This window comes from Arachis hypogaea, chromosome 10 (assembly GCF_003086295.3).
Source record: "Arachis hypogaea cultivar Tifrunner chromosome 10, arahy.Tifrunner.gnm2.J5K5, whole genome shotgun sequence".
NCBI classification, from domain to species: domain Eukaryota; kingdom Viridiplantae; phylum Streptophyta; class Magnoliopsida; order Fabales; family Fabaceae; genus Arachis; species Arachis hypogaea.
Window position 1 is genome coordinate 99,726,101 of NC_092045.1, and position 72,089 is coordinate 99,798,189.

The window sequence follows — 72,089 nt, forward strand, 5'->3', positions numbered from 1 at the left end:
CAAGGTTTTGGGGTGCATTTCAGAAAGCTTTTGGAACCCGATTAAGCTTGAGCATGGCTTACCATCCTCAAACAGATGGTCAATCTGAAAGGACGATCCAAACACTAGAGGATATGTTGAGAGCTTGTGTTTTGGACCAACCGGCGAGTTGGGATCGGTATATGCCATTAGTGGAGTTTGCATACAATAATAGTTATCATGCGAGCATCAGAATGGCTCCGTATGAGGCCTTGTATGTGAGGAAATGTCAATCTCCGCTATGTTGGTATGAAGCTGGAGAGAAAATCGTGTTAGGGCCGGAAATGATAGCTGAGACTACTGAACAAGTCAAGAAAATCCGTGATAGGATGCTTACGACACAGAGTCGTCAAAAGAGTTACGCCGATCAGAGGCGAAAGCCCTTAGAATTTGAGGAAGGAGATCATGTTTTCCTTAAGGTTGCTCCGACTACAGGAGTAGGTAGGGCGATTAAGGCAAAGAAGTTGAATCCTCGATACATTGGTCCATTTCAGATCCTGGAGAGGATTGGACCGGTGGCGTATCGAATGGCTCTACCACCTTATCTTTCGAACCTGCACGACGTGTTTCACGTGTCGCAGCTTCGGAAGTACACTCCTGATGCTAGACATGTGTTAGAACCTGAGTCGGTCTAGTTAAGGGAAGATTTGACGCTTCCAGTGGCTCCAGTCAAAATTGATGACACTAGTGTCAAACGGTTGCGTGGAAAAGAGGTTTCATTAGTCAAAGTGGCATGGAGTCGAGGCGGTGTTGAGGAACACACTTGGGAACTCGAGTCGGAAATGCGAACGGATTATCCGCATTTATTCTCAGGTATTTGCATTTGAATTTTGTGGGCAAAATTCCCAATTAGGTGGGTAGAATGTAAAACCCGCTTAATTACACTAATTAACCCAAAAATGAGAATTTATTCTAGAAAGCCTAAAATGTGATTTTTATGGCTAAATGTGATAGAGGAGATTGAGACGAGAATTTCGGTACCAATTTTATAGAAATCGGACCAAGATTGGACCGAACGGGCCAAACCGGGCCAACCGGACCCAAACTGCGCCCTTGGCCCAATATAACTAAACCAAAACCCTAGTTTTCAGCATTCTCTCTCCTCACTAAACACACTCACATGCTGAAAATGGAGGCCATGGAGGGAAGAACACTCTCTCAAGTTCTTTCTCTCACTTGATCTTCAAACCACCATAACTTTTGATCTAAAGCTCCGATTGCCGCTCCGTTTGCGGCCACACGTTCACCGCGAAGAGCTCTACAAAAACCTTTACTATTAATCTTGAGGTAAGCCACGTTTTTCTCTTCGAAATTCCAGCCTTGTTTTCGAGTTTTATGAGCAAAAATATTGAGATTTTGGGCTCTTTGATGTTATAGGACCCAACTCTCTTGAAGGAGAAGGTTAATCTTGTCTCCTTGGACCTTGGGTGTGGTAATATTCTCAACCCTAGTGTAATTTTGTTGTTCTATGATGTTTGGGTATTGAGATGTTGTGTATGGGTATGATGATTGTGGCTTAGGTTGTGTATATGTGAATATTGGAGCTTGAGTGGTGATTTTGAAAAGCTTAAAAAAGGGATTTGGTGGTGAAAAATCTGTTCCTGGAGGTATTCAGGCCTTGAGAGCTTGTGGATAAGTGGTTTGGAAGTGCTCTGGTTGAGCTTGGGAAATCGGCTAAGGTATGGTTTCAGTTTTCCGTATCTAATATGTAATGTGGTAGGAAATACTTAGGCTAGAGGCCCTAAGATAGGCATTGAATTGTTGATGTTGTTGAATTGTTGATATATATGATGTGGTCATATATGTGATGATGATTAATGATGCCTTGATGGTATGATGTATGAGAAATATGCATGTTGTGATATATGCTTGATGATTGGTTATGGTTGAATTGTGGGTTGGACCATGTTAATGGTGAGTATGATATTGATTGTGTACAATGATGATTTAGTGGAATTGATGTTGTTGAGAATTGGCATGAGGAAGAGTATATGATATGTCAATATGTTTGGGTATTGAGATGTTGTGTATGGGTATGATGATTGTGGCTTAGGTTGTGTATATGTGAATATTGGAGCTTGAGTGGTGATTTTGAAAAGCTTGAAAAAGGGATTTGGTGGTGAAAAATCTGTTCTTGGAGGTATTGAGGCCTTGAGAGCTTGTGGATAAGTGGTTTGGAAGTGCTCCGGTTGAGCTTGGGAAATCGGCTAAGGTATGGTTTCGGTTTCCCGTATCTAATATGTAATGTGGTAGGAAATACTTAGGCTAGAGGCCCTAAGATAGGCATTGAATTGTTGATGTTGTTGAATTGTTGATATATATGATGTGGTCATATATGTGATGATGATTAATGATGCCTTGATGGTATGATGTATGAGAAATATGCATGTTGTGATATATGCTTGATGATTGGTTATGGTTGAATTGTGGGTTGAACCATGTTGATGGTGAGTATGATATTGATTGTGTACAATGATGATTTAGTGGAATTGATGTTGTTGAGAATTGGCATGAGGAAGAGTATGTGATATGTCAATATATTTGAGTTTGAGCCACTTGGGTAAAGTGGGTTAAAATGATGAGATAGTGATTTTGATAAATTGTGGTAAAGTGTCAATGTGTGAGTTGAGGAGGCTTGATGTTGAAATTGATATATTTTGATTGATTTCAAAGAAAAGGGATGAAAATGGCATGTTTTGATTGATTTTGAAAAGAGTTGAATATGGCTTGTTTTGAAAATGGCATGTTGTGGTTTTGTATGAAAAATATGGTTTTTGGGCATACTTTGACGGGAAATAACTTGGAGTACGGATCTCCGTTTTGTACCAAATCTGTTTAGAAATGAAATTGGATTCGGGATGTCCATGCCGTTCGAAGAACGAGTGAAAAATGATTTAAAATGAGGAAGTTATGTCCGTCGGAAGATTGGGGTTTAAATCTGGGAATTCTGCAGCTTTTAAGTTAGAAAATTTTTAGCAGAATGACCCCTTGCGCGTGGGCGCACCTGGCGCGTACGCGCCGTTCTTCCAGAAAATGCCATCCACGCGTGCGCGTAATGTGCGCGGGCGCGCCGATTGTGCTGCACCCAATGCCCAACCATTTTCCAGAGAGTTGTGCGAAAACTGTGCCAGCTTTGTGCCTGGGGCACGAGAGAACCCACGCGTACGCGTGCGCGTTGATTTGCTAGTTTTCAATCCACGCGTTGGCGTGCATGATGCTTACGCGTCGATGAGTTTTTGAGGCCATCCACGCGTGCGCGTGGAGTGCGCGTACGCGTGGCCCTGTTTTCATCCCAAAGTTGATTTTTGAGTTTTAAAAGCCAAATTTCATACTTCTAAGCCTCCGATCTCACCACTTATATCTTAAATCTTTATGATATGTCTAGCTATGAGAATAAAGGCTAGAGAAGGTGGTAACTTGCGAGTGAAGCAAGGGAAAAATGAATGATCAATGAGGATCAAAGATGATTATGTGAGATGCGAAGGATGGTGGTGGAGGTGCTTGTTATGCCATGGGCCGAAAGGCTGTAATTGTTAATGAAGCGGCTGGTTATGGATTTAACCGTGAGCCAGGTGGCTGGTTATGGATTTAGCCGTGAGCCGGAATGGCTGTGTATGATATGAATATTGGCTGGTTCTGGACTGAACCGTGAGCCGGATGGTTGATATGGATGTTGATCCATGGATGAGAATTCATGCATGTTTATGCTGAATTATTGATAATTGTGATTTGCACTTCCACTATCTGAGATACGAGTTTCCCTGGGCAGTAGCAGTGGCTAGCCACTACGTGCTCCAGGTTGAGACTTGATACTCTGTTGACCCTATGTCGTAAGTGTGGCCGGGCACTGTGAAAGACCCGGATGAGCTCGCCCCCGTAAATATTCACCAGTGAGGGTGATGGATATAGATCATGATTATGATCAAGTTTATAACGAGTATAACTCGAGTTGGGGATGCGTGACAGAGGGACAGTCCAATGGTTAGCGACCAGGACTTGTCGGGTTGGCTCTATAACCGACAAGATGATATCATCAGCCACTAGGGACAGGCATTCATCATATGCATACTATGTGAATTGTTTGAGATTGCCTACTTGACTGCATACTATTTGCTAATTGTCTAACTGCCTTAATTGTCCCTATTTGTATATTTCTTGTCTGATATAACTGTGTTTGCTACATTATACTCCTGCTGATGGTTGGGAGGTTTGAAGGAATTGGAAAGGGAAGTATTAGTTAGACTGAAGTATCTTTAGTCAGATGCCCTTTATGGTTTAGCCTGTTTATAAGCTTTGATATTATCTGGAGGAAGTTCTAGGATTGCCTTTGGCTTTCCTCCATTATTATGTATTATATATGTGGAAGCTGTTATCATGCTGGGGACATCTGGTTCTCACCCATGCGGATTTTGTGGTTTTCAGATGCAGGACGTGAGGTTTCCCGCTGAGGCATGCTGGAGACTTCTAGATTTGCGAAGATCCTTTGTTCTCGGGGCTATGTTTTAGTTTATATGTTTTGCTTAGATACTTTTATCTCCATTAAATAATACAAACTGTGATGACTCCTCTTATGGGAGATCTTTGAGAATAGGTTTTATGTATTTGTGTCCCTTTGGGTTTCCTTTGGGGTTTTCCTTATTTTTATCATATGTATATATAGTTATGCTCGAACCGGTTATCTTCGCGGCCGGATTTTGAGTCTTGATATTCCTGTTTTTGACACTCCTTTGTATATATATAATCACGCGTTGGTTATCCTTGTTCGTTACGTTATCGATCGGAGTGTTTCGCTTTTGAGTTGCGATTTTTGTTTACCCCTTTTTCTACAAAGGCTCCTAGTTATAATCAATCATTCATACTACTATACGTACTAAATTTTTATTTTAGAGGTCATAATACCTTGCCATCTTTGAATTATGACTTAAGCATAAGACTCTATATGGTAGGGTGTTACATTATGGTATCAGAGCAGTTCGTTCCTGTAGAGCCTGAGGGATAGACTGACTATGCTTATGTGCATTCTCTGTGTGTGTGTTATGTGCTATTAGTATATCTGCTTGATATAATTGGCATAAACGTTCATGAGCATGCATTTGGGACTTTGAAGTACTAGACTTCCGATATTGAGGCTGATCAACTTAATATCGATTGTTTGGTATGTATAGGAACCCGATGGCTCCTCGTGGACGCGGTAGAGGTAGTGCGAGAGGTTGTACGAATGCTCGTGCACCGGAGGATAACCCTAATGACCCGGTGAACTTTATGACTGCGTTGGAGAACATGGCTGCTGCTATGCAAGTCACTGCTGAGGCTCTTGGTCAACAGATGAACAACCATGGTAATGACGGAGGTGGAGTGATGAGCGGATAATTTGTACGCTTTTTGGCATTGTTTTTAGTATGTTTTTAGTATGATCTAGTTAGTTTTTAGTATATTTTTATTAGTTTTTAGTTAAAATTCACTTTTCTGGACTTTACTATGAGTTTGTGTGTTTTTCTGTGATTTCAGGTATTTTCTGGCTGAAATTGAGGGACCTGAGCAAAAATCTGATTCAGAGACCAAAAAGGACTGCAGATGCTGTTGGATTCTGACCTCCCTGCACTCGAAGTAGATTTTCTGGAGCTACAGAAACCCAATTGGCGCGCTCTCAACGGCGTTGGAAAGTAGACATCCTGGGCTTTCCAGCAATATATGATAGTCCATAATTTGCCCAAGATTTGATGGCCCAAACCGGCGTTCAAAGTCACCCTTAGGAATTCCAGCGTTAAACGCCGGAACTGGCACCAAAATGGGAGTTAAACGCCCAAACTGGCATAAAAGCTGGCGTTTAACTCCAAGAGGAGTCTCTACACGAAAATGCTTCATTGCTCAGCCCAAGCACACACCAAGTGGGCCCGGAAGTGGATTTTTATGTCATTTACTCATCTCTGTAAACCCTAGGCTACTAGTTTTCTATAAGTAGGACCTTTTACTATTGTATTTTCATCTTTGGATCTTTGGATCTTTTGATCATGTCTTTATGATTGAACCCACTTTGGGAGGCTGGCCATTCGGCCATGCCTAGATCTTGTTCTTATGTATCTTCAACGGTGGAGTTTCTACACACCATAGATTAAGGTGTGGAGCTCTGCTGTACCTCGAGTATTAATGCAATTACTATTGTTCTTCTATTCAATTCCACTTGTTCTTGTTCTAAGATATCACTTGTTCTTCAACTTGATGAATGTGATGATCCGTGACACTCATCATCATTCTCACCTATGAACGTGTGACTGACAACCACCTCCGTTCTACCTTCGATTGGGTGAATATCTCTTGGATTCCTGATACACGATGCATGGTTGATCGCCTGACAACCGAGTGCTCGCCTGACAAACGAGCCAGCCATTCCGTGAGATCAGAGTCTTCGTGGTATAGGCTAGAACTGATGGCGGCATTCAAGAGAATCTGGAAGGTCTAACCTTGTCTGTGGTATTCTGAGTAGGATTCAATGATTGAATGACTGTGACGTGCTTCAAACTCCTGAGGGCGGGGCGTTAGTGACAGACGCAAAAGAATCACTGGATTCTATTCCGGCCTGATTGAGAACCGACAGATGGATAGCCGTGCCGTGACAGGGTGCGTTGAACATTTCCACTGAGAGGATGGGAGGTAGCAACTGACAACGGTGAAACCCTTGCTTAAGCTTGCCATGGAAAGGAGTAAGAAGGATTGGATGAAGACAGTAGGAAAGCAGAGAGACGGAAGGGAAGGCATCTTCATACGCTTATCTGAAGTTCCTACCAATGAATTACATAAGTATCTCTATCTTTATCTTTATGTTTTATGCGTTTATCACCATACCCATTTGAGTCTGCCTGACTAAGATTTACAAGGTGACCATAGCTTGCTTCATACCAACAATCTCTGTGGGATCGACCCTTACTCGCGTAAGGTTTATTACTTGGACGACCCAGTACACTTGCTGGTTAGTTGTGCGAAGTTGTAGTGATCACAACTTCGTGCACCAAGTTTTTGGCGCCGTTGCCGGGGATTGTTGAGTTTGGACAACTGACGGTTCATCTTGTTGCTTAGATTAGGTATTTTTTTTTCGAAATTCTTGAAGATGAATTCTAGAGTTCATGATGATTTGTTGAAGTCTGGCTGGTTGTGAAGCCATGTCTAATTTCATTGGACCGAGGTTTCAACTTATCATCACAAGAGCTTGTTGATTTTTATCAATCTTGCTTTTGGAGCAGTGATCTGCTAAGGCTTGGCTGGCCATTGGCCATGTCTAGTGTTTTGGACCGAAGCTTTCTTTGAAAGCTTGGCTGGCTGTGAAGCCATTTCTAATTCTTGAACCGGAGTCTTAGACTAAACATTGCATGATTCCTGGAATTCTCATTAAGAATTTTGATACCTTTTTCCACTTTATTTTCGAAAAAAAGCACAAAAAAATTTACAAAATCATAAAATCCAAAAATATTTTTTAGTCTAGTGTTTCATTTTAAGTTTGGTGTCAATTGCATGCATTCATTCATGTATCTTAAGGATCTTCAAGATGTTATTGATGATTTCTTACTCTAATCTTTGAATTCTCTTGACTTGAGTGTTTATGTGTCTCATATGTGTCTCATTAGTGTCAGCAGTATACAAACTGCTAAGTTTGGTGTCTTGCATGCATTGTTATTTGATTTTAGTTGTATTTTGATTTTTCCTCATTATTAAAAATCCAAAAATCTTTTTAATTTGTGTCTTCTCAAGTCAATAATACAGAGAATTGAAGATTCAGAACATACAGCAGAGGAATTGCACAGAAAAAGCTGGGCGTTCAAAACGCCCAGTGAAGAAGGACAGACTGGCGTTTAAACACCAGCCAGGATACCTGGTTGGGTGTTTAACGCCCAAAAAGGTAGTATTTTGGGCGTTAAACGCCAGAATGTGTACCATTCTGGGCGTTTAACGCCAGGATGGCACAAGAGGGAAGATTCTGTTTTCAATGCAAATTTTTTTTCAAGTTTTCAAAGTTTTTCAAAATCAAATCTTTTTCAAATCATATCTTTTCAATCATATGTTTTCAAAATTGATTTCTTTCTATTTTCAAAGATACTTGCTATCAATTAATGATTTGATTCAACATTTCAAATATGTTGCCTTTTCTGTTGAGAAAGGTTTAATGTTTGAATCATATCTTTTCTTGTTAGCCAAGTTTTTAATTTTCAAAATCAAATCTTTTTAAAAAAATGTTTTTCAAATCATATCTTCTCAATTACATCTTTTTTAAAACTAATCATATCTTCTTAACCACATCTTTTTCAAAAATGTTTTCAAACTCTTTTACTTAATTTTCGAAAATTACTTCCCTTCTTCTCACATCCTTCTATTTATGGACTAACACTATCCCTTAATGCAAAATTCGAACTCCATCTTCTTTGATAAGTTTGAATTTTCTATTTCTGTCTTCTACTTTTCTTCTCCTCTGACACCTAAAGGAATCTCTATACTGTGACATAGAGGATTCCACATTGTCTTGTTCCCTTCTCCTTCTTATGAGCAGGAGCAAGGACAAAAGCATTCTTGTTGAGGCTGATCCTGAACCTGAAAGGACCTTGAAGAGAAAGCTAAGAGAAGCCAAAGCACAACTGTCTGTAGAGGACCTAACAGAAATCTTCAAAGAAGAAGAACCTATGGCAGCCGGAAACAACAACAATGCCAACAATACAAGGAAGGTGCTGGGTGACTTTACTGCACCTACTCCCGACTTTTATGGGAGAAGCATCTCTATCCCTGCCATTGGAGCAAACAACTTTGAGCTTAAGCCTTAATTAGTTTCTCTAATGCAACAGAATTGCAAGTTCCATGGACTTCCATTGGAAGATCCTCATCAGTTTTTAGCTGAATTCTTGCAAATCTGTGACACTGTCAAGACTAATGGGGTTGACCCTGAGGTCTACAGACTTATACTATTCCCTTTTGCTGTAAGAGACAGAGCTAGGACATGGTTGGACTCACAACCTAAAGAAAGCCTGGACTCTTGGGAAAAGCTAGTCAATGCCTTCTTGGCAAAGTTCTTTCCACCTCAAAAATTGAGTAAGCTTAGAGTGGAAGTCCAAACCTTCAGACAGAAGGAAGGAGAATCCCTCTATGAAGCTTGGGAAAGATACAAACAATTAATCAGAAAGTGTCCTTCTGATATGCTTTCTGAATGGAGCATCATAGGTATTTTCTATGATGGTCTCTCTGAACTGTCCAAGATGTCTTTGGATAGCTCTGCTGGAGGATCTCTTCATCTGAAGAAGACGCCTACAGAAGCTCAAGAGCTAATTGAAATGGTTGCAAATAACCAATTCATGTACACTTCTGAAAGAAATCCTGTGAACAATGGGATTAGTCAGAAGAAAGGAGTTCTTGAGATTGACACTCTGAATGCCATATTGGCTCAGAACAAAATATTGACTCAACAAGTCAATATGATTTCTCAAAGTCTGTCTGGAATGCAAAATGCACCAAGCAGTACTAAGGAGGCTTCATTTGAGGAAGAAGCTTATGATCCTGAGAACCCTTCAATGGAAGAGGTGAATTACATGGGAGAATCCTATGGAAACACCTATAATCCTTCATGGAGAAATCATCCAAATTTCTCATGGAAGGATCAACAAAGACCTCAACAAGGTTTCAACAATAATAATGGTGGAAGAAACAGGTTTAGCAATAGTAAGCCTTTTCCATCATCTTCTCAGCAACAGACAGAGAGTTCTAAGCAGAATACCTCTGACTTAGCAACCATGGTCTCTGATCTAATCAAAACCACTCAAAGTTTCATGACTGAAACAAGGTCCTCCATTAGAAATTTGGAGGGACAAGTGGGTCAACTGAGCAAGAAAATTACTGAACTCCCTCCTAGTACTCTTCCAAGCAATACAGAAGAAAATCCAAAAGGAGAGTGCAAGGCCATCAACATGGCCGAATTTTGGGAGGAAGGAGAGGCGGTGAATGCCACTGAGGAAGACCTCAATGGACGTCCACTGGCCTCCAATGAGTTCCCCCAAGAGGAACCATGGGAATCTGAGGCTCAAAATGAGACCATAGAGATTCCATTGGACTTACTTCTGCCATTCATGAGCTCTGATGAGTATTCTTCCTCTGAAGAGGATGAGTATGTCACTGAAGAGCAAGTTGCTAAATACCTTGAAGCAATCATGAAGCTAAATGACAAGTTATTTGGAAATGAGACTTGGGAGGATGAACCCCCTTTGCTCACCAAAGACCTGGATGACTTGTCTAGGCAGAAACTGCCTCAAAAGAGACAGGATCCTAGGAAGTTTTCAATACCTTGTACTATAGGCACCATGACCTTCAAGAAGGCCTTGTGTGACTTAGGGTCAAGTGTAAACCTCATGCCCCTCTCTGTAATGGAGAAGTTAGGGATCTTTGAGGTGTAGGCTGCAAAAATCTCACTAGAGATGGCAGACAATTCAAGAAAACAAGCCTATGGACTTGTAGAGGATGTTCTGGTTAAAGTTGAAGACCATTACATCCCTACTGATTTCATAGTCCTAGAGACTGGGAAGTGCATGGATGAATCCATCATCCTTGGCAGACCCTTCCTAGCCACAGCAAGGGCTGTGATTGATGTTGATAGAGGAGAGTTGATCATTCAAGTGAATGAAGAATCCTTGGTGTTTAAGGCTCAAGGATATCCCTCTGTCACCATGGAGAGGAAGCATGAAGAGCTTCTCTCAAAACAGAGCCCCCACAGTCAAACTCTAAGTTTGGTGTTGGGAGGCCACAACCAAACTCTAAGTTTGGTGTTGAACCCCCACATTCAAACTCTAAGTTTGGTGTCGGGAGGTTCCAACATGGCTCTGAGCATTTCTGAGGCTCCATGAGAGCCCACTGTCAAGCTACTGACATTAAAGAAGCGCTTGTTGGGAGGCAACCCAATATTATATTTTGACTATTTTCCTTTGTTATTTTATGTCTTTTGTAGGTTGATGATCATGAGAAGTCACAAAATCAATGAAAAAAGCAAAAACAGAATGAAAAACAGAAAGAAAAATAGCACACCCTGGAGGAAGAACCCACTGGCGTTTAAACGCCAGTGAGGCTAGCTGTTGGGCGTTTAACGCCCAGTCTGGCACCATTCTGGGCGTTTAACGCCAGAAAGGGGCACCAGACTGGCGTTAAACGCCAGAAAAGGGCAAGAAGCTGGTGTTAAACGCCAGAAATGGGCACCAGCCCGGCATTTAACGCCAGAAATGGCTAAAAACGCAATTTTGCTTGCCATTTGGTGCAGGGATAACTTTTCCTTGACACCTCAGGATCTGTGGACCCCACAGGATCCCCACCTACCCCACCACCCTCTCTCTTCTTCACCAATCACCTCAAACACCTCTTCCCCAAAAACCCTTCACCTATCAAATCCCATCCTTCTCTTCACCACTCACATCCATCCTTCATAAAACCCCACCTACCTCACCATTCAAATTCAAACCACTTCCCCACCCAAACCCACCCATACATGACCGCACATTACCCTTCCCCCTCTCCTATATAAACCCTCATTCACTCCTTCATTTTCACACAACCTAAACACCACTTCTTCCCCTTCTTGGCCGAAAACAAACGCCATTCCCATCTCCTTCATTTCTTCTTCTTCTACTCTCTTCTTTCTTAATTTGCTCGAGGACGAGCAAACCTTTTAAGTTTGGTGTGGTAAAAGCATTGCTTTTTGTTTTTCCATAACCATTTATGGCATCCAAGGCCGGAGAAACCTCTAGAAAGAGGAAAGGGAAGGCAAAAGCTTCCACCTCCGAGTCATGGGAGATGGAAAGATTCATCTCAAGGGTGCATCAAGACCACTTCTATGAAGTTGTGGCCTTGAAGAAGGTGATCCCCGAGGTCCCTTTTTCACTCAAAAAGAGTGAATATCCAGAGATCCGACATGAGATCCGAAGAAGAGGTTGGGAAGTTCTTACCAACCCCATTCAACAAGTCGGAATCTTAATGGTTCAAGAGTTCTATGCCAATGCATGGATCACCAAGAACCATGATCAAAGTGTGAACCCGGATCCAAAGAATTATCTTACTATGGTTCTGGGGGAATACTTGGATTTTAGTCCGGAAAGTGTAAGGTTGGCATTCAATTTGCCCATGATGCAAGGAGATGAACACCCTTACACTAGAAGGGTCAACTTTGATCAAAGGTTGGACCAAGTCCTCACAGTCATATGTGAAGAGGGCGCCCAATGGAAGAGAGATTCAAGAGGGAAGCCGGTTCAATTGAGAAGGTATGACCTCAAACCCGTGGCTAGAGGATGGTTGGAGTTTATCCAACGCTCCATCATCCCCACTAGCAACCGGTCCAAAGTTACCATAGACCGGGCTATCATGATTCATAGCATCATGATTGGAGAAGGAATAGAAGTTCATGAGGTTATAGCTCAAGAGCTTTATAAGGTGGCGGACAAGCCCTCTACCTTGGCAAGGTTATCCTTCCCTCATCTCATTTGTCACCTCTGTTATTCAGTTGGAGTTGACATAGAGGGAGACACCCCTATTGATGAGGACAAGCCCATCACTAAGAAGAGGATGGAGCACACAAGAGACCCCACTCATCATGAGATCCCTGAGATACCTCAAGGGATGCACTTTCCTCCACAAAACTATTGGGAGCAACTAAACACCTCCCTAGGAGAATTGAGTTCCAACATGGGACAACTAAGGGTGGAGCATCAAGAACACTCCATCATCCTCCATGAAATTAGAGAAGATCAAAGGATCATGAGAGAGGAGCAACAAAGACAAGGAAGAGACATTGAGGAGCTCAAACACTCCATAGGATCTTCAAGAGGAAGAAAGAGCCGCCATCACTAAGGTGGACCCGTTCCTTAATTTCCTTGTTCTTTATTTTCCTGTTTTTCGAATTGTAGTGCTTATGTTTATCTATGTTTGTGTCTTGTGATCATTAGTGTCTTAGTGTCTATGCCTAAAAGATATGAATGTCCTATGAATCCATCACCTTTCTTGAATAAAAAAACGTGCTTAATTGAAAAAGATAAGAATTGCATGAATTTTGAATTTTATAACAGTTTAATTATTTTGATGTGGTGGCAATATTTTTGTTCTCTGAATGTATGCTTAAACAGTGCATATGTCTTTTGAATTTGTGGTTCATGAATGTTGGCTCTTGAAAGAATGATGAAAAAGGAGACATGTTACTGAGGATCTGAAAAATCATAAAAATGATTCTTGAAGCAAGAAAAAGCAGTGAATACAAAAAAAATTTCGAAAAAAAAAGAGAAAAAGAAAAAGAAAAAGAGAAGAAAAGGAAAGAAATAAAGTTGTGATCCAAGGCAAAAAGAGTGTGCTTAAGAACCCTGGACACCTCTAATTGGGGACTCTAGCAAAGCTGAGTCACAATCTGAAAAGGTTCACCCAATTATGTGTCTGTGGCATGTATGTATCCGGTGGTAATACTGGAAGACAGAGTGCTTTGGACCACGGCCAAGACTCAATAAGTAGCTATATTCAAGAATCATCATACTCAACTAGGAGAATCAATAACACTATCTGGATTCTGAGTTCCTAAAGAAGCCAATCATTCTGAATTTCAAAGGATAGAGTGAGATGCCAAAACTATTCAGAGGCAAAAAGCTAAAAGCCCCGCTCATCTAATTAATACTGATCTTCATAGATGTTTTTGAAATTCATTGCATATTCTCTTCTTTTTATCTTATTTGATTTTCAGTTGCTTGAGGACAAGCAACAATTTAAGTTTGGTGTTGTGATGAGCGGATAATTTGTACGCTTTTTGGCATTGTTTTTAGTATGTTTTTAGTATGATCTAGTTAGTTTTTAGTATATTTTTATTAGTTTTTAGTTAAAATTCACTTTTTTGGACTTTACTATGAGTTTGTGTGTTTTTCTGTGATTTCAGGTATTTTCTGGCTGAAATTGAGGGACCTGAGCAAAAATCTGATTCAGAGACCAAAAAGGACTGCAGATGCTGTTGGATTCTGACCTCCCTGCACTCGAAGTGGATTTTCTAGAGCTACAGAAGTCCAATTGGCGCGCTCTCAATGGCGTTGGAAAGTAGACATCCTGGGCTTTCCAGCAATATATGATAGTCCATACTTTGCCCAAGATTTGATGGCCCAAACCGGCGTTCAAAGTCACCCTCAGGAATTCCAGCGTTAAACGCCGGAACTGGCACCAAAATGGGAGTTAAACGCCCAAACTGGCATAAAAGCTGGCGTTTAACTCCAAGAGGAGTCTCTACACGAAAATGCTTCATTGCTCAGCCCAAGCACACACCAAGTGGGCCCGAAAGTGGATTTTTATGTCATTTACTCATCTCTGTAAACCCTAGGCTACTAGTTTTCTATAAGTAGGACCTTTTACTATTGTATTTTCATCTTTGGATCTTTGGATCTTTTGATCATGTCTTTATGATTGAACCCACTTTGGGAGGCTGGCCATTTGGCCATGCATAGACCTTGTTCTTATGTATCTTCAACGGTGGAGTTTCTACACACCATAGATTAAGGTGTGGAGCTCTGCTGTACCTCGAGTATTAATGCAATTACTATTGTTCTTCTATTCAATTCCGCTTGTTCTTGTTCTAAGATATCACTTGTTCTTCAACTTGATGAATGTGATGATCCGTGACACTCATCATCATTCTCACCTATGAACGTGTGACTGACAACCACCTCCGTTCTACCTTCGATTGGGTGAATATCTCTTGGATTCCTGATACACGATGCATGGTTGATCGCCTGACAACCGAGTGCTCGCCTGACAAACGAGCCAGCCATTCCGTGAGATCAGAGTCTTCGTGGTATAGGCTAGAACTTATGGCGGCATTCAAGAGAATCCGAAAGGTCTAACCTTGTCTGTGGTATTCTGAGTAGGATTCAATGATTGAATGACTGTGACGTGCTTCAAACTCCTGAGGGCGGGGCGTTAGTGACAGACGCAAAAGAATCACTGGATTCTATTCCGGCCTGATTGAGAACCGACAGATGGATAGCCGTGCTGTGACAAGGTGCGTTGAACATTTCCACTGAGAGGATGGGAGGTAGCCACTGACAACGGTGAAACCCTTACTTAAGCTTGCCATGGAAAGGAGTAAGAAGGATTGGATGAAGACAGTAGGAAAGCAGAGAGACGGAAGGGAAGGCATCTTCATACGCTTATCTGAAGTTCCTACCAATGAATTACATAAGTATCTCTATCTTTATCTTTATGTTTTATGCGTTTATCACCATACCCATTTGAGTCTGCCTGACTAAGATTTACAAGGTGACCATAGCTTGCTTCATACCAACAATCTCTGTGGGATCGACCCTTACTCGCGTAAGGTTTATTACTTGGACGACCCAGTACACTTGCTGGTTAGTTGTGCGAAGTTGTAGTGATCACAACTTCGTGCACCATGGAGTTCAGGGCCCGATGACACTGGCAAACTTTTTGAAGGTTAATCCACCTAAGTTCAAGGGAACTACTAGTCCGACTGAGGCTGATACATGGTTTCAGGCTATAGAGCGAGCACTGCAAGCACAAGTGGTACCTGAAGGGCAGCGTGTCAAGTTTGCTACCTATATGCTCACAGGTGAAGCGTCGCATTGGTGGCAAGGTATCCGACATCTTCTGCAGCAGGGTGATGACTATATCACCTGGAATGTTTTCCAAGAAGAGTTCTATAAGAAGTACTTTCCGACTTCTGCTAGGACGGCTAAGGAACTTGAATTATTACAGCTGAAGCAGGGTACTATGTCCATATCAGAGTATACTGACAAGTTTGAGGAACTGTTCAGGTTCTCTCGTATGTGCCAAGGGACTCCGGTGGAATATGAGGAATGGAAGTGTGTTAAATATGAAGGAGGACTCCGGAGCGATATTTTTAGTTCAGTGGGACCAATGGAGATTAGGACTTTCTCCGAGTTGGTAAACAAGTGTAGGGTTACTGAAGAGTGTGTGAAGAGGGCAACCGCTGAGAAAGGGAGTCACAAAGGATCATTCTCACAGAATCGAGGGAAGAACTTTGCACCTAGAGGTCCGTCTTTCAAGAGGGGAAGCTCTTTTAGGAGGCCCAACAACAACAACAACTCCCAAGGGAAGAAGTTTGGGAAGCAGCCTCAGAATGATCAAGCTTGTACTAGATGTGGGAGTCACCGTCCGGGAGCACCATGCAAGGCCGGACGGGATTTGTGCTACACTTGTGGAAAGGCGGGGCATAAAGCCGCAAATTGTCCGGAGAAGCAGAAACAAGGTGCTGGAAAGGCACAACAGACTGGTCGGGTATTCACCACCTCAGCTATAGGTGCCGAGGGATCCGAGACACTTATTCGAGGTAACTGTGAAATGGCGGGTCAAACTTTAAATGCTTTATTTGATTCGGGAGCATCACATTCATTCATTGCATTTGAGAAAGCCCATGAGTTAGGATTGAAGATTGTAACTTTAGGTTATGACCTAAAGTGTATAATGCTACCCATGAAGCCATGGTAACTAGGCTAAGATGCCCGGAAGTTTCCTTTAGGTTCAAGCAGCGTGATTTTATTCATAATTTAGTCTGCTTGCCGATGATCGGTCTTGATCTTATCTTGGGATTGGACTAATTATCTAAGAACCATGTTCTGCTAGATTGTTCTACAAAGTCGGTGTACTTTATGCCGGAAGATACTGAAGGGCCGGTCGTGGTGAATAATTATTACTTGAATTCGATGATGGTGAACTGTTCCGGAATCGAATGTCAGGGTATCCTGTTGTTAACCGCGGGCGTTTCGGGTGATGATCAAATGTTGGAACAGATTTCGGTTGTGTGTGAGTTTCCGGAAGTGTTTCCCAATGATATTGATGAGTTTTCACCTAACCGAGAGGTTGAGTTTGCTATTGAATTGGTGCCCGGGGCGGGACCAATCTCAAGTGCTCCTTATAGGATGTCACCGTTAGAGATGAACGAGCTAAAGTCTCAGTTAGAGGATTTGTTGGGAAAGAATTTTATACAACCAAGTGTCTCTCCGTGGGGTGCTCTAGTGTTACTGGTAAAGAAGAAGGATGGGAGTATGCGGCTCTGTGTGGATTACAGGCAGCTGAACAAGGCTACAATAAAGAATAAGTACCCATTGCCGAGAATTGATGATCTCATGGATCAGTTACAAGGAGCTGGAGTTTTCTCCAAGATCGATTTGCGATCCGGTTATCACCAGATAAGGGTGAGGGTGAGGATATCCCTAAGACCGCTTTCAGGACTCGTTATGGTCATTACGAGTACACTGTAATATCTTTTGGGTTGACGAACGCTCCTGCGGTATTCATGGATTACATGAATAGAGTTTTCCGTCCGTTTCTGGATAAATTCGTTGTTGTCTTCATTGATGACATACTGATTTATTCCAAGACTGAAGAAGAGCATGCGGAACACTTGAGGACCGTGTTGCAGATTCTAAAGGAGAAGAAACTCTATGCAAAACTGTCTAAGTGTGAGTTTTGGAAGAGTGAGGTGAAGTTTTTGGGTCATGTGGTGAGTAAGAAGGGAATAGCCGTAGATCCAACTAAGGTGGAGGCTGTGATGGATTGGAAGCAACCAACCACCGTGACGGAGATAAGGAGTTTTTTGGGTTTAGCTGGCTATTACCGAAGGTTTATCAAGGGATTTTCACAGATATCTTTGCCAATGACAAAGTTAACCCGCAAAGACACTCCGTTTGTTTGGACTCCTGAGTGCGAGGAGAGCTTTCAGACATTGAAGAAAAAGTTGACCACTGCACATGTGTTAGTGTTACCTGAGCCGAACGAGCCATTTGAGGTGTATTGTGATGCCTCATTGAAGGGTCTAGGGTGCGTGCTGATGCAGCATCATAATGTGGTGGCGTATGCCTCATGACAGTTGAGACTGCAAGTGAATTACCCTACGCACGATTTGGAACTCGCTGCGATTGTGTTTGCCTTGAAGGTGTGGAGGCATTACCTCTATGGGGTTAAGTTCCAAGTTTTCTCTGATCATAAGAGCTTGAAGTACCTCTTTGATCAGAAAGAGCTTAATATGAGGCAGAGAAGGTGGATGGAATTGTTGAAGGACTACGACTTTGAGTTGCATTACCATCCGGGAAAGGCGAACGTAGTAGCGGATGCGTTAAGTCAGAAGTCGTTATATGCGGCTTGGATGATGCTTCAAGAGGAGAAGTTGTTCAAGGGATTCGAGAGTCTAAAAATTGGTGCTCAAGAAGTATCCGAAACTTTGTGTTTGAGCCGATTAAAAATCTCAAGTGACTTTAAGTCCGAACTCCTAAAGGCTCATCAGAATGATGAAGCTTTATGGAAGGTGTTACCGGCCATTGAGCAAGGAAAACAGTGGAAAGTGTCGGAAGAAAAAGATGGGTTATGGAGATTCAAGGGTAGGATCATTGTGCCGGATGTTGGCACTTTGAGGCAAGATATTTTAAAGGAGGCGCACAAAAGCGGATTCTCCATTCACCCGGGAAGTACTAAGATGTACCATGATTTAAAGGCGATGTTTTGGTGGCCGGGTATGAAGAATGATGTGACGGAATATGTATCAAAATGCTTAACTTGTCAAAAGGTAAAGATTGAACATCAAAGACATTCTGGGATGTTGCAACCTTTAGAGATTCCACAATGGAAGTGGGAAAGTATTGCAATGGACTTTGTGTCGGGATTGCCAAGGACTAGGGCTGGTTTTGATGCTATTTGGGTGATTGTGGACCGACTGACGAAGTCAGCTCACTTTTTGCCCATTCGGATGACTTACACCCTTGAGGAGCTAGCACGGTTATACATAAAGGAGATTGTGAGACTTCATGGTGTACCTGCTACTATAATCTCTGATAGAGATCCTCGTTGCACTTCAAGGTTTTGGGGTGCATTTCAGAAAGCTTTTGGAACCCGATTAAGCTTGAGCATGGCTTACCATCCTCAAACAGATGGTCAATCTGAAAGGACGATCCAAACACTAGAGGATATGTTGAGAGCTTGTGTTTTGGACCAACCGGCGAGTTGGGATCGGTATATGCCATTAGTGGAGTTTGCATACAATAATAGTTATCATGCGAGCATCAGAATGGCTCCGTATGAGGCCTTGTATGTGAGGAAATGTCAATCTCCGCTATGTTGGTATGAAGCTGGAGAGAAAATCTTGTTAGGGCCGGAAATGATAGCTGAGACTACTGAACAAGTCAAGAAAATCCGTGATAGGATGCTTACGACACAGAGTCGTCAAAAGAGTTACGCCGATCAGAGGCAAAAGCCCTTAGAATTTGAGGAAGGAGATCATATTTTCCTTAAGGTTGCTCCGACTACAGGAGTAGGTAGGGCGATTAAGGCAAAGAAGTTGAATCCTCGATACATTGGTCCATTTCAGATCCTGGAGAGGATTGGACCGGTGGCGTATCGAATGGCTCTACCACCTCATCTTTTGAACCTGCACGACGTGTTTCACGTGTCGCAGCTTCGGAAGTACACTCCTGATGCTAGACATGTGTTAGAACCTGAGTCGGTCTAGTTAAGGGAAGATTTGACGCTTCCAGTGGCTCCAGTCAAAATTGATGACACTAGTGTCAAACGGTTGCGTGGAAAAGAGGTTTCATTAGTCAAAGTGGCATGGAGTCGAGGCGGTGTTGAGGAACACACTTGGGAACTCGAGTCAGAAATGCGAACGGATTATCCGCATTTATTCTCAGGTATTTGCATTTGAATTTTGTGGGCAAAATTCCCAATTAGGTGGGTAGAATGTAAAACCCGCTTAATTACACTAATTAACCCAAAAATGAGAATTTATTCTAGAAAGCCTAAAATGTGATTTTTATGGCTAAATGTGATAGATGAGATTGAGACGAGAATTTCGGTACCAATTTTATAGAAATCGGACCAAGATTGGACCGAACGGGCCAAACCGGACCAACCGGACCCAAACTGGGCCCTTGGCCCAATATAACTAAACCAAAACCCTAGTTTTCAGCATTCTCTCTCCTCACTAAACACACTCACATGCTGAAAATGGAGGCCATGGAGGGAAGAACACTCTCTCAAGTTCTTTCTCTCACTTGATCTTCAAACCACCATAACTTTTGATCTAAAGCTCCGATTGCCGCTCCGTTTGCGGCCACACGTTCACCGCGAAGAGCTCTACAAAACCCATACAATTAATCTTGAGGTAAGCCACGTTTTTCTCTTCGAAATTCCAGCCTTGTTTTCGAGTTTTATGAGCAAAAATGTTGAGATTTTGGGCTCTTTGATGTTATAGGACCCAACTCTCTTGAAGGAGAAGGTTAATCTTGTCTCCTTGGACCTTGGGTGTGGTAATATTCTCAACCCTAGTGTAATTTTGTTGTTCTATGATGTTTGGGTATTGAGATGGTGTGTATGGGTATGATGATTGTGGCTTAGGTTGTGTATATGTGAATATTGGAGCTTGAGTGGTGATTTTGAAAAGCTTGAAAAAGGGATTTGGTGGTGAAAAATCTGTTTCTGGAGGTATTCAGGCCTTGAGAGCTTGTGGATAAGTGGTTTGGAAGTGCTCCGGTTGAGCTTGGGAAATCGGCTAAGGTATGGTTTCAGTTTTCCGTATCTAATATGTAATGTGGTAGGAAATACTTAGGCTAGAGGCCCTAAGATAGGCATTGAATTGTTGATGTTGTTGAATTGTTGATATATATATGATGTGGTCATATATGTGATGATGATTAATGATGCCTTGATGGTATGATGTATGAGAAATATGCATGTTGTGATATATGCTTGATGATTGGTTATGGTTGAATTGTGGGTTGAACCATGTTAATGGTGAGTATGATATTGATTGTGTACAATGATGATTTAGTGGAATTGATGTTGTTGAGAATTGGCATGAGGAAGAGTATATGATATGTCAATATGTTTGGGTATTGAGATGTTGTGTATGGGTATGATGATTGTGGCTTAGGTTGTGTATATGTGAATATTGGAGCTTGAGTGGTGATTTTGAAAAGCTTGAAAAAGGGATTTGGTGGTGAAAAATCTGTTCTTGGAGGTATTGAGGCCTTGAGAGCTTGTGGATAAGTGGTTTGGAAGTGCTCCGGTTGAGCTTGGGAAATCGGCTAAGGTATGGTTTCGGTTTTCCGTATCTAATATGTAATGTGGTAGGAAATACTTAGGCTAGAGGCCCTAAGATAGGCATTGAATTGTTGATGTTGTTGAATTGTTGATATATATGATGTGGTCATATATGTGATGATGATTAATGATGCCTTAATGGTATGATGTATGAGAAATATGCATGTTGTGATATATGCTTGATGATTGGTTATGGTTGAATTGTGGGTTGAACCATGTTGATGGTGAGTATGATATTGATTGTGTACAATGATGATTTAGTGGAATTGATGTTGTTGAGAATTGGCATGAGGAAGAGTATGTGATATGTCAATATATTTGAGTTTGAGCCACTTGGGTAAAGTGGGTTAAAATGATGAGATAGTGATTTTGATAAATTGTGGTAAAGTGTCAATGTGTGAGTTGAGGAAGCTTGATGTTGAAATTGATATATTTTGATTGATTTCAAAGAAAAGGGATGAAAATGGCATGTTTTGATTGATTTTGAAAAGAGTTGAATATGGCTTGTTTTGAAAATGGCATGTTGTGGTTTTGTATGAAAAACATGGTTTTTGGGCATACTTTGACGGGACATAACTTGGACTACGGATCTCTGTTTTGTACCAAATCTGTTTAGAAATGAAATTGGATCCAGGATGTCCCTGCCGTTCGAAGAACGGGTGAAAAATGATTTAAAATGAGGAAGTTATGTCCGTCGGAAGATTGGGGGTTGAAACTGTGAATTCTGCAGCTTTTAACTTAGGAAAATTTTTTAGCAGAATGACCCCCCGCACGTAGGCGCACTTGGCGCATACGCGCCGTTTTTCTCAAAAGCGCCATCCACGCGTGCACGTGATGTGCACGGGCGCGCCGATGTGCTGCACCCAATGCCCAGCCATTTTCCCGAGAGTTATGCCAGAACTGTGCCAGTTTTGTGCCTGGGGCACAAGAGTACCCACGCGTACGCGTGGTTGACGCGTGCGCGTCGTTTGACTAGTTTTCAATCCACGCGTTAGCGTGCATGACGCTTACGCGTCGATGAGTTTTCGAGGCCATCCACGCGTGCGCGTGGAGTGCGCGTACGCGTGGACCTGTTTTCATCCCAAAGTTGATTTTTGAGTTTCAAAAGCCAAATTTCATACTTCTAAGCCTCCGATCTCACCACTTATGTCTTAAATCATTATGATATGTCTAGCTATGAGAAGAAGGGCTAGTGAATGTGGCAACTTGCGAGTGAAGCAAGGGAAAGATGGATAATCAACGAGGATCAAGCATGAATATGTGAGATGCAGAGGATGGTGGTGGAAGTGCTTGTTATGCCATGGGCCGAAAGGCTGTAATTGTTAATGAAACGGCTGGTTATGGATTTAACCGTGAGCCGGATGGCTGGATTATTGCCGTGTTACGGCGGAGCCATGATTATGGCTATGTATAAATGCATATATATGCTGTTGAATGAATTGTGAATGTTGCACTTCCATTATCGTAGATGAGAGTTTCCCTGGGAGAAAGCAGTGGCTAGCCACCATGTGCTCTAGGTCGAGACTTGAAGCTCTTTTGACCCTATGTCGTCAGGGTGGCCGGGCACTGTGAAATTCCCGGACCAGCTCACCCCCAAAAATATTCACCAGTGATGGTGATGGATAAATATTCACCAGTGAGGGTGATGGATATGGATCATGATTACGATCAAATTATAATGAGCATGACTCAAGTTGGGGAGACACGACAGAGGGACAGTCCAATGGTTTACTGCCAGGACTTGTCGGGTTGGCTCTATAACCGACAGATGATATCATCAGCCACTAGGGACAGGCATTCATCATATGCATACTATATGAATTATTTGAGATTGCCTATTTGACTGCATATTACTTGCTAATTGTCTAAATGCCTTACTTGTTCCTAATTGTATATTTCTTGCTTGATATAACTGTGTTTGCTACATTATACTCCTGCTGGTGGTTGGGAGGTCTGAAGGAATTGGAAAGGGAAGTATTAGTTAGACTGAAGAATCTTTAGTCAGATGCCCTTTACGGTTTAGCCTGTTTATAAGCTTTGATATTGTCTGGAGGAAGTTCTAGGATTGCCTTTGGCTTTCCTCCATTATTATGTATTATATATGTGGAAGTTGTTACCATGCTGGGGACCTCTGGTTCTCACCCATGCGGATTTTGTGGTTTTCAGATGCAGGACGTGAGGTTTCCCGTTGAGGCATGCTGGAGACTTCTATAATTGCGAAGATCCTTTGTTCTCGGGGCTATGTTTTGGTTTATATGTTTTGCTTAGATACTTTTATCTCCATTAAATAATACAAACTGTGATGACTCCTCTTATGGGAGATTTTGGAGAATAGGTTTTATGTATTTGTGTCCCTTTGGGTTTCCTTTGGGGTTTTCCTTATTTTTATCATATGTATATATTGCTATGCTCGGACCGGTTATCTTCGCAGCCGGATTTTGAGTCTTGATATTCCTGTTTTTGACACTCCTTTGTATATATATAATCACGCGTTGGTTATCCTTGTTCGTTACGTTATCGATCGGAGTGTTGCGCTTTCGAGTTGCGATTTTTGTTTACCCCTTTTTCTACAAAGGCTCCTAGTTATAATCAATCATCCATACTACTATACGTACTAAATTTTTATTTTAGAGGTCGTAATACCTTGCCATCTCTGAATTATGACTTAAGCATAAGACTCTGTATGGTAGGGTGTTACAGAACGGAAGTATGACCCATGTTCCAATTGAGTTCTTGTAAAACTTGGAAAAGCTCTTTACTTGAACAACAGCTTGAAAACATATTATACTGAATTTCTAATTGTTTGTATTTAACGGAATACGTGACATATAATCCCCTTATTTTTGGATAATTAGGATTCTTTTAGCATATAAACTAGAAATTGATCATTACCCTCTAATTGGAATTAATTGACCAAGGAATTGGCAATTAATGAATTTTAGAGGAGACTAGGAAGGTCTAAGGAATTAGGGTCTAGTCACATATAGTTTGCCATGAAATTAAATCTTGCATGATTAAAATAGTTAGTAAGAAAAATAAAATTCGGAAAAATAGATAACTCTGAAACCTTAACTATTTTCTCAAATATTTTATTCCCAACTAATTGCTGCTTACTTTCTGAAATTCTTAAAGTACTGTTTAATGCTCTTTGAATATCTCAAAATCATTTTCTGTTTGCCTAACTGATCCTATCAAACGATATTGTTGCTTAATCCATTAATTCTCGTGGGATCGACCCTTACTCACATAAAGTATTACTTGATACGACTCGGTACACTTGTTAGTTAGTAGTGTGGGACGAATGAAAATCAAAGGATTGTAGCATCAAATTGAAAAAGGCAAGAGAGTCATGATCCTCCAGAATTTGGGCCTTGGATGATGGTCTGAAAGCAAGTGAGAAGGAAATCTTCATAAAAAAAAAGCTAATTATGGCAAACAAAATCAAACTAATTTGGAAAGAAATAATGCTAATGAGAGTAGCTTCAGATTTGGCGTGTTAATTGAGGAAGAAGTGAAAAACCAAGAAGTGCATAAATTGCACGAAGATAATGTTGTGGTTGCCATGCGAGTCAAGTTGAAGTGGTCAAAAAGTCCATAAAAAAAGATTCATTTTCAGATTCTTATTGAAATACCTAGGTTCGAACTGGGAAAAACTCCTAAAGTGTGAAAAAAGGTACCAATGATAAGAAGGTAGATTTTATGGTGTTTTTTATTGATGTGCTTAAATTGTCTAACTTGTTTTTATAAGTAAAAAATAACATGTATAAAATAAAAATAAAATATTAAAAGTTTATTAAATATTATTTTTTTTTACTTTTTTTTTAATAAGTTAGACAATATAACTTAGACACCATAGTATTCACCTGATAAATAATGGTTCAAATTGGGCGAATAAGATCACTAACCCAAATTGAAACAAGTTGAGATTCCTAGGCCAAAGCCTTCTGGAAAGTCAGTCGTCCCCCCTTCTAGTGAGAACGCCAAATAGAAGAACACACAAAGAAGAAATGGAGCAAGAGATCCTCGAGAGAATACACATAATGCAACAAGAACCCAAAGGAGAATCCTGCCGTCAGCTCTACCATGAAAAACAACTCCGATGACGATACCCCAAGAAAAGCCACTGGATGAGATGACGGAGGTTGTCCATTCGATTGGTAGTAGTGGTATTCTGGCCACAATGAATCATCCTGGTTTGAGCAGATGAGGAAGTTCTCCTATTTAAATGTTTCAATCTTTGGTGATCTCTCTTTTCTTTTCTGTTTATGATGAATTTTCTTGTTTGGAATTATCGTGGTGTGGGTGAAAGAGAGAGTATAGTATTGACTTTCTGGTTCTGTTAGAAACTCATATTAGTGTAGAAACTCATACGAGCCAAAATGCAGTTTGAAACTAGAGGTCATTCTGGTGGAATTCATATATGTAGACCGTAGATATCTTTAACCACCATCAACAATTTGTGCATATGACTCAGGTGCATGGGCTTTCACTCCTATGTATGGGAGCCCTCAGAATGTATATAGAAGAAAGGAAGATCATATAGCCTGGGAGCACTCTTCAGATGGAACTTTCAATTTGAAGTCTGCCTATCAAGTTATCTATGGCAATTCAAGATTATTTGGAGGTGGAAAGGCCAAGAGAGGATCCGTTCATTCGTTTGGTTGGTTGGTAATGGAGACATCACTCATATTTAGCCCACTGCCCTTGCTATAACAATCATGACCGGAATTGCACATACGCCAAACTTGTATAGAACTATTTCTACCCTCAAGGTGTGGTGGCTGATTTGAGCATTTGAGATTGGTTGTTGATCAATCTTCAAGCGAAAGGAGATTGACCATATAGATTGGAACACTAAATTAAGTCCTCTATTATAACATAATAAAAACTACATCATATGCCAAAGAGTAAACTGGCCTACGTGAGGACCCTTTATTCGAATCCCAACAACCCGAGATCAAGTTTGATAATTATGATACAAGTTCGTTTATGAAAAGAACATAGGTTTATTTTAAAGTGCTTTGTTTTGTTGCGTGGAACCACACTGATATTGTCATTATAGATTGTTGGAATCATCTTGCAACTTATGTGAAGATCACAAAACAGACTAAGAATCCATCGAGTCTTAGTTTCAATTGTAGCAATACTTTGAAACTCTAATTTTGCACTGAATTTGCTTACGAAATGTTAGGTCCTACTACTACAGGACATCAAATTTTTTACTTAAGTAAACACAAATGCTAGTTATAAATTGCCTATTATTCAAGTCAGATATTCAATATGTTCAATATGAACCTGAAAAAGCCAACAGTCTAAGATTAGTACAAGAGTGAAAAACTAGCCCTGTTTTGATCTATTATATCTCTAATACCTATGTATTTTGTTAACACATTTCTAATGAGATAAAAGTGGATTTTTCATATATTAATGTGATGCTTTATTTACAGCATAAGCAAGACAAGAGAGCCTATTGAAGTGCCCCAACTACAGACTTACATTTAGTTGGATTATCATATAGGTTAGCACCATAGCTAGAGAGTTTATCATATGTGATTTTTGTGAAAGACATGAAGTTCCTATACCTTAGCTTGTTTTCATGAGAAACAAATGTAATTTTGAAGAAGGAATAATTCATGAACAAGATCCAACACTAGTTGAATAGTAGTTTTAAAGAGTTTTGGTTTTATAAGCTAGATTTAGAGTTTTTTTTTTATTATTGTACTGAGTGTTCTGAGGTGTTTGGTTTGTGACAATAAAAAATAACTAAATTTCTATACTTGAAATAAAAATAGAATTTCTAGACACAATTTCATATATAAAGGTATTTTGAGAAATAAAAAAATAATATATGCGAAATGACAATAACTGATTCTGTTATTCAAAGAACTTAGTTAAAACAGAATTATTTCTTGATCATTAAGTAATCGTATCTAGTACACTACTAGTCCTAATAGTTTACGTTAATGACACAAAATTAAGATAGACATGTGGATTGAATTGGACGCATTGGCGGGTTTCGTTTGTCCAAATACAAATGTCTTTATGAATAAATACAAAATAAATCCATTTCATTAACACTTTGTTAAGTAGTTATTAGGCAGAACATTTGAGTCTTTACTTTGACTTTAATGTTATATAGAATCCGAACACATACGGCATTAGACACTTAAATAGTTATAACTCATGTTATTTGACTAACATATTAGTTCTTTCAAAAATATTCTTAATATATGCCTAATAATGCATGTACCAAAAAATATATAGCATAATGTAAAGCCTCTTTTTCTTTGTACTTTTCTGTTATTTAATTTTAATCACAACTGGCTACGGACTCTTAAAAATATTTATAAATAGTTTTCATTTTCCAATTACATAATAATCAATTAATCATCTCATCATGATCATTAAAATGTCACCACCGTTTTTGGTCTTATCATCATCATTATATTTCTTTTTGGGTAAGAGTTCATCTTTTTATGTCTTTTTGGTCAGTGGTAAGAGTTCATTTGGTATATGGTTGAATGATTGTCACATATGTGGGCTATCTAAGTCCAATTTATCTCTTGGTTCTAGCCCTCTTCTAACATTGCCCATACTAGACTTTTGATATATTCAGACGAAAACAAAACAAAATATTTAAATTGGGCTAATAAATTTGGAGTTACCATTTTAAAAATAAAAGAAGTTCTTAAAAACACTTAATATTTTTTTCTCGGGATTGGGCCCATTTCAATACCAGAAACAAGAACAATAATTTATCTTTTCTTTACCGGGAATTACTCATCAACCAACGCTGTTCTTCATCAAGTCCAAAAACAAAAAAAAAGCTGTTCTTCATATTGATATTCTCTTGCAAATGTGTGTGTGAGTTGTACGACAAAAGAAAAATAAAATATTATCTTCAAAACTATGCCTCTATATTGATGCTAGCATCTTTATTGGTGAAGAGCAGGTGTACCTTTGGCAAATGGTTGATTTTTAGTGCAGGTGGACTTGTGTTGGCATGGAAAGGTGATTTTATTGCTCAGATTATTAGTTATTCTGAGTTTTATATTGCTGCTTTGATAAAAAAAATGTCCTTTTAATATTGAATGGAACTTTGTAGGTATTTATTTAAATTGTAATGAGAATATTCGTCTATCCCAATTTTAAGAAATCTCTTTGGTGCTCTCCTAACTCCAAGATAAATTGGTTATTGTAGTTGGTGATTTTAATTCCATTATTGATCAAGGTGAGAAACTTAGTAGTAATCCTAAATCTCATTCTTCTATTGTTGCCTTGAATTACTTTATTTGAGATAAATTAGGAATGGTGGGTAAACCATTTACTTGGAGTAACAAATGCAGGAAAGGAGAACTAATTCAGAAAAGACTTGACAGAGTGCTTGTTGATGAATTTTGGTCCCAATTATACTCTCAACCTCCGGTCTTTAGACTATCAGAGACAGGTTCTGATCACACCCCCTCCTTTTGGATACTAACTACCAATTGGAAAGATCAAAGAGGAGTTTCAAGTTTCAATCCCGCTGGTATGTTGAAGAACAAATTCGTAACTTCATCAGCGAGGTCTAGAACTCAGATATAGAAGGTTCAGCGATGTTCAGATTATTTTAGAAGTTTAAATTGGTTAGACACTGATTGATTCTCTGACAAAAGAACAACTCTACTAATTCTAAAAAAGAGATTGTAGAAGTTACTGCTCTCTTAGAACAAAAATAGGCATCAGACATTATGGGAGACACTGAATTACTTGAGCTTGAACAACGGCTTGAAAAAATATATTTGTACGAGAAATTTTATTGGAAAAACAAATCTAGAATTAAATGGCTGAATGAATGAGACAAAAATACAAACTTTTTCCATCAGAAATTTAAATCTAGAACCAGAAGAAATAAGATATGGCATCTACGGAGGGATAATGAGGATATGACAACAACCAATACTAATATTGCTAAGGTGGCTGAGGATTACTTTAATTGCATTTTCACATCTTTCAATCAGGCAGATCCTGAGCGTTTTTTTTCACAGACTTCGAGCCTAAAGTTACAACTAACATGAACCGTAAGCTCAGAAGACTTATTTCTATGGAGGAGGTAAAAAGAGCTACTTTTAGTATCCACCTTCAGAGTGCACCAGGAGAGGACGGTGTGACAGCTAAATTCTTCCAATTCTACTGGGATATAGTGGGAGAAGACATGTTCTGGGATGTGAGGAATTTTTTTGCTGGAGGTAGAATTTTGAAAAGTTTTAATCACACAAATATCTATTTAGTGCCAAAGGTCCCAGATGCGAACGATATGACTCAGATAAGACCTATTAATTTGTCCTCTATTGTCTACAAAATCATTTTGAAGGTGCTGGTCCACATATTCCAAGGATGTATGAACAAGGTAATTAGTCCTACTCAGAGTGCATTTTTAAAAGATAGTCTTATTTCTATAACATTCTTATAGCACACGAATGTATACACTATCTTAAACAAAAAAGAAAAGAGAGACTTGGAATACGAAATGGCACTCAAGCTTGATATGAGTAAAGCCTATGACAGGGTGAAGTGACATTTTTTATGGTTTATTATGGAGAAGTTGGGTTCTGATTCGAGATTCATTGACTGGATTCGTGAATTGCTGACAATCGTTTCTTACTCTATTGTTGTGGAAGGTCAACCCTATAGTGTTTTTAAACCAAATAGAGGTATCCGTTAAGGTGACCTTCTATCTCCCTTTCTTTTCTTATTATGTGTAGAAAAACTTTTCTTCTTATTACACAAAGCAGAGCAAAATAGTATCATTTGGAGAATTCAGATAAAAGAAAATACCAAACTATAAATTACTTGCTATTCGTTGATGATTCCATTCTATTTGGTAAAGCCTAAAAAAATAATTGTGCCTTTATTCTAGAATTATTGGAATCTTATGAGAACTTCAGTGGGTAAAGAGTTAATCTTAATAAATCGGCCCTGTTTTTCAGTAACAACACTCCAGTGCCAATTAGAACATCCCTAACAACCTAGCTGAATATTTCTCACATAGGTGCACAGGATAAATATTGGGGTACCTTCCTTTATCAACCGCTCTAAGAAAGTCACATTCAATTCAAAAGATAAGGTTCTCAAAAGAAAACAAGGATGGAAATGGTGCTTGTTATCTAATGGAGGAAGACAGGTATTACTCCGAACAGTTAGTGAAGCCATACCAATTTATACCTTGTCATGTTTTAAACTTTCGGACAGCTTGCTAAATAAAATTCATAGTATTCTAACCCAATTCTGGTGGGGACAGCAAGGTTCTGAAAGGCGAATGATATGGATTAGCTAGGGTAAGATGACTAGGCCTAAGAAAAAAGGCAGGCTTGATTTCAAAGATCTCAGGGCTCAAAACCTGGCTCTTTTGGATAAACAGTGCTGAAAAATCGTGACTCAACCTAACTCTCTTCTTAAGTAAAGGTAAATACTTCAGATTTAATTCTATCATTATAGCAGAAGTAGGAACCTTATCTTCTTGGAGTTGATAAAGTATTCTTGAAGGGAAGCGAGTTGTAGAGAAAGGCATTAGTTGAAAAGTAAGTTATGGTGATATCTGAATCTTCAGCGAACCATGGCTCCCTCCTCCTTACCCCTTTACTGTCTTACCATGTGCGACACTACTATCAGATAGTTACCATCTGTTATGGGTGAAAGACTTGTTTTTATAAAATAAACAGTGGAACCAAGCATTAATCTCAAATCTTTTCTCTCCAAAAATTGCTCGGTGAATCCTCTCTATAACCCTAGGAGAAGGTGAAGACACAATTCAATGGGTGATGAGCAAGGTCAAAACATATGATGTTGCATCAAGGTACAAGATTGCTTACCAATTTTACCTTACTTCCCTTGAATTTTGTCCGAACTTCTTGCAATAGAGGCCAGTTTTGAGCCATTTATGGAAGCTGAAAATCTCTCACAAAATTTTGCTTTGTGTAGAAAATTCTCCATAATAAGCTTCATGTCCTGCTTTTTATCCACCTGTGATTCCATCCACTTTAGCAACTTATCCAATCTGTAAGTCAGCACCAAAATCACTCATGCATTGTTATTTTTCTACGGAGATGCTAATCTAGCTAGTGTGGAAGAAAAGTCCTTTAGCTTATCTCATTCTAGACCCCTAAATGTTCTATATTCTTCGATTGGTGGAGAGATTCGGTGTTACAAACTGCACTTCAGGGAATAAGCTCTCATGGAGCTCGACTGGTTTTGATTATAGCTTGGAATATTTAGAAGGAGATGTGTCGATGAGTCTTTGAGCATGTTGAGGCGCTTCTCCCCTGCGCTCCTCCCCCTACGCCACACTCTTTCCTCCTTTGTCTTCTCCGCTTCCTCTGGTAAAAGATTTTGTCTTTTTCATCTATGTTTTTATTTGTATTTGAAGGAGAATGGTTTTAAAGCTATCATAGCTAAATATACATAATAATTGCTATCTTCATGCTTGCCATTATCCATTTATTTTATGATTTTTGATAATTTTAAATGTGTTTACAAAATATTTTGTTTATTATTTATTATTTTAGATGTTTTTACTTAATTTTACCAAAAAAATTATATTATATATATTTTTTGATGTGTTTTAAAAATAATTTATTTATTATTTATTATTTTAGATGTGTCTTGAGTATAGTTACAAAATTATAATATAAATCAAATCACTTTTTTTCGAAAGATACCACTAAAAACTACAAATAATTATTTAATTTTAAAATAAACATCATTGAAGAATGAATGTGGCAGTAGTAGAATTAATTGTTTATTTTTTTGTTTTTTTATTTATTTTATTTTTCTATTATTGCCTTTCAAGATTTGTTGAAAATTAGAATTAGTATCAATAAACATAATAATACTACTTAACGGGAAAAAATAAATAAATAAGAAGAAAATTCTATAAAACTAAGTGCATATAAGAAAATAGCAGTGTGTGTTTAATTGGTTTGGGATATATTTTTTTTTTAAAATGTGTCTTTAATATTTCAAGATAAAATAACTAATTAAATAATTTGGCAGGAGCTTAATAGTGTAAAAAATTTGAAAATGAGAGAAAATTAAAGAATATAAAAGTTAAACTAAATCTTAATAAATATGATTTTTTAAAAAATCGAAAAATTAATGATTAAAAAATTATTATAATGAATAAATAATTAAATTCAAATTAAAAACTGTTTAAAAAATAATATTTTAAAAGAAAAACAGCATTTCTTATATACATATATAAAATACATTTTACCAACAATTATTACCTTTATTTGGATATAGTTTCCATTATTATAATTTTTACCTTCCTTTGAGATAGGATCATCATGCAAGCCCTGTCGTCCCAACAACAAATCTATCTACTACTGCTTTTGCATGTCGGCCAAACCTCCATGCAAGCCTCAGATAATATAATTTTGGCCTCAAGGCTATCATGTGACATGTGAGTTAATATTTTGGGCAAGAAAATTTTTTGAAGTCTTTAAAATTATCCTAAATCATATTCTTTCAGATTGATATGCTAAATATAATAATTTTACTATGTATAAAATATATATTAAAATATAATATACACCTTTTATAATAAATATTATTTTAATATTAGTAATTTCCTAACAATCACTCACGTGTTCTCTTTCTATTTATTAATTGTCATCATCAAATACATAAAACTATATAATATAGTTCTATGAATTTCAGTATTAGAGCAGACATATCTTTTTGTTAGGCGTATTTGTAAAGTGCTAAAAATCGTTCTTTGTTGACGTTAATAGATCTTGTCGTGTACTATATATTATTATATTATATTTTTTTTATGAACTGTGTGGCCTGTACTATACATAGCAAAACATTTCATCCATTCATACTTTCTTTGTTTCATTAATTGCATTGGTTGCTACATAATCGGGTTCTAAAATTGTTCTTTTCTTTTGAATAATAGAACGTGTTTTAGTGGACGCATTTCTTGAGCTTCAATTCCTTTTGTTATAAAATAAATATGCTTTTAATATGTCTATTTTTATGCATCCCTTTCTCAACTTTAATCCCTCCCCACCCGAATTGGTTCTTATTTGTCTGGAAATAAATAATTGCCACTACATACCAATCTACCATATTAGTAACATCTCTTTTCGTTGGTCAATTGATGCATCAATCCTAACGGCTTTGACATAGACTTTTCTTGAAAATTACTTAGCTACTTTTGCTAAAGTGCTAAACTATATATAATAATTAATTTAAGTGTTACTAGCTAGTTATGATAAAATTAATAGGTAACACTAAATATCAACAATAATAATGTATCTTCTCAACAAAGACACGCAAAAGTATCCATCGATTTAAAATACTAATTATTTTTACTAGTCACTTTATAAGACTAATTATGATCATTGTGCCTTAATGACTATTTAAAAGATAATAAAACACACGTGTCGTCTTCACCTCCTCCTTGATAAGTAACATCTCCAAATCATTATCTAAATTCCGTTGCTAATTATATATATAATTGTTTATATATCTTTTTCTAATATTTTAAATTATATTTTTTTAAAAATACTTAATGATATAAGATGCGTTCGAGAATATAGCCATTTATGTACTTACTTCTATCAATCAAATAAGTTTTTGATAAAAATGATATTATAACAAAAGATGACAAAAACACCCACATAATAGGGTACCCACAGGTATTATTTGGAATGTGGCATTTAACAGAGACTTGTGAAATCTTCACAGGGACGATGAAGAGCTGCCCGCGAATAAACAAGGACGGAGACGAGAGTAGAGATATCTGCTTTAAAGAGATCCGCCAAATCCTAGCGAAGAGTGAAATTGCTAAATACCCTTACTTATATATAAAAGCTATGTTATAATATTTTACAGGAAATTATTTTTATTTTATTTTCTTTTAATGTATACATAAATTATGTTAAATTTGTGTTTGAATTGTGTTTTAACATGATAAATTTGATTGAATTGTATTCAATTATATTATATATATTTGTTTGTGTTTTCTTTTAAATATTTTTAAAGGTTAATATATACGGATACTATACCTGTTTCTCTGCGAAAAGAATTAAACGAAGATTGTGATGGGCATATTTTTTTAAATGGAGACGGATGGAGAAGGAGTATCTACTCGTAAATATCCATTGTCATCCCTAATAATGATATAGTATTAAAATTTTTATAATTGAAAGATTTAAAATTTAATCATTGTTAATTCTAAAAGAAGAAAATAGAACAAGACAAAAAAAATCATGCAAAAATTTAAACAAATTTAAAAAAGACTTTTGTTTAAAGAATTCCATTAAAAAAATATAATCATTTATATGTCTCTTTTTATGAATTTAAATTTAAAAAATAGTATTATAACAAAATGATTTATGACAATATTGTCATGTAAGATCGAGTGAGTGAAGAAACAACCTCCTTAAACGTGTTGTTTGCAAATAACTCCTAAGATCGAAAGTGAGGCAAATTGATTTCTAAAAAATTTTTGATTTGATTTATTAATAAATATGAAGATTATAACTTTATTATTGTTAAATATGTTAAATTTGAACTTTAGTTAAACTAAGATGTAGCCTCTTCCAGCACAAACTTGACTTGCTTCTCTCCTAAGAGAAGGAACCATAGAAATAATTCTTTAATTTTCGGATAAAAAATATAAATAAGCCATGGGGAGAAGAAATTGACATGAATAAGCCAAATGAAAAACTAATTCACGAATCAACCATTGCACAAATTCATATAGTTCAAATCAACATATATCGAACTTCAAATGAATGTAATTCGAAGCAAGTTCTTTCGAATTACATGCACACGTGAATAACCAATAATTCGAATCAATGCAATTCGAATTATAATGCTTAAATCGAATCTAGCTTATTCAAATTAGTTTGAGCACGTATCCCTACATAATTCGAATCCAAATGATTCGAATTACTCTTGTTTTTCCACTAGTACTAATTCAAAATAACTTGTTTCAAATTACCCTAGAATTGGCTATAAAAGGAGTTCGAATCCACTCCATTCGAATCACTCCCTCACTCTCAGACCCCACCAAATTCCAGAGAAAATGACCCAGATTCGCTCCTACGAAGGCACAAGCAGACTATTTAGCTGATGGGGGACGATCCAGGTAGACTATATCGGTTGGATGGAGTAGCTAACTTTTTTAGCTGGTGGTTTATATTTGTGGTTTTGCATGTGGTTTGTGTTGGCGGTATTGCATGTGGTTTATTGAGGTGGTTTTATTGGCAATTTTCTTGACGGTTTATGTTAGTGGTTTTGCATGTGGTATTGTTAGTGGTTTTTGTTTAGTAGTTTTGCATGTGGGATTCTTAGTGGCTTTGGATGTGCTTTATGTTAGTGGTTTATGGTAGCGGTTTTTATTAGTAGTTTTGGTTACTGGTATTGCGTGCGGTTGATTTTAGTGATTTTATAGATAAGTTTTGTTGATGGTTTCTGTTAGCAGTTTATGTTAGCGGTTTATATTAGTGGTTTTGTTGGTGGTATTGGAAGTGGTTCTGTATGCGGTTTTGCCTAGTGGTTTCGCATGTGGTTTTTTTGTAAGTGGATTAGCACGTTGTTTATGTATGCGATTTATGTAACCGATTTATGCATGCGATTTTGGTAGTGGTTTATTATATTCCTCTTGTATGTGGTTTTTGTCAGTGGTTTCCATAAGTGGTTTATGTTGTTAGTTGTTTTTATTAGTGGTTTTGTAAGTGGTTATAATTATGCAGTCAATGTAATGTGCAGCCCCAGCGTTGCATTTCGAGCATGCGGCGGCAACAGCGCATGCGACTCGATGAGCGTTACGTTCCGTACTTGCAGATGGTTGGATTATACCATCTTGCGAGACTGAATGATAGATGGTTTCGATTAGATGAGCCTCTCGTGAGTGCCTTCGTCAAGCGGTGGCGTTCGGAGACGCACACATTCCACATGCCATTCGGAGAGTGCACGATCACACTTCAGGACGTTGCCTACCAGTTGGGGTTACCAGTGGACAGACGTTATGTCAGTGGTTGCCTGACGATTTCTATGTATACATCGATGGTGGCTGTCTGGCTTAGGTGTGGTTCTAGGAGTTGCTCGGTGTGATACCTCCTGCGAACCAAGTTCAGAAGTTCGTTGTGAACTGCACCTGGTTCCATGAGACTTTGGAGAGTGCCCCGCGGGTGCCAATAAGGAGACAGTGAGACGCTTTGCTCGTGCCTATATCATGATGTTTTTGGGCACCTAGTTGTTTGCCGACAAATCTGGTAACCGTATTCACATCAGATGGCTACCCTACGTGGCTAGGCTTGAGAAGATGGGTGGATACAGTTGGGGGTCGGTGGCACTAGCATGGTTGTACAGGTGCATGTGCCGAGTGGCCAACAGGCATGTGGTGAAGTTAGCAGGGCCATTACAGTTGCTTCAGTCCTGGATCTTCTGGCGCTTTTCTAGATTTAGGCCTTGTGGTTATGATGAGTTCAGTTGGCCCTTGGCATCGAGGTACCATTATTGGCATTTTCTATTTCTATTTAACTTATTTAATTGCATGCCCGCTTATAATGTTATAATATTTTCTCACACTTTTTACAAGCCTTAACACCAATGTGATATGCAGGTGGTCATGTCACAATCCTTCCGGTAGCGAGAAGGGACCTCGGGTGCAGATGTGGAGGCTCAAGATAGACATGTTATAGGCCAGGGATGTGAGTATACTAACGTCACATGACTACTTAATTGAAGGTTCAGACTTCGGTTTACGAATTGGCCTTACAATGCTGATATCTTTTTTCAGTTTATCTGGATGACGTATATTCGGCCGATGTCCTTCAGGTAGTGCATCCGGAGGTATTGGAGCCTTATCAAACGGCCTTATGGCATTCTGTGACGGCACTGATATATTTTGCCGTCGTAGAGTGACATCAGATTGACAGGGTGTTACCCTAGTTCGGCGGAGTACAGCCCCGCCCCCAGCCCGCCCTGAACATTGACTTATTGATGTCCAAGGACGGGAGAGGAGGTAATCGTTGGTTCCCGTACGCGTTGCAGTTCTGGCATCTTCACTGGGAGAACTATGTGGACCATGTTCCCTGGTTCGACGTTGTTGCAGACCCAGGATCCTCACATGAATTCTTGGATTGGTGGAGTTAGCATGGAAAGAGGTTCTTGTCACCAGAGATGTTCCTAGGAGATCCGAGACTCGTTCCTATTCCTATTGAGGCGACGCAGAGGGGTGCCGGGTGAGTTCCTGACATGGACTGTGTTGACGACGTTCCTGATAGGCGTCAAGTTGAGAGGAGGGCTCGTGTGGGTGCATGCCGAGCATGATAGAGAGGTGTATGGATTCGGGATGGGCAATGGTTCCGGCCAGGGTCACGGTGGACTTGGTTCAGGGCCGCTAGGCGATTACTTCGTTGGTATCCCTGGTGACGACCAGACACTTCAAAAGAGTACGCCATGGGTTAGTCCGTGGACGATGTTTTCAGACTTTTTGGCCGGTGATGGCCTTGATGCGGAGTACGGCGGGTCACACTTCCTAGACGAGATCGCTACCATCATGCAGGAGGATGATGCGACACGTCGGCCACTTCATACGACGGGGACATAGCCCCCTTTAGATGTCGATCTGAACGAGCCTCCTTCTGTGGCTGCACCTGAGTATTTTGCATTGGGGGGTACGCCTTCTTCTGCATATGTTGCGGGTCACATTCAGTTTCCGGACCATCTAGGGGGGCCGTCCACGCAGAGTCATCCACGCGGAGTCATTTTCTTCTGGGTTATCTTCACGATCATTAGAAGTCCAGCCTAGGTCACATGCACAGCCAGCCCCGGAGGACGATGAGGAGGACATCGAGGACGAAGAGCCCTTATCCGGAGACCTCAGAGGACACGGGTTCCCCATCATTGCTTCACCGATTCGGACCTATTTAGATGATTTGTGTCTGATGTATGCCTTTATTTCTGTACGATCTAAGTTGTTTTTTGGTTATTTATGTTTACAATCTATATTGCTTTATCGTGTATCCGTTACTTTGAAAATGGGTGTATATTTTGTTTACAATCCGTATTGCTTTAGTTGGATATTTTGTTTATCATGTATCATTTAAATTGAATAATACGTTATTGCATTATGAATTTGCCGCATACGTCATAAGACACTTGGAAAATGGATCACATTCACTCATTAATAACGAATGCAAAGTACATGACACTAACCTTAACAATATTTTTCAATTAAGAGGTACATCTAACAAAAACTTAAACAGTGGACTCTCAAAGTAAAAGTGAAATCACCATAGTAATAAAGTGCCTCAATACACCTATTCATGCGGTCCTAAATGGCTTGGTCCTCCGACCTGTGGACAACCCCGACGTGTGTGGCCGGGCTGCCGACAGAGCCCACATCTCTTCGGCCTGTTCGAATCTGCCTCGTCCATAGTGGTCCGTATCCTAGTGGACTTGGGACGTCCCTCTCTCGCACGCCTCTTGTTCGGGTCTGGTATCACTATTGGCCCATTGTATGGTGGCCAAAACCCTCGGGAATGGAAGGTGTGAACCCCATCCGATACACACTGAACACGAAACTAAGACGATACACCTGGTGTACATACGGCTGCCAAGTAAGTCATGAATAGGCATAGCATGCAAGGGCGTGAGGACACGGGAAATGAAGTGCCTGAAAGTGTCCGCAATCACATGTCTGGTTTGAAAGCGAGACCCTGTAGCTACCCAGTGAGAACGCACTAGTAGGAGTCATCTCTGCAACGGTGAACTCCGAGTTATCTCTGTCAAACAAAGTCACTGTGAAGCACCTTGCTGTCTTCAGATTGGCTTCGATGCACTTCACCAGATGTTGACTGAACTGTTGTCCGGTACTCAGCTGGGCCTCGGCCTCTCTCCCCTTGCGGACGAATAGTTCGGCCAACCTACCGTAAGTTGCCTTGACCAGGGAGCACACGGGGAGATTCCTGACCCCCTTGAGGATGAAATTAACACACTCGGAGATATTTGTGGTCATGTGCCCAAATCTCCGACCCTCATCACGATGATGTGTCCATAACGAATACTCAACCCGGTTCGTCCACTCACACATGGCAGGGTCTTCAGATCGGAGAATATCAAACCAGTAATGAAACTTTACCTCGGTCTTAGTATAAGCTGCATTCACAAGTAGCCTTCTCGCGTCCTTGCCCTTGTAGGTAAGTGCGAAATTTGCTGCCACATGTCGAATGCAGAATGCACGGTACGCAGCTGGAGGTAGCCATCCTCCGTCCGGAGCCTCAAGGGCGGCCTTGATGCCGTTATGCCTGTCTAATATAACCAGCAGTCCCGACTCCGGGGTTATGTGCTGACACAGGTGGGAGAGGAAGAATGACCAGGACTCCGCATTCTCATCCTCAACCAGGGCGAATACAACAAGCAGAATGTTGGAGTTCCCGTCCTGTGCAATCGCGACGAGCAACGTTCCCCATACTTGCCATACAGATGGGTGCCATCAATACTTACCAACAGCTTGCAATGATGGAATGCCTCAATACAAGGCGAAAACATCCAGAACAGTCGGTGAAAATAAGCTTGCGACTCGTCCACCTGTCTCCCAACTCGAACTGGGCTTGTCCTAAGGACTGCAACCGTACCAGGCATCGTCAGCTAAACTCCTAACACCCACCTAGGGAGCTCGTTATACGACTCATCTCAGTCACCATAGATATAGGCAACGGCCTTCTGCTTCGCCAGCCAGACCCTCATGTACGTCGGTCTAAAACCAAAGTGTGCGGCTGTGGCATTTAAGAGCACCTTGATGCATATGGATGCATCAGCCCGAACCATTGGCATGATGAATGCCGAGATAACATGATAATCCAAACTTCTGTGATTGCTAGAGATGGAGGTTGCTAGACACGTATGTGGTCCATTGTACCGTTTGACCTCCCAAATACCCTTTCACTACCGAAGACTAAGCCAAATCAACCATGTGCAACCATTCCCAAACTCAGCACACTTCCCAACATACCGGCGATAATCTGACTCCACCACCTTGTACTGTACCCCGCGTCGGATGCTGTAAGTCTTCACACTTATCACGGCCTCATCTTTGTCCTGAAATTGCTGACCAACCCGAAACTCTGTTACTCCGACAGACCCTTCCGCATCTCTGGAGCCAAAACCAGCAGGGGCCCCAGGATCCCCCTCCTGCCTCATGGCATCCAAGTCCAAAGATGAAAAATGTGGAGGGTACTACTGTGTGCCAAAACTAGAACCACATCCCGCACCAGCAGGCTCACTCGGTCCACCCTCATCGCCACTGTCATCACCAATGATATTCGGCTCCACATCCTCGTCCTCTGGATCATCCAACAATGCATCTCCAACTCCAACTGGTGCAGCACACTGTACAGGGGTCGGCACAGAATCCCCTGTTCCAACATCGCCACCTCCACTTCCATTGAGATCCACTGCGAACGAAGGGGAGGCGACAGGTTGGACTGGAAGTTCATACACAGGGACAGAAAAAGATGCATCCGTAGGTCTGGAGCTAGAACCGGCTACGGTGGCTACAGTGGGAGTGTTCCGGTTCGAACCCCCCGAGCTAGATACCACGTCAACCAACTTCGCCAATAGTTCTAGTGTCCTCAATTCGGGAAACTGCCTGCGACAATGAAACAGGACCTGTAAGTCCTCATCACTTTCGATCGTGAAACTATCATATTTCACAATTTCTTAGAGGACCGAGATTGGAATGCGATAGAAAAACTTCTTAACACGTTTCACGCCTTCTACACGAAGTTTCCCTAGAACAGAACTAACAAGATCATCATAGCTAGTCATAGGCCTCACGAAAATACTGAGAGGATCCTTATCAGTGAACTTCACACCGGATCGTGTTTTCCTCTTAATCGATCCTCTGTGGTGAACCAAGACGACAAAACTCTCCTCAGTAGCCATTCTCCCACTCTAATGAGATCAATTCTAGTTCACACCATATATATATAGAGGTCTAGTCCTTTATAATTCGAACCAACCTGGTTCAAATTATGGTTTGTGTAATTCGAATTAATCCATTTTGAATTACATGTAAATGGGTCATTGAGAGTAAATCGAATCAACCTGATTCGAATTACATGTATTGTGTAATTTGAATCAGCTGAATTCGAATTATTAGACATTGGGTGTCATTGAATAATTCGAATCTACATGATTCGAATTGTGTGGTAGTAGAGTTCAAACTTACTTGATTCGAACTATATTTAAATGTTGTTTGGTTGATTGATGAAGCAGATTATGCTTTGGTTGATTCGTGTAAAAAATTGATCACCTTGATTTGTTTCTATTTTTTTCCCTTAATTTTCTTACTTTTTTATTTATTTAATTTTTCTATGGGGGAAAGAAAGAGGTGGGTTAGGTTTTGTTAAAACTAATAATTAATATTAACATATCATTTTGTTATTATCACATATAATAATATGTTAAACAATTTAAAATTTTATTTTTCATAAAATTCATTCGTTTATTTAATTTCTTGTCAACGCGTTATCATCAAACTTTGGCTATAATATAATGTAATATATTTAACTCTAATCATGTTATTATGTGTACATAAAATTCAGTGATTAAATTAATTATTTATATAAAATATATATTAAAAATAAATTAAATAATATATATTTATATACAATACACAGTGATTGATTTAAAAAATTTTGAGTGCGTATACTTTTGAGTACTGCGTCTCATCAAACTTTTGTGATTGTTAAAAAATTAAAGGAGGCCAGGGAAGAACCACAAAGTTAAGTAATTACACAATATTTCTCATCTAAACTAGAAAAAGGCAATTACACAATGTAGAAGGACAATATGGTTCTCATCATGCAGATTACCTTACTTTCACCTCTCACATATTTTGTCTTTTCCATCCATTGCCTACATAATTAACAACACAATAACTGCTGAAGAATAGACATCTTTCTTATCCAAGCCTCAATAATGACTTAATGAGGGATGTTGTATATTTTTATTAAAAATAATTAATAAAAATTAAAGAAAATAAAAAAACATATCTTTTTTATGATAAAAATATAAAAAAGTTACGTAAAAAAATGTACGTAAATATAATTTTTCTATTAATAATTTGTGGACGGCCATATGAACGTACGAATGACATCATTATTTGATAAAAGTGACACACAGCTAGCAAGCACAATAGAAGAAAACGAGGTTGTGACACTTTATATACAACTGTAGGAGTGCATTTGTTTCTATTAATAGAATAGGATATGACACTGAAAATATGATAGAATAAGATATTGATAGACAGAGATATAAAATTTTATATTTTTATATTTTATTTGATGATAAAATAAAATAAATTATGAAAATTTAATTTATTTTTATTTTTTTATTTAATAATAAAAAATATAATTATAAAAAATTAATAAAAATAATGAAAGAAAAATAAAAAATAAATTGTGTCTCTTGTTAGTGTCTCCGTATCTTTCCTATCAGAATAGACACAAAATACAATAATTCAATGTCTCTAGATATATTGTCTCAGTTTATATCTCCTCTGCCAAACACGATTTTTTATCTCAATATTTCTATTTCAGTGTCATATCTTTGTAAACAAATACAACCTAGTAGTCTCATTGCATGCAATAATGTCATAATTAACTTATTATTGAATGAATTTTCTTTTAAGAAATATTATTATTCCATAAATATAAATTAATAATACTGTTGAAACAGTTAATCATCCATTAAAATTGATTTGAGAGGTGTGTGAGGTAAGAATGTTGGATAATTATTAGGATGAAAATAAATATATACGTGTAGCCTTAGAATAACGCCGACAATCACTATCAAAGTGCAATTGTGGCCATAGAGATAAACATCGACTGTGACCCCTCACATTTTCGTCGCCCACCCTACTCAATTGGGATACCCTTCCTTTTCACTCTCAATATCTTTTTTGTTTATTCTTTTTTTTTTCACACATATTCTTCCAAATAGTAATTGAATTGGATAAAAAAACATTTATTTAATCGTTTAATTTTTTAGTGGAAATATTTCATAACACTGTATCATCAGTAAGTTTTAGGAGTATTTATAATTGAACAAAAAAATGATCACGAAATATTTTTCATGCATAAATTAGGATTTGAATCATCGCACGATTTAATTTTTGATTAAAACAATTAGAAGATGAACCACTAAATCACACCTATATGGTTAAAATTATATATTTATAAATATGATATATATAGATCAGCCTACTACTAGTATATTGTCTATATTTCAAGCCCGAAAAATAAAACTAAAATTTTTTTTATATAAATATATATATTTCGATATTTAATTTGCACATAAAAGATTTAAGTATTTGTAAATAATTTTTTTTTAAATTATAAACAAGAACTTTTAGGATACTAAAGTGTCATGTATCAAAATCTGAAGATAACAAAATGCATACATTGTAAGTATATTTAGTGTGAAAAATATATATATATTTAAATCTTAGTGTGAAAAACATCTATTATTTCTAGTTCAACTATGAAATCACTTTTTGGGCTTTCACCGAAGGAAAATTGGAAGCATGGCCACGTCCAAATGTTGGCCATAATATATAGTTTCTTCATGTAAGGATTGGACAAAGAAGCCTTTCCCTTTCAACTCAACTCAATTCAAATTGAATTGACCAATTTCTGAATCCTGTCTCTTTGTTGGGACTTCTTCCCAACCAGCATTTATATTTCAAGTATCCTTATTACACATCAAACATATGTATGCATCATATCAATCATCGTTATTGATTAATTTTATACTAAAGGGTACTTATAAAAAATTGAAGTTAGTTATGATTAATACATATATGTTATGTAAATATTTTAAGAACAATGGGGCTTGGATTATTATTCCTAGGTTTTCCTTTCGACATATAGCCACCAAAATTGACAATGATAACAATGTTACATGTATCATGTGTTCACACTAGTGACTTCAAAATATAGAAGATTTTCTTCCTGGGAAATACCTTTAAAGTCTATATTATATTATACAAGTACTATTACTTTCTTTTGTCTTTTATCTATTAATTAAAGAATGAATCCCACTCAAATTCCATATATTAATAGATGATAAATAATAAACAGTAAATAAGACCATTAAATCTTATCAAGTTTCCAGATATTTATTATAGTATTTGTATCATTATATTATTTTAAATGTATAAAGCTTTGGAATTAAATTAAGGTTATAATTATTTTGTCACCCTCTTAATTTTACTAAAATTTTAATTAAGTTTTTATATTATTTAATTTTTTTATTAAATTTTTATACTATATTAAATTTTATAATTAAATTTTTGTTTTGATAAAAATATGAGAATTAATAAAATATTTTATTAAACAAAATAAATATACTTAATATTTAACTGAATATTTTGTATAATTTAACAGAATATTTTATTAATTTTAACGTTTTTATCATAGTAAAAACTTAGTTATAAATCTAATATGGTATAAGAATTTAATTAAAAAAATAAATTATAAAATTTAATTAAAAATTCAGTAAAATTATAAAAATCGATAAAATAATTAAACCTTAAATTAATTATGCTGATCCGGTGTATTTTGATGCTATCAATTTTCGTGTGTCTCTTTTTTTAATATTATTTATGTAAAATATTATAAATTATTTATAAAATTTATTAAGAATTAATAATTAATTATTAATGATGACTAGATTTGTCAATAATTAAAAATCCTATATCATATTCTTTTAATAATTGTGCTTACTCTTTTTTGTATTTATATGGACATTAATATAGAGAATTTCTTTTACAACTCATGAGTACATGTATGTTCTGTTCTAGAGCCTTTTGTCACGTTTTTTATTTTTTGTCCTACTTTAATTATCTTGTACTGATAATGTGTGTTTTTTTTTTAATGAAAATTGATCTTTTGAAAATAGAAATTATAATTCCATTATCTTTTTAGTATTCCACTACACTTTTTTTTTATTACATGAATTTAATTTTAATGTGCTAACAATACAAACTATTTTATACAGTCATATAATTATATTCATTTTTTTAGACAACCATTCATATTATTAATAAAAAAGTAATTATTTTTAATAATGTAATATCACATAATTAGATATACGTATAAAATAATTTTACATTAACACTGCATTAAAATTAAATTTTTAATTATATAATGATGGTTTCTAATCAAAATAAATTTTTCATCCGGCCTTACATTTTGTTATAGACATTGAGATATTTATTTATTGTACTAGACTTTGTGCTTTTCTTTAAGCCAAATATTTTTCATATTTATTTATGTATTGTACTAGAATTTGAGCTTGTCTAAAGCCAAATATTTGCAGAAAACAATATCTAAAACATTTTGAAGTAAAAATTGGTAACTGGAATACTAAAACTGATGAGAAATGAAACAAATTGAAGATAAAACATAAGCAAATAAACTGAAACAAAGAGATGACTTCTAAATACTTACAAGCACGCACTTACATTCCATGACTTCTTACGTTAGTGTGATTTAAATTTTTTTTAGAATGTGTTTGTGGGTGTGAGATTCAGAATAAAAGTCTCTTTTTCAATCTTCACATCTTTGATCTATTTATAAAAAAAATTCCATGATGAAACAGGTCTTACTCGAAGATCAAGTAATTTTTCCAGCATTCTAAAAAAAATGGTTATCTTTTCCAATATTTCACTAAAAAAAGTACGCTAAATATAGTCGAATTTACTGTTAGATTAAGTAACAGATATTACCGACAAGTTTAATGACATATTTTTTAACAATTACGAGTAAAAATTCGTCTCTCAAATAGGTTACTGTTAGATTTAAAATTCCGTAACTAAATTCGATGGTAAATAGAGGCTCGAAAATTAGTTTTACTAGCGCCGAATTTAGCGTTGATTCTGACGGTAACAGAATTTAGTAAAACACGACATTTAGATAACAACGAACACTTTACTGTCAGATTTTTTTGCCAGTAAATCCGACAGTAAATTTAGGTAAAATTCAAACGCAAAACTCCTCCCCTAACTTTTGCAAGCTCTCTCTTTCTCTCTCTCTATTCTTTTCTTCTCCCTCTTATCTCTCTCCCTATGCTCCATTGAAGAAGGTTGTGCGCCATCTCCTAGAGCTACTGTCATTGCCAATAAGCCACATTGTCGTCATAGATCAGCACGTCGTCATAATTGCTGGAATCTCCGTGGAAAGTCTCTACCGTGCCACTGCTGCTGGTATTTCTTGCCATTGGAGGTCATTACCTTGTCATTGTCACCGCGGCTGAGGTCCACTTTGCCGAAAGTTAGGTTGTTGTCTATTTTTTCTTTTGGTTGTTTGTTATATTACTTAACCTAGCTCAATTATCATAAGTTTCACTGCCACCTCCTGTCATCACCACGTTTTCACTATCTTGCAGCCACCATCAGAAATAATTTTTCTATAATTTTTGTATTTTTTAGATTGTTTTGTTTGTTTAGGCTTTTTCAGGTATTTTATTAAATTCTTGATTAAACTTTTTAATGAAGTGTATGTGTGATTAGAGTTTTTTTTATATTAATTTAGTGTAATTAGAAACTAAATAATGCTAGGTTCGGTAGAGTGTAATTTAGGGTTTGTTTTGAGTTGATGGTATTTTGGATGATTGTTAATTTTTTAGTTTATTTTTGTCTAAATTAATTATTTTCTAAGTTACTTAGTGTTGATTGTTGTTAATTCTCTAATTTAATCTTAGTTTGTTAATTTTTTAAGTTAATTATTGACTTATTGTTAATTGTTGTTAATTTTCTGAATTTATTGTTGTCTGAGTTAATTATTTTTTGGATTAATTTTGTTGAGTTGATTCTTGTTAATTTACTTAGTTTGTTACAATTTACTCATTTGAATATATGAACTTTGATTTGATTATTTAATATGTGTTGATTATGTTTATAGTTTGTGTGTTGATTATATTTATAGTTTGTATTAAAGGTGTACAACTTACTATTCTGGAAAATATGCCTGTAAATGGTAGATCTCTAATGCTGGTAATTCTTTATTTATAGCTTAATGGTTGATAATGCAAAATCTCCAACTAGGTTTGTAAGTTACTAAAATTATATAACTTTAAATAGATATATCATTTGAAAGATATACATATGCATGTTAGTGGATTATTTGAAATCTTAATGTGCCATGATATGTTAATTGATTCTTTGTAAATTTGTCCCATTTGCCTATAACTTGCATTAATTTGTCCCATTTGTAGATAAACATGGAATACTTATAATCTTAATTTGTCTCATTTGTATAATTACTTTTTGAGATAAGTACTGTTTTAATCCCTAAGATTTAAACTCAAAATCAAAATTGTCCCTAATTTTTTTTCATTTAAAATGGTATCTAACGTTAAAATTATTTATGAAATCATCCTTTTAACCATTTTATATATCTTTATCCCATTAATCCATTAATCTTATTCTCTCATTTGTCTGACTAAAATCCTATCTTCAGCTCCTTTATTCAAACACACAAAGATAAAAAAAAGAGAAAAGAAAAAGAAAGAAGGTGAACGAGAGTTAAAGAAGAGAGAGAGAGAGAGAAGAGAAGGGGAATCATCGGTGGAATTGAGTGATGCTGCATCGTCGAAGAGCAGCAATTTCAGATCTCTCTTTCTTCAGTTTCAGATCTTTTTTTCCTCCTTTTTTTCTGGTGATCGTTTCAAAGACCAGCGGTGGTGACAGTTTTGACGATTTTGACCCCCCTCTCTCTCTCCTCTACGTTCTCTTTCTTCTTTCGACGGTGGTAACAGTGATAGGGACGGAGCCAGTGGATTAATTGTCGTTGTCACGTCGAAAAGCAGCGGTTTTAGATCTCCATTTCCTCAATTTCAGATCTCCTTTTTCTCCCTTTTTTGGAGACAGTTTTGAAGACCAGCGGTAGCAGTACTTTCGACGATTTTGAGCTCTCTCTCTCTCTCTCTCTCTCTCTCTCTCTCTCTCTGCATTCTCTCTTCTTTTGACAGTGGTGGGAACAGCGATGGATTCCTTACTCTCATTGTCTAATGATGAGCGGATAATTTATACGCGTTTTGGCATTGTTTTCATATAAGTTTAGTATGTTTTAGTTACTTTTTATTATATTTTTATTAGTTTTTATGCAAAAATCACATTTCTGGATTTTACTATGAGTTTGTGTATTTTTCTGTAATTTCAGGTATTTTCTGGCTGAAATTGAAGAACCTGAGCAAAAATCTGATTCAGAGGCCGAGAAAGGACTGCAGATGCTATTGGATTCTGACCTCCCTGCACTCAAACGCGTTTTTCTAGAGCTACAGAAGTTTAATTGGCACGTTCTCAATTGGGTTGGAAAGCTAACATCTTGGGCTTTCCAGCAATGTTTAATAGTCCATACTTTTCCTGAGATTTGATGGCCCAAATTGGCGTTCAAACGCCAGCCAAAGACCCTTTTCTGATGTAAAATGTTGGAACTGGCACCAGAACTGGAGTTAAACGCCCAAATTGGCATCCAAGCTGGCGTTTAACTCTAGAAAAGGCCTATGCACGTGTAAAGCTCAATGCTCAGCCCAAGCACACACCAAGTGGGCTCCGGAAGTGGATTTCTGCACTATTTGCACTTAGTTACTTATTTTCTGTAATCCTTAGTAACTAGTTTAGTATAAATAGTACTTTTACTATTGTATTTTATAATCTTTGGATCGAGTTTCATGCTTGGCTGGCCTTACAGCCATGCCTAGACCTTTTTCTCTTATGTATTTTCCAACAGTGGAGTTTCTACACCTCATAGATTAAGGTGCGGAGCTCTGCTGTTCTTCATGAATTAATGCAAGTACTATTATTTTTCTTTCAATTCACACTTACTTCTTCTCCAAGATATACTCTCGTACTTAATTCAGTTAAGTCAGAATGAAGGGGTGACCCGTGACAATCACCCACTATCTTCGTTACTCGCTTAGCCAAGATCCGCGTGCCTGACAACCACAAGCGGTCTACATGATGTTCAACGTAGTCATTGGACGATAGCCGGAGTATAGTCTCTTGGGTCTCTGATCCACGGATTTGACTTACCTCTCCTGACAACAGAGCATTCGAATCCATGAGATTAGAACCTTCGTGGTAGAGGCTAGAACCAATTGGCAACATTCCTGAGATCCGAAAAGTCTAAATCTTGTCTGTGGTATTCCGAGTAGAATCTGGGACGGGATGACTGTGACGAGTTTCAAACTCACAAATGTTGGGCGCAGTGACAGTGTGTAAAAGGATAGAGAGATCCTATTCCGACACAAGTGAGAACCGACAGATGATTAGCTGTGCAGTAGCTGTGCCTGGTATTTTTCATCCGAGATGAGAAATCCGATAGTTGATTAGCCGTACAGAAATCGTAGCTGGACCATTTTCACTGAGAGAATGGATGGTAGCTATTGACAATGGTGATCCACCAACATACAGCTTGCCATGGAAGGGAGCACGCATGATTGGATGAAGACAATAGAAAAGCAGAGGTTCAGAAGCAACAAAGCATCTCCAAATGCTTATCTGAAATTTCCACCAATGAATTACATAAGTATCTTTATTTTAATTTACGGTTTACTCATCTTTCAATTATCAAAACTCATAACCAATTGAATCCGCCTGATTAAGATTTACAAGATGACCATAGCTTGCTTTAAGCCGGCAATCTCCGTGGGATCGACCCTTACTCGCGTAAGGTTTTATTACTTGGACGACCCAGTGCACTTGCTGGTTAGTTGTATCAGAGTTGTGAAAAGTGTGATTTACAATTCCGTGCACCATCTAATCATCCATTTCTCCTGAGCACATTGTATCTCTCTTGTCTCTTTCTATACTAACACTACAAAAAATGGTGAATACTGTCGAATTTAATATCGCACATTAGTGTCGAATTTATGGGCTGTGTATGTGTCAAATTCATTAGGTCAAATCATTACCGACGAATTTTCATTTACGACTGTAAATTCGCCGGTAATAATTGGAGAAAAACAAAAAAATAGGCACGAAATTTAGCATGAAATTTACCAGCTGATTTTTCCATCGGTAAGTGGAACGCTACATTATGACCCGCAATGCATTAGCATCAGATTTATCCACCGTAAATCCGACGGTAAACTTATCCTAAATTCAAAAGAAAAACCTTCTCCCTCATTTACACACACACACACACACACACACACACACACACTCTCTCTCTCTCTCTCTCTCTCTCTCTCTCTCTAACTTTCTCCTTTCTCTTTCTTTCTTCTTTCTACCTCCAGCAGCTCCTCCAACCACCTTCTGCCAGCGTCGACCACTTGCATTCTTTTTTAAAGACTTCGTGGAGTTGCCTAATCCTGTTTCGTTCCTGAAACAATGCTTCTCCCTTTGTCTCCCCAGCAGTTGGTGTCGCTGCTGCTGTTGCACCTTCTGTCACCAGAGCTGTGTCTCTCCTTCCTCTTTTAGGTAGGTTGTCCTTATCCCTTTTTCTATTCTATCTTTGTTTTTACTTCATTTTAAATAAAATAAACCATAAGCCCCTTTTTGAACCCTAACCCTAACCCTAATCTTGTTTTTACTTTTTTTTAGTTAGCTTTATTTTATTAATACGTGTTTATGCTTTTCATTATTATTATCATAATAAATTTTATTTTAGTATTCTTATTCATTGACATAAAATTATTCTAAGTAAGCTATTTGTGTGTTGTAATTTCTTGGACAACTCATCATCCCAATACTAATGTTGCTATTAAGTTGTTTAGGCAAGCTAATTCCTTGTCATTGTTAACTATTTGCTTATTAGATTATTTTAATTTAGTTTTTTTTGTTAAGTTCTTTTGGTCTATTTCTAAATATAGTCTAGGTATTGTTGAATTGAATATTGAATCATATGTTGAATATGAGGGTACTGGCGAATTGTGATATATTTAGGTAAACATATGTAATAATATTGAACATGTTAGTTTTTTTTAGGTTTAGTTACTCTGTTGGTCCCTATAGTTTCGCAAAATTTTCAATTAAGTCCCTATATTTTTTTTCCTTTTAATTGGGTCCCTGCACCAATTTTTTTTTCAATTAAGTCCCTACCGTTACCAAACAATTAGATTTAACGGAATATTCCGTTCCTAAATTAAAGATTCTCTAACTTTTTCCTATATCTCTAATTCTGCTTCACACTTATTTTCTGAAATACCAAAATAACCCTCTCACACTTAAAAAAAACCTAGCTAGCCCTCAGTTGCTCTGTGGAGATCGCATTCACTATCATCTCCTGCGTCGGTCCATCGTCTTCATCCATCTGTGACGTCGTCTGCAGCGGACGCTTGGTGGTCGGCCGTCCGTCGCCTCCTTCTCTCTACGTTGGTTTGTTCTGCATTATTCTGTTCGGAGGTCTTCTGCGCTATTTTTCCCATCTAAGCCGTCGCCGTCTCTCCCGGTGCTTTGCCTCGCCTGACGTCGCTGCGCCGCACTGCACCGCGCCGAGCCTCGCCGCGCCGCACTGCACCGCGCCGAGCCTCGCCGCGCCTGACCTCCCGTCTGGCATCTCGTCCCTGCGCCGCGCCTCTCCTCGATCTCCCTGTACTCGATCTGTCACAAAACAGGTAACATATAACATTTAATTTTTTTCAGCTTTTAAAACTTGATGTAACATGTTCATGCTAATTTTAATTTTCAAAAAAATATGGCATTGGTTGAGTACCTAATTTTTGAATTGATTTATGAATTATTTTGATATAGTAATTTAGGATTATAATATGAATATTTATGTACAAAAATTTTGTTAATTAGTGAAATGACATATAAATTAATTTTTTGCTGATGATGAATTTTGTTTATTGTTGATTGTTGATTATTGATTGTTGTTGCTGGGAATGATGCTGCTTTATTAGGACTCTGTTTCTCTTTTTTTTAATGTAGTGATGGGGGATTCAGATTTTATCATCATGGTGGCAAGTTTCAGGTATTTCTACTAAATTTGGGTTTTGTTGGTGATGCAACAACAAGTGATGATTAAATTTTATTTTAGTTTTTCAACTGTTGGATCAGAGGAGATGAAGGGACCAGGTGGCATGTGGGAAGGAAACAGTCAGATGACTTTTATTTGTTTGAATTACAAAGATCGAGAACATGTGGGTTTCTGTCAGCATTGGATAATAATTCTTCTCAACAATGTCTTCCTCCCAATACACTAAGAACGGGAGAAATTTTATGCTTAAAACAACTAGTAGTCAAACGACATCCTCTCTCGATTCTAATGCTTCAGGTACAATGTTGAGAAATCTTGATTGTTAAATACCTTTAATTTTGCTTATGCTTATTTTTAGTTGTCGCTTGTATATAATTTGACTTTATTTGATTACGTAACCAGCATCCTGAATGACAAGGAGAACCAATTGATCTAGTTGTGAAGCTTAGTTTGCTAAAACTAGTTTTAATTGTACTAAAAAATTTTGATTATGAGTTCTGATTATGTATTTTATCTGTAATTAATTGATTATGTTAGAAATAAGGAAAGAGGTGAGATTGGAGATAAGGTGTTTGATTAAATGCCTTTGAGAGAGTTGAATTGATTATGAGTTCTTATTATGTATTTTATCTATAATTAATTGATTATGAGTTTAATTGATCATTGTCATAGAGGCATATATGACTCTCAGAGATCGTGGTTCCTATCTTGCTGCTCAGGTCATGAGAGATTTTCAAGGCAAATTTGTGTTTATTCCGTTTGACAGTGGTTCTAAAACCGCGTTTATTGCTGCAGTGAGTAATCCTTGGTCTATTTATTTTGCTCTCATATTTATTTGCTGGTAATTTGCTTCTATATGACTATACCCTGGGGTACAATGCATCTTCCTGCTCTTTCTCAGGATGCTGATGGGTGTGTTCCTTTCTTTTGGAGAGCTGATGTTGATGGAAATCTTGTTCTTGCAGATGAGAAAGAGGTTATAACTAAGAGCTGTGGGACATCTTCTGCACCATTTTTTAAAGGTAATATTAAAATGATTTTATGTGAAAAATTGGTGACTGTTTTGTGCCTGCTGTGCTGAGTATTTTCTGTGAGAATTCACGTTTTAAAGATATGCTCGCGAAGAGTGAATTAAGGGGAAGAATAGAAATTATTTATCCTCCTAATGGTTCCTTTTAAGCATCTTAACTAAATGATAGAAAAACCTATTGGCTTTTAAAGTTTTCAGAACATTGAAATTATATACTTCTTATTTCATTTAGCATTTAGAAGGATGTTTAGGAATTCTAGAATGCTATATCAATATCCTTACTCGGGGAAGAAAGGAATTAAGAGTTGGTAACCCAGGAATGAAAAATGTAGGTACATAGATATTTTCTTTTTCCTCACCCACCTTTGTTTTTTATGGTTTACTTTACAATATCTTTTCCATTTCAAGGTCCTTTTATTATTCCAAATTATACATCATGCGGCAAAAAATAACTTGCATTGCTGCTTGTTTAGGATTCTTATTTACAACATCCGGAGGTTTGAGCAATTTTGAGCATCCACTTAATGAGGTGAAGTCCATCCCAAGAGTTGACAGTTCTGGTCAGGTGTGTGGTGCAACTTTCAAAGTGGATAAGGCTAAGAAGGAATCAACTAGCATGTCAAGGGTTGGGAGTGCTGCTAACTGGTTGAATAATATCTAAATATGAATTTTGTTTGAACTAAGGCTCTTATTATATCCTAGACTCGGTTGAATTTTCATGTTCTAGTACTAAAAAATATGTTGATGTCAGAGTTAGATCATATAATTGTCAAGCCTATACCATACTTGGCTAGAGATGGTCTTGGAGCTGCATTCCCTTTCTTTTATATTGAGCCAAATGTAATATTACATTATCTAATGAATAATTGAAGGATGGAACTGAATTTTATATATATTTATTATCATTATTTCTATTTTATTTTATCTATTTTTTTATGTTCTTAAGGTATTTTAAAAATAAAAAAGATATTTTTGATACAATTTATATATAAATAAGCAAAAGAATGATAGTGACAAAATAAAAGAAATTATAGGAATATCTTTCATGTTGTAGAATCATTGAATAAGGATTATAGAAATATCTTTCATTGAATATTTATAGTTTTACCGGATTTTCAATTAGGTCCTTATATTTTTTTCTTTTCAATTTGGTCCCTAAGGGTATACAAGTATTTCACAATTTACTAACATTTTTTTAACGTTTAACGTTAAGAGGGACTAAATTGAAAAAAAAATGTATAGGGACCCAATTAAAAGGAAAAAAAGTATAGGAACCTAATTGAAAATTTCGCGAAACTATAGGGACCAACAGAGTAATTAAACCTTTTTTTTAATTCAATTGATAATTGAAGTTTTGAATATAGAAAGATATAGGAGTGGTCTTTGTTGCTATTAAATTATGTCATTTATGTAAAAAAAATTAATTTGATATTAGTTTGTTGATGAAGTTAAATATATTGTTGATAATTTAGTTTTATTTAAACTGTTTCAGGAAAGATTCAGATTATTTTAATTTGAAATTCAAGAAATGAAAATTCACTTAATTAAAACAATTAAATTGAATGAATTAACAAATATGAGCTTGCTGCTTTCTTTTCTTTTTCAAATACATAAGTTACTGTTATTGCTATAGTGATTAACATTGAGTATCAATTTGTTTCACATTTATAGGTGATCACTATTGAATCTTGAAACACTATTTGATTAGTGACTTTCTTATTTGCAAAAGAATAATTGTCTATAACTAATAATGTAATATCACAAAGTTAGTAAATTAGATATAGGACAAAGAATTAAATAAAAAATATATTCATGATGTTTTATTTTAATCCTCCTACATATAGTTCATACTATTACTTAATAGAAAATGAGCTAATGAGAAACACCAAGTTTTGTTTGGTTAGAGAGAAATAAAATGGAGGTTCTTCTTTTCTTTTTTATATTAGAATACAAGTATGATTTAGTATTGTTGTTTGAGTGTTAAGATTGCAAAAAAAAAAAAAAAATATTATCATCAAAGAAAATATTATTGTTCAAAATTTTTTTAAAAGTTTAAAATTTAAATTTACCGTTGGATTTATTGAAAAATTAATTCGACGATAACAAGCTCAAGAATTTCGCTAAATAAAAATTTATATATGTCATTAAATTCGTTGGTAAATAGCGACGAACAAAAAAATATGTCAGTGAATAATTACCGATGAGGTTTATACCGTCAAATTTATTCTATCATTAAATCTGATAGTAAACATATTACCGTCAAAATTTTTTGATAAATCCGTCGATAAATCCAACAATATCTGATGATTTTTTTGTAGTGTAATCTTTTTTTGTCTTATTTTCAAAATATATGAATTATTATGATATTGTTGAATTTGAATATTATGTTGTTGTTGATGATAGATTTTTGAATTTAAATGTTCTGTTGTAGTTGATTATGAATTAAATAGATTGTTATGAAAAGAAATGGCTGATAGTTGGTGGGAATAAGGGGTGGTGGTGGTGGAGAATACCGAATGAACAGTAGTGGTGGAGAATGCAGAATGATCGATGGTATAGTGGGGGATTTTTTGTCTTTTATAACATTATTTTTTTTTTAAAAAGAAAGATTTTAATACTAAATAAAACATTAAAGATCATTATGAACCAAAAAAATATTAGGGATGATTTTGATTTTGACCCAAATTTTAAGGACTAAAACAATACTTATCGCTTAATTTTTTCTTTCAACATTTTATTGTCTAGAGAACTCTAACTATACAATTTACTTAGTCACCGTGAGTTATCTTATTTTTCATATCGAACCTTATGTAAGTTTATCTTTTTTTGATAGAGTATATGTTTATATATAGTGCTATATTTTTCTTTACACGAGTAATTATTATTTTTCTTCTTTAGTCTCAAACTTTGATGTGTCAACTTATTTGTGAACTTTTAACGAAATTTTATCAGTTTAAAAATTATTGAATTTAAATATTTAAAATTATATATTGAATTTTTAAACAAATTGAAAAAAAGAATTTAAGTTTACTGTCAGATTTACCGGAAGATAAATTTGACGATAATAAGCTCTAAAATTTTGCCAATTAAAAGTTAATATCTGCCGGTAATTAGCAGCAGATGAAAAAATTCGCAATGAATAATTATTGGCTAAGTTTATACCGTAAAATTTATTCCACCGCTAAATCCAACGATAAATAAATTATCGACAAATGTTTTTGGTAAATCCGCCGATAAATTCAATAGTGTTTAACGATTTTTTTGTACTGTCTTTTTTTTTTTCATTCAAGTTTTGAAATTAAGCACGTTTCTGTTAGTCCTTATAATTATTCCCTTTCTCGATTCCATTTTTTTGGTTTCAAGGATGCAAGTAAAAAATTTGGCTAACTGTATTCTACATTCCTTTACACTTCATGATTTTTCACTCTGCTTTCTTCAACTGATCCTTACTTTGTGGGATCTAGTCATCTTCCTCGACTTCACATATATTTTTGTGTACTACTCTCTTTTTACAGCCCTCTTGTTTAGATAATATTTTCCTTGACCCCTTCAATTCTACCCTTTCAACAAGAGACTATGTTGTTTTTTTCGACTCCTGGTTCTACATTTATCCATTCACAGTATGGAAAATCCTTCTTATTTTTCCTTGGCTTTGCTGATTTGCTCACAGTCCTTCGACTCGAACAATCTTTGACTCTTTATTAAGTTGAAAATATTTCGCATCAATACCGATATACATTATTTGTTTTATCATTTCTTTTTTCGTTTATGTATGTAGCATTTATATCAAATGATGAAGGAGAATGCGTGCATGGCTGTCAATTTGATGATATTGACTATTGCAAACATCAAGTTTGAAATCTAATATCTGAAAACAAAATCTACTATTTTTTATAAGTACGAATCTTATAGGCATCAAAGTCTTTATTTTGTCAATAAAAAAGAAAAAAATAATTTTGCTGAATCAATAATAAGTAAAAAAAGGTGTTATGCTAAATTTTAGCAAATTATGGTTGAATTGATATCTAATATCTGAGAGCAAAACTTATTTCTCTTTATGAATATCAATTTTTAATTGTACACCAAAAATTCTATTTTTTGGACAAATAAAAAATGAAAGAACCTGAAATGAAAAGTAAAATTAAAAAAGTTTGGAATGGAAAAAATACAGAAAGCAAGGCAAATTATTTTAAATTTAAAATAAACAATAAAACACTTTTCACATAATTAAAGGACTTTAAATTCACGTATAATGCAGAAATATTAAAAAGAAAAAGAAAGAAAATTTTGTGAAAAAAAAGTAAATTTACAAAAAATGTAAAGGAAATGAAAAATATGAAAGGAACCCTAAAGAAAAAGAAACTCTAAGCAAAACTCAGAAAGTCGCCGGAGACATGAGAATATGAAAGTATTTTTTAAAAAAGAATTCCAATCTTTGTTCCTTCCGAACCGTGTTAATTTATAAAACAATTTGACCAATTTTATATTGTCAGATGTCTTCTTTAAAAAAATGCAAGATAACTATTCCCGCCAAATGCATACTCGATCGAGTAATTGCCACTTCTACACAACTTGTCTTCGATCTTGATATTAGACCCATTAGCCTCGACCTTCAATAACTTTAAATGAATTAAAATTTTTTATGTAACACCTAATGCTTTTAAACGGGATTAAGTCTTATTTGAATTATATTGGTCGTTGATATTTAAAACCTTGCAAAATTTTTAAAATAATATGAAATCTTTATATAAAATAATTTATATATGTAAAAATATTGAATAACTAGTTTTTATTAGAATGGTTACTAGTTGAAAAATATAAGTGGATCTGGAAGTACTAACATAAAAAACGGCTATATGCTAAGCTATAAAGGCACAAACAATGACAAGCTTTACTCATACCAAATAATCATAAAAAAGAAATATCATAGTCACAATTACAATCACTCAATAGAGATAAAATAAGATACACAGAAAATTCTAATTCTCTTAATTTGTATAACTATGACTAAAACCATCACCTATTCTTCCTCCTTAATATGAATTTGGGAAAGCGCTTAACGTTTTGTCTCTATGTCCTTGATATCTTACTTCTAATAGTGCACTTGCCTTTTCACCTCAATCGAGTAGTGTATTACTTTGTACTGCATCGTTCCTAAAGATGATATGGAGAGGGGTGAGAAACAAAAGTTTCTCAATAGTTTATCTATATAGTGTCATCGTATCCATCTTTAGCCACTCCGAGCTTTAAAATAAAAACAGTAATGATACAATGTTGTTCAATTATTATTTTCAAAAGTCTTTGTTAGTTGGAGTGGTGTGACTTTTAAATGTTTCTCATTTACTTATGTTATGACATATGTGATGTATATAAAATGCATATAGCGTGAAAACATATAAAATGCAAATTCATAAACCTTGGTTTGATAGTCTCATAGGCCATAAAGTAAGGAAAAATAAATAATAAATAAGAGAAGAATAGTAATATTGGCATAGAGATAAGTAACAGAATAGATCCGAATAAAATAAAGATCTTAAATAACATCATACATCAAACAAAAAAGAACTTTGGATAAAAGAAGGATCTTTGAATGAAATAATAAAGATGCATAATCATAAATCAAAAAAGGATAAAAGAAGAACAACCATGATCACTCTTTTCATTGTACTTTTCATTACTTTTTCTCGTAACTTTTATGAAAGGTATTGAGTTCAAACCGATATAAAAGGTGGGAGTCCCCTTCCCTTACCGATGGTTCTTATCCCAAAATTTTTTATCGAAGTATCATATCGATATCTTGTCTTTGGGGGTCAACTTCCCTTACCGAAGGATCATTCCCTCAATTCAATTTACAATCAAGGTTATTTAGATATACACAAGAAGGGAGTTATGTCAACAAAGATATATTATTATATAAAATTGATAGGAGTCCTCTTCCTTTAGCGAAGGTTTTTATCCCAAAAGTTTACCGATCACCTTCCCTTACTGAAGGATCATTTTCTCAGTTTTTTAATGCACATAAGATTGTTATTATAATGCATAATGTGTATGAAGGAAAGAGACATTATATCATGAATATTCAAAACGTTAAGACATGACATATAAAAATTAGCATAAAATCTTACCTCGAGTAAAGTTCCTATATGTATTTCAATGCAAATAGACGCGATTTGTTAGCGAGAGAAACTTGTTCCATGACTAGACTTTGTGTATGTTTTGATGTAGGTATGAATCCTTGACTGAATAGAAAGAATTATCATATTCCGTCGTTCGCATAATTCAAAAAGGATATCTTCTTGAACAATATATGAGTGGGATTTGTGAATACTAGAAAGTTTTGTATAGAAAAAAGGGAATAGAATGAGAAATGAAGGATTCAAATAGCTTTTAGATATGTACAGATTGTGTTAGGAACGTTTATATGTAAAATCTCTAATCTAAATGATCACTTTGCAAGCCCTATAACCTTTACCACGTTTGAAATTTGGAAATAGCTATTAGATACAAATTTATAGAGAATTAAATTAACTTTAAAACTAATTTATAGAGAATTAAATTAACTTTAAAACTAATCTTAAACAAAGTCAATTGAATAACCACAACATGAGATATTTTCAAAATACTGTTAGTATATCAAGCTGGCTGATAAGAACGTGATGTTCTACTATGAACTTGTAATAGATTTATTTACCTAATTTAGTATTTTTTGGGCGCTATTATTTTGATAAAAAAATATCTTGTTTCAATGAAAAAATATTTTTTTATTTTTTAGCGTATTTGGCAAATTTCTCGTAGTAAAAGTAAAAGCACTAGAAAATAAAAAATATCTTTTTTTGAGAAGCTGTAATTTACATTTTTTTTAAAAGATCTTTTTTCCTTAAAAAAAGATATTTTTCATGTAATAAATAAATAAAAAAGTACTTTTATATTGTTATACTCAAACATAATTGATAGATAAAATTAAAGAACTTTTTGCATTAGATACCCAAACATAAAATTACTTTTACTTTTTCATAAGATCTTTTAAAAAAGATAACTTGAATATCATTCAAATCCAATAAATATAGAATTAATTATCATTATATCTTAAAAGTTTGTTTATTGTCGGATAAAGATTTACTAATACTAATAATGCTTTCATATATTTAAATTTTAAATGAGATATGTTAGTTTTTTAAATGCATTATTTTTTAATTTTTCATTTTAAATTTAAATTTTCAATTATTATTATTTTAATTAATTAATTAATTATTGAATAATAACTTAATTAAAAAAGTTGAGATGTTACATTCAACTTCAACTGCCTTTTTCTTGATTCGACCACTTAACCCATCTATTTGGTCAAGAAATATTTGATCAACAAAAGAAAACTAAATTTACTTGATAAATTAAGATAAATAACACTTCACATATCTCCAAAGTGTTTACAAATACAAAAAAGAACTCCATAAAACTTCGGAATAAAGGTTACAAATTAAAAAAAAAAAGATAACTTAATAAATTACAACTAAAAAAAAATGATTTTGCATAAAAAAAAAGTGCAAAATTGACAAAAACGTAAAGAGAATATGAAAAGAAACCTATCCAGCGAACTAATCTAAACAAATCACAGAAAGTGGCTAAAATGTATAAGAAAATATATGTTTGAGTAAGGATTTTTCAACCCTTTTTTCTTTGCAGAACTTCAATTTATAGATCAATGCGATCAATTATTTCATCGTGATACATTACTACTCGACGGCGGTTACCAAAATATAACTATTCGCACCGAATCTTCCTCACACTAAACATCTTCGACTGAACACCCCTTCAAACACTATTCCGACAGTTTCAATTTTACGACCATATCCAAACCATCACTAGATCTGGCTCCTTGATATCGACGACCATGTCGACCACGTAAAAGGTTGACAGAATTTGGATGGAAACCCATGGGAGCCGTAAAAGGAATAGTTCTTAAACATGAGAGAGTATTCAAATCAATACTCTTAAAACATTACATAGATATATTTGTAATTTTATACTTAAAAAAATAAATAACGTTAAAATATATAATTTATTAATAATTTTAATTTTGATTTAAAATTATATACATAAATTGTTAGTTGTGTGTAAAACATAATATATCTAGCTTCAAAAGCATCTAATAATTATTTCTCCTCTCTACATCCTATATATGCTGTTGTAGTTGTTGGTCGGCCATGCATGGCAACAGCAAATAAATTAAAGTCAACTTGAATAGAGGCAGAAGAGATTATTTTGCACTGGGCAACTAGCGCTTCCTTTATATTAAATTAAAACTATTATGTAATTACCGACAAAAAAAAAAAAACTATTATCTATTTAAAAATTTAAGCAAGCAAAAGTGGAATGGCTTTTGTCTCAAAAGAATTTTCGCTTTCAATTATTGCGACAAGAATTGCTAAAGATAAACCATGGTTGTGTTACTACCCCCCATATACATGCAAATATCTTGGATCGAATTGATCAATATAAGTGAGGAGTGTGATATATATAATAAAGTACCGAGCCAAAAGAAAAAAGAGGATAATAAAGTAATTAGGATAATCATATGTTAATTCGTATATAAATATTTGAATGGTTAGGATTTTAATTTAGTTTTATCTATTGTTTTTATCTTTTTTGTGTGTCTAAAATGGTCAAACTAAATAAAGAGAGCTAACCATTGGAATAACATGATCTAATAATGCGTGCAGTATTGATGGTTCTGATTACGTAAGAAGAAGAAAAAGAATTGTATAATAATTTGTATATAAATTCAAATATATAAAAGAAATCATTCGTATAAATAACTGAAGGAATGAATTGTGTATTTAAGAATGAAGAAATTTAAAGAAACCTTTTCTTTGAGTTGGGAAGAAATTTTTAATAGATTTCACAATGATTTTTAGATTATTCTTAAATTTTTTTTTAATAGTAACTCATAAGTTTCACTCATTTTAACAAATTAGTCCCTTTATCTTCTAAGTCTAATCTCCTACTATGTACTCCTTCCATTAGTATAATGTACTACCTCAATTAATATAGTTTTTCATTTATTTTGGGACTTTATTTTTTTAATTTCTTTGGACAATTTTTCATTTCGTTCACTAATTCTGATCCAACCTCTTTACTTTCTGAACCCTTTTCACTATCTTCAAGTGGGTTCTCTTGCTGTGCTATCAACCATATCCTCCTTTACAAAGACCTTGTCCTCAAGGTCTACATCTGAAAACAAGGTCCTAAGGTCAGACAACCTAACCCAACACACTTCTTTCTTTGACATCTCTTCCCAATCCACGAGCAGTTCAACTTGTGTTCTATTTGAAGATGTTCGAGTTCGTCATGCAAGCACCGCACTAGGCCGAGGCTGCAGTGAAACCAGAAGATCCGCAGCTGACGGCAATTCAAGCGGTGGCGCCCCTTTAAATTCCTTCAACACCGAGACGTGGAAAACAGGGTGGAGGGCGCACCCTGACGGTAATTCCAAATGGTAAGTGACTGGACCCACTCTTTCTGTAATTTGAAATGGCCTATAGACCGTTTGCTGAGTTTGGTATGACGTTGCAAGGTCAGCGTCTATTGTCGGAACGGCTTGACACAGACGAGAACCCATTTTCCTACCGAAAACTCCTTAGATTGTCGATGACGATCTGTTTGCTTTTTCATCTTTTCCTAGGTCTGTTTCAAACGGAACCCCAATTCACGATGCAACACCTCCCAGGTCTGCAAGAACGCATCGACTTCCCACACTTTAGAAGCACCTGCAACATACTCTGACATTGTAACACCCTAATTTTTAGCACCTCATGATCGTACCAAAAGTTTAGGCGTTACTTACTTCTAAATATTTTTATTATATACTATCTTTATTTAATATTGAGCTTTCGTAAATATGAACCAAAACTTTAATTATGAAAACAAGTGAAGATTTATTTTAAATCACTTAATCACAAAAGTATATACACATAGACTTATTCAAATAACTTCAATTACATATAGACTTTATACACATAGACTTATTCAAAGAACTTCAATTACAAGTCCTACCCATCTAAAAAAAATCAAAATAATAAACGACGAGGAAAAAATAAATTCTAACAACTCAACTCATGAATATAATCTTTTATGCCCTTGTAGCTCCGCACTAAACTTTCGCACCTGTAGCTGAAAGGGGTGCAAATAAGGGGTAAGAATTGGGGAGTTTTTAGTAGGGTCGGGGTATATAGTTATACTTATTTTAATACCATAGCCAACAATAACGGGCAATAGAATATATTTATACTTAACAAATAAAGGACACAGAAATCAAGCAATCATATAGCACACCCACAATCACAAGAAACACACTCAGAAACAAATATGCACAAACAAGTATGATGCATGTCTATCCCTAGTATAGGTAAATAGCTCATCTGTCGGTTTCGACCTGCTCCCGACGTAACTCAGTAAACTTTTTCTGAGTTTGGTTTTCAGTGCCATAACCTTTGTAAGCAACCTCTGTCTTACAGGTGAGACTCTCTTGAGCCGATATATGCAAACATAACCTCTGTAAGCAACCTCGGTCTTACAGGTGAAACTCTCTCTAGCCAATGTATGTATCGATAACCTCTGTAAGCAACCTCTGGTGCGACCATCCCCTGGATTGGCCGATGTATCTCTAGAAAGCAAATCTCGGTGGACTCACCACCATATCTCTGCTCGTTTTCAGCAGGTAAACAATCATCTCACCTCGTTCTCAAGTCCAAACAACATCTTTGCTTATCTCCTTTTCTTTTCGTTCTTTCTTTCTTTTCTTTTCTATTCTCTGCTCTCGTATGGCAGAAGTTCCTTTTAATATTTTTCTTTCCTTTTGTTTTCTTTCTTCTTCTTTTCTTTCTTATCATTTCATAATATAATTTATGTTTGCATTATTCCCTCACCTTTCCTTAAGTGTCTTATGAAAAAGAATTATAAAATTCTTTAATTAAGTCTACGTTATCTAAAACTTTTAGGATTACTTTACTTGCTTACTTACTCATTAATATTACACATTATAATATTCTTACAAAATAATATTTTTGATAAATACTAATTATAGTAATAATTTATTTTAATATAAATGAGTAATTTTAAAGTATTTAAAATAATATTTATAATCTCCTTTTAAAACTTAGTTTATAAAACATTATCTTTAAACCTTTATAAATATAACTTGAACTTTTATAAAATACCCATTTTATCCCTAAACTTTACTTATTACCCAAAATACCCGAAAACTTATACAATTACAAATTATACCTCGGTTTTTATATACAAATACAATATTACCCTTCAAAAAATAAAATGTAATTACTAATCTTTCTTTTAAACCAAAATCGAAACCCTTAGCCCTTCCCTTTCACAATATTACTTGTATTTTAAATCCATTTTTTGAGCTTTTTCGGTTACCGATTTTTTTCACAACTTTTAATTTAATTCCTCGGCCATTAAGTCTCACCCATTTTATTGAAAACTAACACAATGACAGTCCTAAATCAATCTCATTATCACAGTTTGGGCAGCACAAACATAACCAAATCACAAGTTTAATCACATGTAGCAATATGTCCACAAAATTCAATATAAACTCAATCCAACTCCATCAATAATTAATCATAATAATTATTCACTTATCCAACTCAAATTTAATCGGTGAGAATTTATTGAAATTCTATCTTCGTACATAAATCACAACAACAAAAATTCTGAAAAAGCTTTCTGATTGAGCTGCTAAAAGAGAAAACGTGATAAATCGTCTGTGCTTCCTAGAACTTTAATTGACCAAATTTAAAGAAAAAAGAAATTATATTACTATCAACTTCTACCAAACTAAAGTAATACCAACGTATATAAAAAAAGAAAACAAACACTTTTATCAAATTAAATTTTTATTGGAGTTACGAATATCAAAAAATCGAGTGCCAAAGATCCAAGGTTTCATGGTTTCCCATTCTCTCGGGTCTTTATATATATTTCTACCACAGAGAAATAAAAAATACAAGTATAAATTCTTTAATTAGACCTTTTTTTAACTTCAATATTATTGGTTTTGAGGGGTACAATTAGAATAGAAGTTAAAAATTGAAGGAAACTTTATTTTTTTCTATTAAAATGAATCCGAGATTAAGTTAAAGAAATGATAAATATGAAAATAGGGGCCTCTGTTCGTAAAATTTGTGAAAAATGTAGCCTTCATTCTTTTTCTTTCTTCTTTGGATTTGGTCTTGGTCACTTTAGAGAAGGAATGGGTGAAATGATGATTAATGAATAAAGGGGTTAAGCGTCATGTTTATATATATATGTTACACGTAATTGCCACGTTAGGCTTTTCTTTATCTTTCCTTTGATATCCATAAGCCTTCAACCAAAGAAAGAAAGTAAGTAATAATATAATATAGTAATGATAGTAATGGAATAAAACTAGGTAATAATAATAATATTGTTATTATTATTTTTCGAAATATTTTATTATAATAAATATTATTTAAAAATTTTAATAAATTTTAAATTTAAAATATTATAAAATTTAATTTAATTATTTTTAAAAAATAATTTTTTTAAATAAAATAAAAAATAAAAAATAACTCATTATTTATTTTTGAAATTTTGGGTTGTTATATCTTACGTATCTTACAAAAATTTTCGTCCACGAAAATTGATATAAGATGGAAAAGATTTATACTAATTTTTTTTATAAACATGTCAAAGAAAAATAGAAATATTTGACATGTTCAGTTTTTAAACATGAGAAAAATAATATCGTGTAAAAATAATTGAAAAAGTGTAATGTGGTGCAGAATTAGTTGTATGATAGGTTTAATGCAAATTAAACTTAGAATCCGAAAACTTGTAATTTTAACAAATAAGCTCAAGTTTCAACAAAAAAATTTAAAATTCAGAAAAAAAAGGTTGAGCATCACAGATAATAGTTACAAGAATTCGAAAAGATGAGTATAATCGAAATCAAACAAAAGTGCACAAAATAAAAATCTATCCGGAAGAGAGTTAAATTGTACCCTAAGGAGGAATCTAAGAAAAGAAATTTGGATAGGAACAATAAAAGAAAAGGTAGCAGAATAAGTCGAAGCAAATTCAAGCTGAATTACCTGGTTCACAAATATAGATAACCAAAATCAATGACAATGTTTTTAAAGAATTAAAGATTGATTATTGTCCCAAATCTAGCTCAAGATCAAAGGGTACAAGATGCTTGAAGAAGAATATATGCAATGCCAAGGATAAAAGTTCGGAAAGGATCCATCTGCAAGCGATCTATTTCTTTTAGGCCATCTCGACTAAGAGAACAGTCTATTTTTCATGACAATTGTATCTCGCAAAACTAATGTATTGCTTGTCACATCTAGAAATTGCTCATGGCATAAATAAACTCAAGTTTAATCAAAGGAATACAAAACAAAGGAAGATAACGAGAATTATGCGTTGTGTCGAAACAAATTGAAAATCAGATTAAAGGATAAAGAATTTATGAAGAAGTATTGAGGAGTGGATATTTTATACATTTTTTGGTATCATTTTCTTAGTGTTTTCAGTATGTTTTGTTAAGTTTATTATGTTTTAGTAGGTTTTAATGCAAAATTCATTTTTTGATGATACTTTGAGCCTTTATATTTTTCTATGATTTTAGGTGAATTTTGAGTGAATTTGGCAGAGTTTTGGTGAAGTCTGATTCAGAGGGAAGGAAAGCATAGCAAATGTTGTCAGAGTCTGATCTCCGTGCATTCGAGCAAGCATTTCTGGAGTTACAGAGGTCCAAATGACGCGTTTTCAAGGGCATTGGAAAGCTAGCCAGGTCTTTCCAGTAATATATAATGGTTTATACTTTTCTTCATATTGGACAGCCCAAAATGGGTGTTGAACGCCCAAACTACTCCCTAGTGGGCGTTCAATGCCCCAAGAGGACCAAGGCTGGCATTCGACACCCAAATATGGTGTTCAGAAGGAGCAAGGAAGCAGCAATCCTAACCTTTAATGGGTGTTCAACGCCCACTTCTTCAAGTTGGACGCCAAGCTCAACTCAAACACTCACCAAGTGGGCCTAAAAGTGGATTTTCGCCTCTTTAGGTTTAGGTTAGTATATATAGAAAAGAGATCACTCATGTTAGGGGATCTTTTACCACTTTCGAACATTTCACACTATTCTCTGTACAGTATGAGCAACTAGACCTCCTAGGTTAAGGTTAGGAGCTCTACTGATTCCTATGGATTAATACAATTACTTTTCCATTCCAATGAACATTTGATTCTATTCTATGATGCATTGTCGTTCTTCATCCTTATGAATCTCGATTCTACATGAGTTCCTTACGAGTCCTGATCCGGATAGTATTGAGCTACAACTTGAGGATGTATTACAGGTTCCAATAGAATTATCTAGATTAATTGGGGTATGTGACATATAACCTCGTTAGTCAGGGAAAATTGAGGTTCCTGTGGCTCTAAGGGATAGAACCATAAGAGCATCAGTCTCTGATATGGAAGATCCAACCTTGTCTATGGCGTTTTGAGCAGGATCATCAAAGGGATTGAGTTGCGCGAGCTTTACCCTCTCCCAGATTGATATAGTCAGTTCAGATGTTTGGTCTGGACCTGAGGAGATTAATGACCATAACCCATGGCTTAATCACTTACAACCTTGCTAAAGAATGAATCATTCATCGTTGAAATAGAGAGTGTGACATGTTAATTCAGAAGAAGAAGCACCTCCGAAGCCTTAACTGACTGCCAATTACTGTCTTTATCTTATTCATTTATCGTTGTTGTTATTGTTTGTTTATGCACCTACAACAATCAAAACTACCTCTCTATTCGCCTGACTAAGATCTGTAGGATAACCACAGCTTGCTCAATTCGGCAATCCTCGTGGGATTCGACCTTCACTCACTTGAGGTATTACTTGGACGACCCAGTGCACTTGCCGGTTAAGTTGTGGGAAATTCAAATTTTTCACATCAAGTTTTTGGCGCCATTGCTGGGGATTGTTTGTGACTGACAAACTACTAGTTATTTTGCTCCTTAGATCAGGTACTTTTACTGTTGTTCGTCTAATTATGTTGTCTTTGTTTTTAGAAATCTCCTTTCCAAAAATGTATTTTAAGTCACTCAATTATCTTTCGTTTGAGTCGTTTGTTGAATTTTAAGTTTGGTGTCCTTCTGACCTTTGTTGATTTTTCTTTTGAAATTTTCAAAATTTGCACTTAATTTCCTTCTTATTATTCGAATCATTTTAACTATTTCTCTTTGTTTGATTTCAAAATCTCTAAGTTTGGTGTCTATTAGTGTTTTTCTCTCTCTATTTTTGAAAATTGTGTTTTTGATTTTAAAAAAAATTTTAAGTTTGGTGTCCTATTAGTTGTTTCCCTTTTCAAAATTCAGAAATATTCTAACTCCTCTTCGGTTTAAGTCTTAAAAATCCGAATTTCTTGGATTAACTCTTATATCTTTATTTTCTCAAATTTTCTATCTTTATTATTATCACTCTAATTTATTGCATATTTCTTTGGAACATCTCACTGGGAGTTCTCTATTCTTGACATAGAGACCCCTACATTTTCTTTGCTCTACTCTTTGTTTGTGTAGGAAGGTAAAATAAAATTTTAGTATGAATCCCTTTGAGGATATACGACCAAGAAGGACTTTGGGGTCATATACAGCTCCCACTCCTGACTTCTATGAAAGAAGCATCTGTATACCCCCTATTAGAGCAGCAAACTTTGAGCTCAATCCATAGCTCATCACTCTAGTGCAGTAGATTTGTCAGTTCTAAGGACTCTCACAAGAGGAGGCCACATAATTCTTTGCAGACTTTTTGCGAATTTCTGACACAGTACAAGTCAAAGGAGTAGACCAGGATGTCTACCGGCTGCTGCACTTCCTATTTGCTGTAAGGGGTCAAGTTAGGAGGTGGTTGGATACTCAACCCAGATCAAGCTTGAACATATGGAATAAGCTGGTAGACAGATTTCTGACCCAATACTTTTCCCCAAGGAAGTTAACCCAACTAACGGAATAATCTTAGCATACAAGCGATTAACACTTAAAACTGTTACAAGTCCTTTACCCTCAAATGCGCCTCTTATGGCATGTGTGTTCACGCACCTCCTTAATAGACTTTTAAATCAATTAACATGCGAATATATAACTTTCTTTTTTCAAAGGATTTCGTTTACTTTTTTGAATTTCTTTCCTTCATTGTTCGATCTCGTTCGTATGTTTCTCTTTGCCTTTTCATTCGTCGTTTACGTGCTTTTCTCACTGGTTTCTCCTTCGTCATTTACGTGTGTTTCTCTCTCTATTTTCTTGTTTCATTTTTCTCGATTTTCATGGTCTCTGAAATCAAGCTTTGAAATTGTTTTGAAGATAATGGATGATTCAACTTCAGATTGTCAGCTAAACTAGAGCAAAGTGAATTTTGAATTTAAATCGAATAAAGTTCCTGAGGTGTGATTTAGTTTCAGTTAATTATTGAATCTGAATTTGATGCAGTTAGTAGTTTATAATTGTCTAGTTGAATAATGCGTGAACAATGACTGTGAAATTAATGCGTGAACATTGAATGTGAATTGAATCTAATGTACTAGTTTTGATTAATTTTGTGCATTTTATACCAGACGTTTGGGTGTAGATAAGAACTATTTGGGTGTATTTTAGGGAAGTTTGGGTGTATTTACAGCTTATGGCTTTTTTTATTATTTCATTTGAGTTGTTGTCGTTTGGGTGTAGATCAGGAATATTTGGGTGTATTTTAGTTGAATTGTTATTTTTTATGACATGCAGAAACTCTATAGTATATCCTTATTTTTAACATGGTGTATTTTTGGGTGTATTTTGCAGCCCCTCTGTGTTGTTGATGACCAGTTTGTTCCCAAGGTTGGAATGACTTTTAACACCCTTGAAGATGCTGCAAAATTCTACAAGGACTATGCGAAGGCTGCAGGTTTTTCTACAAGAGTTTGGAGCATAAATAAGATGGGAAACGAAATTAAGAATCAATTGATTACATGTAGTAGAGAGGAAAAATGGAAATAAAAAATATCTCCGACCAAGAAGATAAATCCCACAGCTGGTTTAAATTGCCCTGCAAGAATTTATATACACACATTGAAGGATGTTAGTGCTTGGATCATTTCGAAGGTCGTGTTGCATCGTTCACATCCTTGCTGTCCAAATCAAGCAGACATGCTCAAACAACACAGGGAACTAAGCATGTTCATCCATCATACAATACAGAATAGCGAGGAAGCCGGTATTAGACCAAGCAAAACTTACCAATCATTTGTTGCAGCAGTCGGGGGTCACTGCAAGTTAAATTTTATCGAAAAAGACGTGAGAAATTACATCACGAGAGAAGTGCGAAATGTTTCAGAACAAGAAGATGCAAAAGAATTCGGGAAATACTTATTAAGAATGAAAGAGAAGAATCAGAATTTCTTTTTCGAGCTCGAACTTGAGGACGATCAGTCGATTAAGCTTGCTTTTTGGGCCGACGCAAGGAGCAGAGCTGCTTTTGAGTATTTCGGAGATGTTATTTCATTTGACACCACCTACAATATATATAAGTAATATGATGTTCTTGTTTATGATGCTAAATTAATGTTGTTTTATGAATCTGCTGCAGAGGTGTATATTGGATGTTTTTGGGTGTATAAAATTATTGTTTGGGTGTATTTAATGATTTTAATTCTGTTTTGTGTGTTGTTTTATGAATCTGCTGCAGAGGTGTATATTGGATGTTTTTGGGTGTATTTAATGATTTTAATTCTGTTTTGTGTGTTGTTTTATGAATCTACTGCAAAGGTGTATGTTGGATGTTTTTGGCTGTATAAAATCATTATTTGGGTGTATGTAATGATTTTAATTCTGTTTTCTCGTAATTTGTTTCAGGTATAATTTGGTTTGTGGTTCTTTTGTCGGGGTGAATCAGCACGGTCAATCAATACTTCTTGGATGTGCTTTGATGAAAAATGAAGATATTGAATCATTCAAATGGTTATTTCAATGTTGGCTTCATTGCATGGGAGGAACTCCGAAAGGGATTCTCACTGATCAATGCGCGTCAATGAAAAGGGCTATAGAGGCTTGTATGCCTACAACAATTCACCATTGGTGTATTTGGCACATCACGAAGAAGATTCTAGGCAAATTAAATGGTTACAAGGGACATCTAGAAATCGAACAAGAAATGAACCATGTTGTTTGGAACTCTCATACCAAAGAATCATTTGATAAGAATTGGAATGATTTTCTGCTGAAGTATGGTCTTGTAGACAACAAGTGGCTTTCAGGTAATGACGTTTAAAATCTGCAGTAGAGGTGTAAATTGCATATTTTTGGGTGTATTATAGTTTGATTTGGGTGTATTTTGCAGATCTTTACGAATACCGTCATACATGGGTTCCAATTTATCTAGATCACCACTTCTGGTCCGGGATTAGAAGCACACAAAGGAGCGAGAGCATACATTCATTTTTTCACAAGTTCATTACCCGAAACAGCTCACTTATCCAATTTTTCAAATAATATGATAATTGCCTCGGTAGTAGGGAGCAAAGAGAGAGAGAATTCGATGCTATAGATTTTCACACCATTATACCGTGTGCAACAAAATCCTCCGTTGAAGCTCACTTTTAACATGTGTAAACTCACCAAAAGTTTAGAGAAGTTCAAGCACAATTCAGAGGGAAGGTGAATTGCATCACAAGATTAATGAACTCCGCCCTAGGCTATTCAGTATACGAAGTTGGAGAACAAGTTTCCAGCTCAATATTCAACAAGTTTGCGGTTACTTATGACTCAGTAGCAACCCAAGTGAAATGCCAGTTATTATTATTCGAGTCAAGAGGGATATTGTGCCGTCACGCCCTAAGCGTGTTAAGCTTTGAACGAGTAACCCAAGTGTCATTGAGATATATATT

General features: G+C 35.9%; 2 protein-coding genes and 1 non-coding gene across 3 annotated transcripts; 1 reads left to right on the top strand and 2 right to left on the bottom strand.

Annotated features, from left to right (window-relative positions):
• Positions 1-9,089: 9,089 nt before the first annotated feature.
• LOC112719302 (small nucleolar RNA R71) lies at positions 9,090-9,197 on the bottom strand. Its single transcript, XR_003161608.1, has one exon. It is a non-coding gene; the product is annotated as a small nucleolar RNA R71 (small nucleolar RNA).
• Positions 9,198-38,740: 29,543 nt separating this feature from the next.
• On the bottom strand, positions 38,741-40,317 carry LOC140175720 (uncharacterized). Its single transcript, XM_072204265.1, has 2 exons — positions 40,194-40,317; positions 38,741-39,588 (listed from the first exon to the last, which is right to left on the bottom strand). Exons 1-2 carry the CDS (start codon positions 40,315-40,317, stop codon positions 38,741-38,743), a joined length of 972 nt encoding a protein of 323 aa, XP_072060366.1.
• Positions 40,318-50,055: 9,738 nt separating this feature from the next.
• On the top strand, positions 50,056-53,797 carry LOC112717817 (uncharacterized). The gene is made up of 7 exons (XM_025769751.1): positions 50,056-50,131; positions 50,540-50,605; positions 51,558-51,741; positions 52,058-52,100; positions 52,766-52,900; positions 53,008-53,128; positions 53,610-53,797. The coding sequence occupies exons 1-7, from the start codon at positions 50,056-50,058 to the stop codon at positions 53,795-53,797; spliced, it is 813 nt and encodes a 270-aa protein (XP_025625536.1).
• The last annotated feature ends 18,292 nt before the right edge of the window (positions 53,798-72,089 follow it).

Bases quoted from the DNA above. Each gene is read 5' to 3' on its own strand.
- LOC140175720 (XM_072204265.1), bottom strand. From the start codon at position 40,317: ATGAGGCAGGAGGGGGATCCTGGGGCCCCTGCTGGTTTTGGCTCCAGA. The intron at 39,589-40,193 runs GTGTGAAGACTT...CTGTATGGCAAG, and splicing joins CAAAGATGAGGCCGTGATAA to TATGGGGAACGTTGCTCGTC.
- LOC112717817 (XM_025769751.1), top strand. From the start codon at position 50,056: ATGGGCTGTGTATGTGTCAAATTCATTAGGTCAAATCATTACCGACGA. The intron at 52,101-52,765 runs GTATTTCTACTA...TGAGTTTAATTG, and splicing joins ATCATGGTGGCAAGTTTCAG to ATCATTGTCATAGAGGCATA. The intron at 53,129-53,609 runs GTAATATTAAAA...CTGCTTGTTTAG, and splicing joins TTCTGCACCATTTTTTAAAG to GATTCTTATTTACAACATCC.